Raw genomic sequence first — 72089 nt, 5'->3', positions numbered from 1 at the left:
CTTGTGCTGGATAAATGAAGAAATAGTGTTTGTGTGCAAGGGACAATCGCCACGCGCTAGTAACAGTAAAAAGTTGATTTATCCTTTTACATTTCCACACACTATATGCGGCCCAAACACTCTTGGTCAATCCATTAGACATAAGTATATGTCAAGCACAAAGTAGATCGCACTGTGAACTTGCCTCAGTGCAACGTGTTGTATATCATGCTCGCTTCACTTGACGTTTATTCATTATGAAGTTTATTATAGATTAACACTGACTCAGTTGGTGCTCCAGCCAGCAATCAACTGACTACTGAGAGAACTCAGTACAATCATAGAAGATAGAACTCTTATACTTGTCATGACCCTTCCTATCTTTATAGACATAGTCACATTTCAACACAGCCCTAACCAAAAAGTTATCTATTGTTGTGCATGATTGACCCTGAGGGCCTATAGAGGCCATTAGAGTGGCCTTCCTCTTCCTCTTTTTCGCAATAGACAAGCCCACTGGGAAAACGAGAGAACAGAGAGAAGAAGGTATAAAATGCACAGTACCTTGACAGTTGTACAAGGCAACAGCAGCCGGGGACAAATGCCAAGGAACCAAGGGAGGGGGCCTAGCCCAGTCTTCACCTGTTTATGAGAGGCTAAGACTGGCCCATCTTGGCAGTGCGGGAGCTCTGGGCTGCTTTTCAATCAAGCGCCTCATGGTGCACAGCAGTGCTAAGACAGTCTCCCCTTCTCGCAGGGGCTTCTGGGACCTGCAGTCCATGGCCCAACACCCGGTCTGATTCCGCACCAACTTCTTTCCCACGGTGCGGGAGCACCAGGCTGCTTATCAAAAAAGTACCTCTTTTCGCGCAGCAATGCTACAGGCGGTCTCCCCTCCTTACAGGGACTTCTGGGGCCTGGAGTCCATGGGTCCACACCCAGTCTGGCTCCCACACCAACTTCTGTCCTGTGGGGCGGAAACACTATCCTCCTTTTCAATCAAGCGCCTCCTGGTGCACGGCAGTGCTACAGGTGGTCTTCCCTTCTCGCAAGGACTTCTGGGGCTGGGAGTCTGTGACCCAATACTCGTTCTGGCTCCCGCACCAACTTCTCTCACATTTATTTTTGGTAGACATGAGGAGATTAAGTGATTTGCCCAGAGTCACAGGATTTTGATCCAATACCGAGACTCAACCTGATTCCCTGGCTCCAAAAAGTCAGCATCTCTGGCCGTTACGCCACATCCTCTTTCCATATGGCAAATGCAGTAAATCCATAACTAGGCAAAAAACACAGCGACCGCAGAATCACATAATTCCAGTGGCCCTGCGAATAATTTACGATGCAGGACCTTCTGGTCTTCTTCGGGCTGAATTTGTGGCTATTAGCGGTCGTGTTGTATCATGCAGCTAACCAAATAAGGGGCATATTTATACTTGTTTTGCGCCGAATTTGCGTCATTTTTTTGTGCGCAGATTCGGTACAAAACTAACTCCATATTTATACTTTGGCGCTAGACCCGTCTAGCGCCAAATTTATGGAGTTAAAGTCATTTTTTGGACATGGAAACCTACTTTGCATCAATGAGAAGCAAAGTAGGCGTTCCTATGCAAAAAATGCCTCTATGGCCTTAGCGCCATATTTATCCCCCCATGCTAAAATCATGCACGAGAGGGAGAAGGGGTCAAAAAATGGTGCAAAGCTTGCTTTGCACCTTTTTTCAACGCCTGGGTCAGGACAGGCGTTAGGGGACCTGTGGGCCTGTTTCCATGGTGGAAGACCATGGAATAAGCCCTCAGGTGCCCTCCCCAGTTCCCAGGGACACCAACACCCACACCAGGGGGACAGCGGAGAATGGGGGACCCCATCCCAGGTAAGTATAGGTAAGTACAAGTAAGTATTTTTTCAAGTGCCATTGGGGGCCCTGAAATGGGCCCCCCTACATGGCACTGGGAGCAATGGCCATGCCCAGGGGACCCGGGTCCCCTGTGCTGGCCATTTGGGTGGTGGGCAAAACTGCTGTCTTTTCTAAGACAGGAGTCATGTGGTAGGGATGGTTTTATGTCAGAAAATGACTCTAGACAGGTTAGAGTCATTTGTTTGACTCCAACCTGCCTAAAGTCATTTTTTGGTGCAAAACCTCCTTCTTCCATACCGTCAGCCCCACTCAACTAACTTCATTTTTTTTACGCTAATCTACCCTCTGCACCGACTTGCACCTTTCCATAAATATGGTGCCCGGCTGCTGCACAGAAATGGTGCAAGCTGGTGCTAAACATTTTGGTGCAAAACTGCGTTAGTGCAGTTTTGCACCAAAAAGTATAAATCAGGGCCTGAGTCTGGTCCTCTCCAAAGTGAGTTTCTGTGAGTCACTTACAAAAATATATGTTTTATATGAAACTAAATAGCATAATATGCACTTGCACAGGGCTCCCAGTTGTATGGTATTTGTTTTTTTTTACATTCCGCCCTATACTTTTCCATATATTTTGTTTTTGCTCTTCAGATCTGTATATGTCCATTTTTATTTTGTGTGCTCTGAAAAAAATGTCAATTAGTACATTTCCACATGCATGTGACCAAAGAATGTACACTCATTCGTGGATGTCTGTTTCGTGCTATAAGCATCCAAATACACTGCAACAATATTCACCGCAATAACATTGGCACTGCAGTACAAACGCATGTGCACATCTAAAGCCATGTAGGCTCCCTTTCGAGATCTTGGGCCACATGTATCAAAGTACTGTTTTGCATTTCTTAAATAGTGAATTTTAATTTAAGAAATGCAAAATGGTATGGAAGACAATAGCGATTCCCTAATAGCAATTCCCCCAGAGTTGCAATCCTATTATGAAATGCAACGGCATTCATTCCTACGGGCCTTCAGGTCTATAGGTGCAAATGTTTTTGCATTTCCTAATTTGAAATTCCTTATTAGGGAATCACAAATTAGGAAATGCAAAAGCCAGGGTGCCGAGGGCCTAAGGCCCTCTTTGAGGAACCCTTAAATTTAATTGTGCACATGTGAAGTGCACAAATGCCCAAGTGGTATGTGTCGGCTACATGGCACTTTTAAAAATGAATTTTTAATACATTTTTTTAAATTGCACATGGTTACCACCAACTTGGAGTTGGTGGTAATTGCATTTCCTAAATGCCCAGTTCGCATTTAGGAAATGCTTGATACATGTGCATAGGGAATCACAAATAGGAATTCCCTATATTCGATTTCATATTTAGGGAATCGCAATATGCGATTCGCAAATTTGAGTTGCAATAGGGAATCGCTATTTCAGCAATTCTTTAAAATCGCACTGCGAATGCCTTTCATACATTCTGTATGGCTATTTTGCATTCGAAAACGGTGGAATTTTGCGATTCCAACAGTTTGCAAATGCAAAATACAGGGAGTGCAGAATTATTAGGCAAATGAGTATTTTGACCACATCATCCTCTTTATGCATGTTGTCTTACTCCAAGCTGTATAGGCTCGAAAGCCTACTACCAATTAAGCATATTAGGTGATGTGCATCTCTGTAATGAGAAGGGGTGTGGTCTAATGACATCAACACCCTATATCAGGTGTGCATAATTATTAGGCAACTTCCTTTCCTTTGGCAAAATATGGTCAAAAGAAGGACTTGACAGGCTCAGAAAAGTCAAAAATAGTGAGATATCTTGCAGAGGGATGCAGCACTCTTAAAATTGCAAAGCTTCTGAAGCGTGATCATCGAACAATCAAGCGTTTCATTCAAAATAGTCAACAAGGTCGCAAGAAGCGTGTGGAAAAACCAAGGCGCAAAATAACTGCCCATGAACTGAGAAAAGTCAAGCGTGCAGCTGTCACGATGCCACTTGCCACCAGTTTGGCCATATTTCAGAGCTGCAACATCACTGGAGTGCCCAAAAGCACAAGGTGTGCAATACTCAGAGACATGGCCAAGGTAAGAAAGGCTGAAAGACGACCACCACTGAACAAGACACACAAGCTGAAACGTCAAGACTGGGCCAAGAAATATCTCAAGACTGATTTTTCTAAGGTTTTATGGACTGATGAAATGAGAGTGAGTCTTGATGGGCCAGATGGATGGGCCCGTGGCTGGATTGGTAAAGGGCAGAGAGCTCCAGTCCGACTCAGACGCCAGCAAGGTGGAGGTGGAGTACTGGTTTGGGCTGGTATCATCAAAGATGAGCTTGTGGGGCCTTTTCGGGTTGAGGATGGAGTCAAGCTCAACTCCCAGTCCTACTGCCAGTTCCTGGAAGACACCTTCTTCAAGCAGTGGTACAGGAAGAAGTCTGCATCCTTCAAGAAAAACATGATTTTCATGCAGGACAATGCTCCATCACACGCGTCCAAGTACTCCACAGCGTGGCTGGCAAGAAAGGGTATAAAAGAAGGAAATCTAATGACATGGCCTCCTTGTTCACCTGATCTGAACCCCATTGAGAACCTGTGGTCCATCATCAAATGTGAGATTTACAAGGAGGGAAAACAGTACACCTCTCTGAACAGTGTCTGGGAGGCTGTGGTTGCTGCTGCACGCAATGTTGATGGTGAACAGATCAAAACACTGACAGAATCCATGGATGGCAGGCTTTTGAGTGTCCTTGCAAAGAAAGGTGGCTATATTGGTCACTGATTTGTTTTTGTTTTGTTTTTGAATGTCAGAAATGTATATTTGTGAATGTTGAGATGTTATATTGGTTTCACTGGTAATAATAAATAATTGAAATGGGTATATATTTTTTGTTGTTAAGTTGCCTAATAATTATGCACAGTGATAGTCACCTGCACACACAGATATCCCCCTAACATAGCTAAAACTAAAAACAAACTAAAAACTACTTCCAAAAATATTCAGCTTTGATATTAATGAGTTTTTTGGGTTCATTGAGAACATGGTTGTTGTTCAATAATAAAATTAATCCTCAAAAATACAACTTGGCTAATAATTCTGCACTCCCTGTAGTTTGATACATCTGGCCCCTTGTTCTTCATTCCACTGCTGTCAGTCTGCCCTGGTATTGACCTCAAAGCCACCATTAACTGCATAGGGATCAAAAGCATATCTAATTACCGTCCTTTTCCATTTTCGAAAATAAACATGGACAGGAAACAGATTGTTTTCTGTCAATACTTGAAAGTAAAAATACTAAAAACGGAAGGCGAGGAGCATCACAGGACCAGCACAAACATCATATGAACGAAAAAAGCATCAGGCTTCACAAGCAGTTGTAGAAAAAAAATATTCAAGGACTGGAGGGTCTGGAATAGTGCAGAGGAGCATTATTTCTCTTCAGCAGCAAATCATGTTTGTGCTCCCTTAGGGGCGCTTTCATGTTTGGGTGGACTAGGGATCTCTCCCCCCAACCAGCGAGGAAATCACTTGACTCTCCCACGTACCACCGGGGTCGTTACTTGTTTTCCAGCCCGCTAAAACAATCAAACATTGCCCTCCATTCTCAAATGAATCACTAGAAAGCGACACGTCACCCACATAATGCAGCTCTCTGCTGTACACAGTGAGATATGTTATGTGAAGGCTATTTGTAGTACGGATGCTATAATGCTACAATGCTGGACACATATAGTAAAGCAACTTACATGAAACATTCGCAAAACGTTTCACTGATTACAACAGACAGTGTGATTAAATTGCTAGGGTGCTTGATGCTCGTGTAATTCAGAATGAGACAAATGATGCTTGCACCACGAACAAACAACAAGCAAAAAAGGGTTTTAAAATAAATTGATAAAATACATTTCCTCCATTTTTAATTGAGAACTATGGATGCGTGATTGAGGTATAAACTGTGTTTTTTTAATGAAAATACTGCCGAATAAACCTGCTGTGTTCATTTTCATGGGCTCTTCGATTAGGATTTTTTAATTAAAATCTCGATTATTCACCTAAAATTATTTATAATCAACGCGACTGATGCATGTGTGCCCACATTCCTGAATTCAACATTTTTGCTGTGGAGCACACTCTTTGTATACCAGGAAGAGGAACAAAATCATGTTACATCATTCCATATTATACAAGCAGAAAAAATGTACCCGTGAAATTGCCCTTTTTTGGCACCAGTGCACAGCTTCTGTGCTGTGCCCATCAGATGTCTACATTTCTACCCATGCCCGGCATCTTTGTATACAATTTATTTATTTATTTACTTGGGGAGTTTTATACAGCGTGAACATGACCTGTACGGGTATCAGAGCGCTTTACAAAATAGCAGACATGTTAAAGAAGCAGAAATAAACATTGTAAATAATGTAATAATGTAGTAATATTTGCACACTGGAAAAAGAATGGAACACTCGACAACTAGTTTCAACTTTCAGGTACAGTTCTACATACCAGCAGAGTAATTATCCTATAGTATACATGACTAATGTTTCAAGACCTATCCAGGACAGCAGGAGACCAGAGAGTCCCTGGTGAGCAAAGTATCTCACTGGATTAGATTTCGAAGACAGTGCTTTTCAATTGTTCACTCAGATGTTATTACCGCTTATTGCCGCTCAGCGCTTATGGGTCAACAATCCAATTTAGGAGGACCCTTGGTTCTGATCTTGTTGATTTATCATGCCCGCTTTCCCTCTCCTCCCCATGTTTAATTCTGACACCAGGTTCTAGTATATTGGGGGAAGCTGCTGTCCTACAAGGAACATCAACTGTGAAGGAGATCACAAAAAACCCTGAGACCATGCAGAAGCCAGATCTGCATGGGTCAACTGCCTGAGGGGAAAGGGTTCTACCGGTTGCAGCCTTACTAGAGTACTTACCCCTACTTGTGTGCCTCCTAATATTCAGACTACCATCAGTTGTGCATCACCAAGATTCTAATGTTTCTACTGTCACATCCACTGCTATTGTGAGTCAGATACCCATAACTGATCCACCTCAGTTGTCCTATTTTTGTCCAGATTCTGTTGTTGGACATCCAATCATTGATTTTTTTTTCGAAGTTTCTGTTCCTGTATGCCGTATGGACAAGAGCATGGAATTATAGACCTACCCATTTTAATATACTTTCTTGTAATGCAGCTGGCATAAGACCAAACCTTGTAGATCCGGATTGGGGATCTTTTATCAATGCTTTTGATAATAGTTACCCTACAGGAGACATGGGCTCTAGAGAATGATTTTAGGGAAGGGCATACAAACTATAGAACAGAGACTGTTCCCTCTAAAGTAGGTCGACCTTTTGGCAGGATGTTAATTTGGGTGAAAATTATGCCAGATGTAATAGTCAAAAGATTGGCCATAAACAGCAAACATATTCTAGGTTTGAACAGTAGTGGGTCGAATGGGTATAGGGTTAAAAGTTTTTAATGTTTATTGTCACTCTATTCCTAAGAATAGAGAGTCTCCTGCCTTAATGCTGCTAGCTTGCCATCTCTCAGGACATTCAGATTAGACCCCAGCAATAATTGTAGGCGATTTCAACACCAACTCTGAGCCGCTGAAAGGGCTTTCATCTGTCGCTGAGGGGGTGGATGAAATGAGGGGAAATCAGAAACTGGAGGTCAAACCGATTCGTTCATGGTCTTATGCAGCACTCCAATTGTTGTCCCTCACTGTACCCTCTGGGGCACGCATAGGCACTGGTAGATTTACCTCCGACAAACACTGAGCTCCAACATTTGCCAGAGGGTCCAGTCTGAGTTGGATAGATTACGTCCTCCTCGACATTGGCCTCTGGCATCTTTCTCTTGATTTCGACGCAGTGTTTCATCAAGACAGTGGTCAAAATGCACGTAAGTTGACAATGACAGTAACCTGGTAAAGTCTCAAACATTCCAGGCCCCCCTTTCTTTAACAGCCTCGTCCCTGACTAATAACAGGAAAGCGGTCAAGTGGTCAAGAATTAGCCTGAACACAGATATATTTACGCGAATATATACACTCAGCAATTTTCTGGAACCCTTTGCGGATACCGCATTTGATGCTGTCCCTTGGGGAAAACTACACAGCGGTCTGTTTAATGTTTTGTATCTTGTATGAACCAAAGCTATGAAGGCTGGAAAGGGTAGGTCGAACCATGGGCCCCCTTGGCACTCGAATGAGTGCAGGAATGGCAAGGAATTTTTATTAATGGCAATTAAATTGAGAAATCAAGATTCAATTAGGCAAAACGCCCGATTCATAAATCTATTATAGCCCAATAAAAGCAGGAATGGATTGATTCAAATTGGTTGGCTCTCATCAAAGCTTCTAGAGATAGTGATCACAGGTTATTCTGGCAGATTTTTTTGTATGGCATTGCAGCAACCCCAAGCCAGCTAGATGATGCAGTTCATCCCCAGCAATGGGTTAAACACTTGATAGATTTGTATGCTGCAGCTCCACAGGTAGCTTTTCCTCCACTGTAAGTAAAGATCTACATGCCAAGACTGTCTCAACTAGGGATGTGCTCACTCGATTAACATTGGAGGTGACACTACTTTCTATCAACTCATTACGTCTTGGCAAGGCGCCTGGTCCGGACAAGGTTCCAGATGACCTTTTTCGCTCAGAGCTTGGAATATGGAGCCCTATTATAAATGCCTTTTCTAATATTCCACAGGGTGCACGTATTCCCCTTCTTGGCTAGGGACGAAGTTATCCCTATTTATAAAAAGGGTGACCGTACATTGACATACAATTACAAACCTATCAAATTGAGAGATAACCTCCAGAACGTTATTTGCCATCAAATCCTAGCTAGATTGCAGGTATGGCTAGAAGAGAAGATCTTATCCCCCTTTCAAGCGGGAATCTGTACCAAACAGAGCACCATTAACCAGGTACTCCAATTGAACCTAATATTTTCGAAATTCCTGACACTCTCAAATGATCATCTCTATTTAACTTCGTTGATTTGGGGGCGGTTTTCGACCTGCTCCCAAGACATTTGTTGTGGTCAGCAGGGGCTCAGACGGGGGTTTGAGCCTTGTTTATTGGATGTCCTGCTGAGAATGCATAAGCATTTTGCCCAAGTGAGATGGGGGGTTGGGGAAGGGCTCACAGATAGTATCCCTATTGCTCGTTTGTTACGTCAGGGCTGTGTGCTTGCCCCCACCCTGTTCTGCTTGTACACAAACAATCTGGTTGAACATCTAATGTCTTGTGTCCATGATAGCTCTAAGCTGGGGGACTTGTCAACTCCTTCCCTACTTTTCGCAGATGACACTGTGTTACTTTCTCACACCCCTGCTGGCTTGCAAAGTCTGCTCAATTGTTTCGGTGATTATTGTGATCGAAGAGGACTAGAGTTAGTACTTTTTAAACTAAAATAGTGGTCCTTAATCACCATAAATCATTTAAAAGCAGATTCTATGTGTGTGAGGCAAGACTCCACCAGGTGGATAATTTTGATTATCTGGGTGTGGGGATCAAAAATACCTCCAGATCGAAGACCCAAATTGTTAAATTAGAAATGCCTTTGTTACACAGTGTTTCTACAGGTGCCAAGCGGTACAAGGCATCCATGCCGAAATCTGTTACCCCTGTCATTGAGATATAGAGAGCAAAGGTACAGTCAGCTGCCTTGTGTGGTGCAAAACAGTGGGGTGTTGAGAACCTTAACGGGCTGATCATAAAGAAAAACTGATTCTTTAAATTTTTGTTTAATCTTCCAGTAGTACTCCAACAGCCCGTTGTTTTTTGAAACCAGGCTAAGGAGAATTGTTGATCTAGCTTGGTTAGGGCCCCTTCTTTTTTCGGTTAGACTGTGGTCCACCCTCGAACTTGTTATGTGTAGATTAGCTCTAGAGGAGGTTGTTAACCCTAAGAATAGCTTGTCTTTACCATGGTTCAGTAATATTAAATCTTAATTGAACACCCTATGTCGGAGTATATTGTGCTGCAATCCCTCCCAAATTAATAGCAACTCTAAGAATGTTGCCAAAGAAAAGGTTTTGGCTCAAGGTGCTAGATTCATATCTCAATGCCAAGCCTGGAGAATTAACTGACACGTTTCTGTTATTTAAAGCTGTTCCTTTTTTAGAACCCTTCATGGATGCCTTTATTCCCCCCTAGCCTGAACCCTGCTGATAAAATTGAAGTTGGCACCTTGCTTCTGAAGAACTTCATGTATAAGTGGGTTTTCACTAACCCAAGCAGGCAAAATTGTCCCTTTTGTAATTTTCGCTCAGAGGATGAAGTATCTGCTTTTCTTTTGCCTGTCTTATGACAGATGAAATAAATTATTGATAAAACCATTGTGTATTACTATTGACACAACATTTTAGTGAAGCGTCCCGGATCCTCAGATCAGATTGTAGTTCCCTGATGGCACTTATCCATTGGTCATACTTGTTAGCCATTATGTGTATAAGGAAAGCATAAGGAATTCCATTATAGGATTCCTATTTTTCATTTTTAGATTGAGTCATGTATTCATAGCTGCTATGAATACATGTTAAAAAGCTTGAATGTTTTAGTGCATGTTTTGTTGCTGTTATATGTATAGATGAGAATTGATACAATGTCACTTTTTATCTGATTGTTTTTATCTTGGTTTATTGTATGTCTTATGGTCTTGTTCCTGAAATAAACATATTTTGATGATGAACCTTATCACACGTAATCCTTATGTTCACTTCAACAAACCCTATCTCAAACCGATCTCGACCTCACCTCACACAGTACCTCAACTCAATATTAATTTCAACCCAACCCCCCTCAAAACATCATTCACAATCCCATCTGCACCTCAAATTCACCTCAACAACACCTCATTTCAATTATACTACGGCTCAAAATCACCTCACTTTTAACTTAATCCCCACCTCATCTCAGTCCAACCCCAAACCCACCTCACTATCACCTGACCATCAACTTCAATGTCATATCAACCTCAGTCTCATTGAAATCAAAACTTAGGGCCTGATTACAACTTTGGAGGAGGGTGTTAATTCATTCCAAATGTGACGAATATCCTACCCATCGTATTACGAGTTCCATAGGATATAATGGACTCGTAATACGGCGGGTGGTATATCCGTCACATTTGGGACGGATTAACACCCTCCTCCAAAGTTGTAATCAGGCCCATAATCCAACTTCTTCTCAGATCATCCTAACATCACCGCATTCCCAAACTAACATAAACGCTACTTTATCCTCACTGTCACTCTTTCATTTCTCATGCCATCTCCAACTTACTCTCATCTTCATCTCAAGACAACCGACCTCACCTATACCTCACCCTTAAATTTACATCAACGTCATCCTTCATCACCTGACATTCACTTCTACCTGATCTTTCTTCAAACTCCTTTAAAAATCACCTCCAACTGAACCCTTTTCTTTCCTCACACTAACATCAACCAGTAGTCACCTCTCCTCAACATAACTGACCTCAATATGTGAATTCTCATGTTAACCTCAACACACCTTGTCAAACTGAACCTCACCTGACCCACACTATCACTTTAATCTCCATCCCACCTTAACATAACCTCAGCTCAACTTCTTTTCAACCTCACCCGCTCCTCACCTCACACTCACCTCAGTATCACAATTTCCTCCTTATATCAATCTCTACTCAAACGCATCCTAATCTTATCTAAACCTCACCTCAAAGGAACCTCGTTTCACTCTTACTTTAAAGTCATTCTCCCTTTATTTCAGTTGCAGTGCACTGTACCTAAACCTATACCTTCTCTCAACCTCACTTCAGCATCACCCCTAATCATCTTAATGTCAACCAAGCCTACCATCAGACTAACCTCACTCTCCTCTTAATTAAACCTTAACCCCACCTCAGTACCACCCTTACTTCCACCCGACAATCACACCAGCCTCATCCCAGAACTGAACTCAACCCTCCGGAACTGAATACAAAACTGCAGGGGCCGTTGTCTTAAGTGGACACACCACTTCAGATGCAGCAAGAGTATGGGATACTATACCAGAGATGGGGTCTCCAGAAGTGAACACATCTCTCCAGATGAAATAGACCATCAGTTACATCATTTCAGACATGGCCTGCAGTACCAAACACAAAACACCCACTAGAGATGGCTTTCAGATTGGGATTGGAACACAGTTCACTAGAGGTGGCATCTAAAAGTACTTGCAAGACTCCAGGTGAGACATAGAAAGCTAAGTACTACACTTAAGCTAGGTCTCAAGCCCTAGATTGAAGAGTCAGGATGTGGCCTCCAAAACTGGAAACACTACAACAGGAGTGGCCACCAAAGTAGTAGTAATTTTCTGGTTGAAGAATAGCGAGGAGGATGGGAAACAAACTGTCTGTGCCCACCTCACCTAGCATTTTGACCCTAGTGCTGCATCCATACACCTTCACCTTCTGCTGTCACGAGATCGCACCTACCGAGACGCATGCACAAAGCAACAAAAGATAGTGGGCCATGCATGACACCATATATATATATATATATATATATATATATACATATATATATGTATATATATGTATATATATATATATATATATATATATATATATATATATATATATATATATATATATAGAATGGTAGGACACATTTACACTTTATTGTTTTATGTTTTAGTTTTATTTTAGTTATTATTACTGTTTTCCAGATGTAATAAAAAAAACGATTTCAGGGGTAGCCTGCACTACGGTGATAGCACTGACATAGATTAGCAAAACAAATCCTCTAGATCTCAGAGAAGCGTCTTGGGTTACAGGTGTTCACAAGACACATATGAAGTGCAGTTGGCCGTGAAGAGAGATTGTTTGTATGTTCTGATTTCAGACATCTCACGTTAGGGTCAAAGTGAGACAATGCCTATGGTGCTTGCCCTGGCTCTAATTTTGAGCCGCTGGGACCAGGTCTGAGCTTGAGCTAGACTGGCTCAACCCAGGATCAAGCCGTGTTTGGTCTGCCCGTGCTTAATTTGAGACAGTAGTTCTCGGTGCTCGACACGTACACTTAATTCTCAACACCAGCATTAATGACAGTACGCCCCGTGGTGGTGCTGCCTGCCTGATTTTGAGATAAGCACGACAAACGTGTAATAATTCAATATACATTTAAAAAAAATACCTGACGCCCATGCCATTCTTATAGCTTTGAGTGTCCTATAATAATCTGATTTGTCAAACATTTTGGAAGGTGATGGTTGGTCGCTGTGTTTGTACTGTCACTGGCAGAGCTGGCAGGGGCAATGGGTGGTACAAGCTGCACTGGTCTCCTGACCAGGCCCTTGCCACTTTTTTTTTTTTTTTTACCAATTAGGCAACGTGTCCACCTCCAGTTTAGGTAATAAACCATCAGGAGCAAAGTGGGATTTAGGACTTTCTGAAATGTCAAGAAATGTTCTTTATGTCTCCAAACCACATGCTTTGTGTTAGTGAAACTTGGTAAAATGTTTTCACTATTCAAAATCTGAAACAATTGCCATGGTCAATTCTTGTTTATACAGAGCAGAGCCCTGGGATCATCTTTTTGTGAATGCTACCTCAATTTTCAAGCTGAATTGTTTGGCCCAAGATAACACAATTCATTCAAGATGCGAAAAACTGAATTAGAATACATATCTGGTTCAATGGACCAAAGACAGAGATAATATGTGGACTTCTATAACCTTTCAATAGAAAACCTCGGCATTCTGAGCAGGATCCCCACGAAATCACCACAAATTGCAGCAATTTCTTATTGTTAATTTGGAAAATAACTGGGGTGGGTTGCACCAAAGAACATTTTTGAGAGCTATCGGTGTTATTTGTACTGGGGATGATTTATGCAGTTTTAAGAAATTCGGTGATAGAAAAGTGCAATGCTCAGCATATCCTCTTTGCACAAAGCACTCTTCTTAACCGGGCCTTTGGGGGGGCGGGAGGGACGAGGTGACAGAGCGATGGCTCACTGTCAAGTGCCACTTTGGTATATCCATCACGTGTTCCTCCCTTCCCCTCCATGAGCCCGCTACGTTGTCTCCAGCGGCGTGTTTGCTGTAAAAGATTAGGCCCGGGGACCATTTTGTTAGGCCTCCCCGCGCCTGGGGCAGTCCCAGTGTCATTTCGCTACACAAAGAGCTGCGACCAGAATTGGGCTGGGAAGGTGTCTGCCTTTCTATGCAAAAGGTCCACAAAGAACTTAATTAATGTCCTATTTTAGAAACGCACAAGTCGATACCGTGAAGTAACCATGCCCTTTTCTTCTCTCACCCCATCTCCCCTCTCCCCCCATTCAACAACAGCTGTACTGGACAGGTCCTGTGCCACTCCCCCTCCACCCGTCTCAAAAACCTAGACATAATAGAGTGGTGGTTAATATTTAAACAACCGCTCTAAAGGCCCCCTCATCTTTTAACACGTCTAAAAGAATCCTTTGGGAAGTCAAATGTCGCGCTCACAGCCACCACGACGACATTATTGATTAAAAAACACGTTAATTCTCTGTGGAAGTATTGTAAAGCCATCTCGCGCTTTGGCAACTGTTGTATTTTGCTCGCAGTGCACAAACTGTTAAGGAATTGACGAGGAAGACGAACTAGGAAATAAAGGTCCTGATTTATAAAAAGTTAGCGCTGCCTTTGCGCATTTTTTAATGTAAAATCGGAGCAAAAAGTTTGCACCGCTTTTGCGTCACAAAATTACGCAAAGGCGGCACTAACTTTTCATAAATCAGGCCCAAAGTATCTTAAAGTGCAAAACACTTGCAAATGGGTTTTACTCCTACGTTTGGGGGCTTAGTGGAAAAGTCATTATTATTTAGAGCAGTTCAGCACAGCAACCAAAGTTACTCCACTGCTTTGCACAAGCAGAAACAAGCATTTTCAATGCAACGGGTCTCGCATTTGTTCGAGTTAGAGCTACTAGCGTTGTAAAGCAAAAAAAAACACAGCTTGATCGCGCTATGTAAAATGCAGCGCGATCGCGGTGCGTTGAAAATAAACAGATAAAGTAGTCCGGACTCCAGGCTGAAAACATCGAGCCTCGTGTGTTTTTGGTACTTTACTGGTGCTGTGTAGGTGGGCTAAACACCGGAAAAGGCATGACGTATGCATGCCTTTCCAAAAAGAAAACAAGCGGATTTTAAAAGGCAATCCCACGAACCAATGTAAGTGACTGACATAGCATGGGCGTGGTGTCAAGCCCAAAGAGAGATTACAGAATGGACGGAGCACTTTGTGCTTGCCCATAAAAAAGCAGCAGAGCTCAATTTATTAAACAAGCACTGGCAAAGCCAATAGGTCTCTCCTTTGCAAGAGCTATTGGCTTTGGCAATGTGTTTTAGCCATGTTGTTCACCAGCGTGGCTGCTGTTCAGCATGTGTAGAAATTAGTAGTGTGGAGAAGAGTGGTGTGGAGTCTCAGAGTGGAAGGGGGAAGAGCGGAGTAGAGTGTTGTAGAGTGGAATGGCAGAGAGTGTTGTGTACTGGAGTGGCATAGTGTGGAGTTGCATACAGTGGCATAGAGTAGAGTAGACTGGTGTGGTGTATTGGTGTAGGGTGCTGCAGAGTATAGTGGCGTCGAGTGCAGTGGCATTGAGTGCAGTGGCATTGAATTCTGTGGCATACAATACAGAGTTATAATGCAGTGGCACAGATTAGAGTGGTGCACAGTACAGTGCAGTGGTGCAGAGTAGAGTGGCTCAGAGTGGAGTGGCACTGAGTAGAGTGGCGCAGACTAGAGTGGCAAAGAATAAAGTGGTGCAGATTAGATTAGAGTGGTGCAGAGTGCAGTGGTTTGAGTGGTTCAGAGTGAAGTGGCGTACGTTTGAGTGATGCAGAGGGCAGTGGTGCAGAGTAGAGTCGAGTGGCAGAGTGCAGTGGTGTAGAGTGCAGAGTAGAGTTGAGTGGCATAGCGTGCAGTGGCATAGAGTGGTACAGAGTAGAGTGGAGCAGAGTGGAGCAGAATAGAGTACAGCACTGTACTGTGCAGTGGCAAAGTGAAGTGTGTAGAATGGAGTAGAGTGGAGTAGTGCAAAGTAGAGTAGCGTAGGATTCAGTGGTGAAAAATGCAGTGCTATAGAGTACAATGTCATAGGGGAGTGGAGTAGAGTGGTGCAGTGAGCAGTGGCGTAGAGTACAGTGATGCAGAGCAGAGTGCAATGACAGAGTGAGGTTGTAGAGAGTGCATTGATGTAGAGTGCAGTGGTTGAGAGTAGAGAAGCATATAATGCAGTGGCATAGAGTGTAGTGTGCAGAGAGGAGTAGAGTGTTGTAGAGTGCTGTGGTGTAGAGTAGATTGTTTCAGCGTAGAGTGCAGTGGTGCAGAGTACATTAGAGTGGTGTACAGTGGGTTGGCGTACAGTGCAGGGGCTTAGAATTGAGTCTTACAGAGTAAAGTGCATTGGTGTAGAGTGTATTGGTGTATAGTGAAGTGGCATAGACAGAGTGAAGTGTTGAAGAGTGTTGTAGAGCACAGTGGCATAGAATGGAGTTGAATAGAATAGACTGGTGTGGCCTAGACTGAAGTGGTGTAGAGTGCATTGGTGAAAAGTGCATTGGTCTAGAGTAGAGTGGTGAAGAGTGCATTGGCATAGAGAAGAGTGGTACAGGGTAGAGTAGAGAGGCATAGCGTGAAATGGCGTGGAGTGCAGTGGTGTAGAATAGAGTGGTGCAGAGTGCAGTGGCATGGAGTGGTGTACAGTGGAATGGTGCAGAGTAGAGTGCAGTAGTGTGAAGTGGTGCAGAGTAGAGTGGAGTGGCATAGATTGGAGTATTCATGGTGTGGTAGCACACTGCCATTACAGACAACACATTTTCAATTGAAATGACCATTACATTTGCACAGGCATACAGTTTTACTAATAAAACTATGCAGTGCACAGACGAAAATGTGTGGAAATTGCATCACCTAGTTTAATTGATTTGTTTTGATGTAAAGTATTTGTTTTGAGCACACTTCAGAAATAACAAAAAATGTGCTTCATTTGTGCATTCATAATTCTGATATATTGAGAAATACTTACACAGTTCATTCAAATGTTGTCATGTGCTAGAAAAAAACTTGTTTGTACCCCAGTATCCAGCAAGATTGTCACATAACTCCTCTCACTTTGAAGTCAGATAAAGAAAAGTAAACAAACACTCTCAGAAAACCGAGCCTGGCGTTTGACCTCTATCTTTGAATGCACCACAAATGTGACGAGATAATAATAAGATGTTGTGTGCTAGAAAAAAAACTGTTTCCTACCTAAAGTATCCAGCAACATTATCACATAAATCCTCTCACTGTAAAGTCAGAGAAAGAAAAGTAAACAATTCCCCTCGGACCTTGCATTTGACCTTGGTCTTTGAATGCACAGCAAATGTGATGAGATAACAACAATATTTACAGGCCTATTTACAAAAAGGGATAACTCAGAAGGATACTGTAAATAAGGTTTTGGCAACAGAAGGACCAAACCCAAGCTGAACAACCTAAAACAAATACAGTCAGCAAATGGAAAGCAAGAACATGTGAGTTACAAACCACAAAGTCAATGGCAAACATCAGGCAGAATGCATTCCTAGGTCAACTTTCTGAATGTCCCCAAGATGTCTTTAGCAAACCAGACAGCTCAGCTGTCTGGTAGGATGCGACCTAAAAATGGGCTGCTGCTGTTGCCTTGCAATTCTCTGATCCACAAACAGATTGCCAAGTTCCATGCACAATCTTTGCACCATGGTGCAGAGGTGTGTGCATGATTTGTTGTGAAAGCAAAGCAAACCCTCTATCTTGTCAATTCAAAGACTGAATTTTCATTTTAAAGAGGGGCCTCCATGCCAAAGAAACTGCCTGCTATGGTATGTCCATTTGACATAGGTAGAATGTAGTAGCAAAAGGCACAACTACATTTGCTTGTGTACTCCCCTGTTGAAACGAGACCTGTCAATTTGCATGCCTGATCACCAGAGGTGACTGGTGAAGGCATTCGTCTTTAGAATGTTCTTACTGGTAGGAGCCTCTGCCTCTCACTGAACTTAAATGAGCAGTGTACAGTAACTACGGGAAAATGATGGGTGAACACTCCTCATGCAATTAGGGCCTTGTTATTTGGGTTATAGCTTAGTTTCTTAGCCAGCCTTCTCTGCACAGCTGCTCCTCCCAACTTGAAAGGGCGAGGCACAATACCGATAGTAAAGATACCTCATATGGCGGTTCTGTGGTGGCAGCAATCCAGCGTCTCCATCTTTAATCAAGACTCTTAAGTTTGCCAGGAGTCATTTTCTCTTTGGGCTTTATCCCTGCACTTGGGATCCTCTGAAGGAGACGCTTGTCACATGCAGTGTGTGTAATAAATAGAAAAATAAAAAACATTCCTCCCAGGTAGTACATGCTTCAAGGAGATGTAATGTTTTGATGGAGAGCCTACTCTGACTATCTTACAAGATTATCAAAACAATATAGAGTTGGGCCCGTATAAAAAGGTGAAATAGGCTGGGGCACACAAGAAGTATTAGACAACAAAAAGGGGGCCTTGCCCGATAATTCCCAAGCAACTTGTGCTAGTATGAGCTGAATCTTTCAGTAATACTATGTGAATAAATTACCTGACTACATAAAATGGAACAATTACTATGTATTTTTATGTTTAAAAACCATAGAGCAGAGCACAGTATACCAGTATTGATTCAGCGTTTACGAATAAAGATCATGCTTTATGTTCAAAAATGGATCTTTGCAGTTGTCTGCACCATTTCACACCCAGATATTGTCCCCTTGCCTGAAAGCAGAGCAAAGCTGTACAAAGTGCTATTTGTGCTGAGAAAATGGCACCTTTCTAGCGCAAAGTACTTTTGCACTGGAAAGTAAATACTTCAAAAGCTTTTGTGCTTTGTGTCACTTTATGTGATTTTGTACTGAAGCAAAGTCACAGTAAATTTACCCCCTAGAGTCATAACATCAGGGCACATATATCACATGATGTTGAAAGATAGTATGGACTATCTCAAGCTGTTAACTATTTTGCACCAAGCATACATTTCATGCTCTTCAGATTAGTGTGTCCGGGTTGAGTTACTGTGTTGTGTATGAACAAAAACAGAAATTAACTTCGTTCTAGTCAAGCAATTCTAGAATAAGGTTCCATGCTGCTTACAGCCAGGCGCACATGACTTCTTGGATGCGACATTGGATACTTTTTTCGGGGTACTCTGAAGAGACTTTCAACAGGGGTTACTTACACAATAATTCACACCCAACGTTAAAACTCTAGAGACAGCATAGGTTACAAAGTAGTGATTTCCAAAATGTATGTTTTAGATACCATTCCGAAATAACAATATGTCTACTTCATTTAAAGCAGCCCAAGAATGCAATGACGTTAGGAAAAACGTTGCAATGTGTTTAAGGTCTGAATTTTATTTTTATTATTTGGCATAGCGGCATGCCACAAGGTTTAAACAATTGCAATTGGTATTTAGAAAAGTGACAGAAAGTTTAAAAAAGCATCATATAGCATTGCTCTGCAAAGGAGTATGTCAATTGTTGTTTTTCGTGTTGTTTTTCTGCATCGGTGTAAGTATGGCGAAGTGAATCTGTTTTCTGCAACAGAGTGCACCCATTGATGTACATCTAGTTTAATTTCACATTGGTGTAAATACATGCCAGAGTGATTTCGTTTTGTGCACATTGACGAACAGCATGTTGGTACAAAAGGCCCTCGTTTCCAGCAGTGGAGACTGAAGAAAACCTCTTCTTTAATTTCTCTCTGTGTTGGCTACGTGGCCTGACCGATGAATATCCCCTAAGAGCAATCCTTACGAGTCGCACCGAATGTGAATCCACACACCGTGTCTCCCTCTGTGTGTCGGTGCTTAGGTTCCTCCTGCTTCAGTTTCAGCACCACTGCACGGTGTAACTCGTAATCAGGCCTTACATGTTAGTGGTGTGGCGTGCACTTTGACGTCGCTCTAGTGTTGCAAGACGGTATGGATGTGTTGCACCCTTCCAAGCACTGGTGATGAGGTTGCAAGGCTTGTGTCAGCAGCCTTCACCTCTGATAGCCTCTCTCCAACCCACATTCCCAAAAGCCCTCGACTTCCGCTCTATTTCCCATGCAGAGAAGACGCCATACAGAGGCCCTCATGTCATATAAACTGTCTGGACCATAACACCCACAAGATCTACTGTGATTTCTTCGTTGTCCACGCCCAATGAGCAAGAACTGGGAGAAGGAGATACTGAGTGGCCTAGCAGAGGAGGAGGCTCTTCCTGGGTATTTTCTTAGTGGATCCAGGGGCTTGACAGAGCTGCCTTTCGTACTGCAACAGGTTGCAGGGGTCTGGGAAGAGCTAGTTCCACATGTCTTGTAGCGCCCACCATATGCTAATACTAAGCTTTCAAATATATGGTGCCTTTGCAACTTTAAACATATACGAGCGTCAATGTATCTGCAAGTGTGGCCTGGAAGGCCATATCATACTCTGAGCGATCTGTACGTAGACAGGAATCTTCTGACCTTTGATGATGCACAACACATTTTCCGATTAGGGCGGCACAGTTTCTGCAATACTAAAAATTATCCAAGATGGCACATGAAATCTAAGGTAATTTCCCAGAGGAACCTGTGTCTCCTACAGTTTTGGACTAGTTACTACATATGAGGTCTAGTAGGAGGATAATATCATGCCTATACCCCGTGCTAAAGCATGATCAAATATGCGAATCCCTTAGGGCCCGACCATTGTGAGAGGCTGACCTTGCGGACCTCTGACAGAGACATAGTGGAATGGGGCATGTACTTTGGTTAAGAAGGTAAGGTGTAATGCTTCCTATCAGTTGTCCCACTTTTATTTTTTACATCACATCTATCTCTCACCTCAGAGGCTTCACACCAATTTCCCAGCTAGATCAGAGTTGTGCCAGGATGCAAGGGTGGACCTGCCAGTGTCCTTTATACATATGACATGGTCCTGAATTAGGTTGTCTCATTATGGACCGAAGTGGTGCACAAGCTTCAGGCAGTTACAGAAAAGTGCTTGGAGGTGTCTGTTAAATAGTGCTTGCTGGGCTCATACCTGAACCAAAACAGGACCATAGGAATTACTCTTGGCTAAGAGGCGGATAGCCATTCGTTGGATGGCCTCAGTTCCACCACGCCTCTCCTTCTGAAAGGAAGATCTGCATGAATGGGTGCTGGCCGAACAAAAGAGGCTCCCGGGTACAGGGGAGGGTTAGCTGGGGCGGGACAGGGAGCCGTGCAGGGGCGTGCCCAGGCGCAAAGAATGAAGGCCCCGTCCTTCGACCACTGGGAGGGTTCTCAAGGGGAATACCAGATGTGTACGGCATTGCAACTTTGGCTTGTTTTTTCCTTCCTTGAGGCCTCCGCCGTTTCAATTGTCCTTACCCTCTGCCTCATGTAAAGTACGCCCCAGGGCCTGGCTCACAGGCTGGATGCTGGTTCTTATGTAAGATGCCTACCGACGAAGCTGTATTATGCCGCACATCAGGTCTTTGGTTTATTGTTCGTTAATAGCTGCAAATTGATAACTTAAAAAAAAGTGCTAAGCAATGAGCGTGCCAGGTGCGCACAATACAACTTTCATGAATGTTCTTGGCAGGTGCGGGCTCATCTGCTGGCAAGGAGGCGTGATTATTTTTGCGCTCAACCAGAACTCCACGTCTGCAACCTGGTGCAAAAGGATACACGTGGATGAAACCATTTCGCCCTTTACCACGGGTTCCGATTTCAATGGCTCATCCAGGCAGGATTCCTTCTCCAACCAGGGCCACAAGTATATTTTGGAGATCGCAGTTACGCCATAGTCATTGTATCAGAAGAAAATAGATTCAGTGACTTACTTTATCTTTGTCCGCATTTGCTTTGTACTTTCTAAAGCAAACTCAAGCCATCAAATGGATCTGCCGCCTTGTTCATTAATAATTACAGACACAAATTAAAATACCAAGCTATCAGCTGTAATAATTTCATCAGGCGGCCACCACTAGCTAAATTAATTTTGCCTGTTTTTGAGTGATCTATGTCATTATTGGTTCCGAGAACAACCTGTAATAGGAGCGGGTGATGGATGAAATTTAAGGGAGCCTTCTGTCTGCCCCTGTCTTGGGGGTGGGTAACATCATCGCATTCCTCGTTCATCAGCTGTTACCATACAGTACGGCTGGGGTGTACGACTTATCACTGAAAACTGATCCGCTGAGCTACATTCTGAACACTGTGGGAACGAAGAGGTTAAACAAACAGAGGTCACGGCAGAGGGCGGCCGTGGCTGCCAGCTGAATTCTCCCATCGCAGTAAACCACGTGTACCCAGGAGCCAACATCCGCTCGTAGGGGCGACAGAAATTATTGTTGTGAGGGTGACAGACACGGAAGGTGTGCAGGCAGTAGCCATTTTGAAATCACACCAGAAGGAAAACATAGGTGTCATAGGATTGTATGTCTTCAAAGACTAAGGGGCTGTGTCAGTTTGACATTGGTCGCATGCGGTGCAAAGGGCCAAGGCTTCCTTTGCTTGTAGACTTCCCCATGGAAAAAAGTCCAGGCCACTTACATGCCTGTACGTCATCTGTGACTGGCCGAGTCTCCCGTCTTTGGAATTTTCATGCCCCTGCCTCTCATTGGATCTTGTGGTGCCAACCCTGCCTCTCACTGGATGTTAATGCGCCAGCGTTGACTGCACATTTGCTCTTTCCTACTTGAATATCAAGATGAATGGATACGGCCTTGTAGCAATGGAGGGGTGGGGGGGGGGGCTTGGTAGCAACTGATGGGAAGTGCTCCTAGGAAGGTAGTCATTAGTTCTCTGCACCATCAGTTAAGATTCTGAAGATTTTTCTCCTTTGGGTTTTTCCTCCGTTTTGTAGCTTTTTAAGGAGGAAAGTGGCACCTTTCAAATATACTGTTCCATGCAGGGTGGAATGGTGGCAACTGGGAGGAGTCACCCTTATTTCGGGAAATCTAGAAGGAGAATCAACAGACCATACAAACTTCTAGCCCTTGACAGGGGGTATGGGTGCGGGGGAAGTAGCCAATATCCCTCTTCAGTGGGCATGACATATCTGAATCCACTCAGGCCTCTTCATTGAATGAAGCACTCATTGACCCTGCCATTGTCAGTTCCACATCCCCACTGGTTTTCAAATGCCAGTGATTAGTACTGTGCATAGGCTTCCACTCAGGGATTAATGGTTGTTTTAGTTAGTTATGGAGGAGACCTTCAAGACTCCTCTCTTTGGTTACCGACTGTAGCTCCACTTGTTGTGAGGGAACCAGTGCAACCAGATCGCCACTTTCAGTCTCTGATGTAGGTAGTCTGGTCAGCTTGCATAATCCCTTTTATTATTAGGTTCTGCTCAGACTAGGTTGGTATTGTTAGTCGGTAAGCAATATGAGGTTACTGCTCAATGGCCCCTGCATGCTGTGACAAATATTTACCACTAAGAGATGACTGTAAGGGTAAATCTATTGCATCTGTTGTGTGAACTCCAGTTGGCAGTGTGTATATTTCAACACCCCTCTGAATCTCACACTACTCTCAATGTCCTCCTATCTAGGCCACCCTGCAAACCAACACTCTGCCAACCACACACAACAAATGAAGCAACCTCTTATTTCATCCAGTGGATGCACTTCAAGGCCTCCTTAGGGGTATGAGGTGAGAAATAAATGTAACTCTACAATACAACGAACACATTTTGTTCCAAACTGATTTGTGACTTGCCAGCTGACCACCCGAAACCATTACTATCTATACATTTTGAGAGGACCTACTTGTTATCTTAGCAGACTTGCCAACTCAGACTGTGACGCCATATGTCACATAATATAGGTACTATTCACACGACCCAGTGAAGAGCTGACATCACACGTTGAACACAAGGTTAGCCAGAAATGCCTACATTGAATAGGTTTCTAGTTTGGGTGGATGTTTTTCGTGTTCAAAGGCTTTTACAGGATTTGCTAACTCCCCGAGACATGGAAGGCAGTGTCAGATGCTTTTGTGTTTTTGGGGTGACTAGGAGCGACTGCTCAGGCTGTGCCAGGCACATAGTCGCTCAATCTCTCCACTGCCCCATGCCTCAAAGGCCTCTCCATGAATGTTCAGGCAGAGAGGGTCTCAAAACCACAGCCCCTTCAGCAGGGCTTCACCCTTTCCTCTATTGCTAGCCTCAGACAATACATTTTTTTCAAAATTGACAGGTCTGACTGAGGCAGACTGACAAATTTGACAGCACAAGCTTAGGGTAAAGCGCCCCCCAACATGGGGGAGCGCAGCCCATTAGGGAACAGGGCCTCCGAGGCCCGACGCTCCCCTACGCACTGGTGGTGCAAGGGGCTTGCCAATGACTTCCGCCCTCACGCCTCATGAGGCGTGGGAGCAGAAGACCAATAGAGGAATCGTAGCGGCTGCGTTGGACGCTAGCCGGTTCCAGCCGCCGCATGCCGGTGGGGGGCTATTCAAGAGCCCCCCCCCAATAAGGCTCGTCCTTCTTATTTTGGACGCTGCAGCTGGGGCTTGCGGGGGCCCGCAGTTGGGTCGATCGACTGCTTTGGGTCCTCCTTCATCGGCGTACAGAACCACTCGACCCCTGCTTCGTCGGAGCCTGGAGAAGGAGAGGAGTCGGACGCAGCGGCTGGAGCTTGCGGGGGCAGTTGTTTTCCAACTGCTTGCGTGCGTTTTTTCCGGATTTGTCAGTGCTGCGGTTGGACCTGGTTGCTGGTCGTAGGACAGTCCCCGGAGGAGTCGATGTACGAGAATTGTGTTCGGTCATCGGAGAACAGCGCGTAAGTAGAGGTTGGGTTGATGGTCGTTGTGTTTTGTCACAGAGGTTTTTGCACACGTTACTACTTCTTCACAGGTCTCCTCTGCGGGGGCTCCAGCAAATTCCCCCTTCCTCCTCGCCTCAAGTGGAGTCTCTTCATGCTTGTGAGCAAGGGCTAAAAAACCATCCCATTGCCTCTATAAGAGTTTATTTAAAGTTTGCGCGCTGTACCCATAATTGAATCGTGTGTTTGTTTTAAATACCTTGCGCTCTAAGGGTGGTGCGCATCACTGCCGTTATATCTGTTTAGAGCGCTACTGCTCATAATTGAATGGTGTACTGGATTCAAATGCCTTGTGTTTCAAAGGATTTAGCACACATAACTGTTTAAAGTGTTTTTCTCCCCCTTTATTGAATCGCGTGGGTATTTATAATTGCCACTTGTGGCGTTTCTTTAAATTGGGCTATATCTTAACATGATTCCCTAGCATTCACCGGCAGGCATTTTTAAACTATTGTTATAATTTGTGTCACCGTGCGATTGCGCTTCATGTGTTGGTTTCAATTATTAAACATTTGTTCAATGCTGTTGTCATAACTTTTGTCATTTTGGGATACCGTTTTTGGTTCCCTTGTTTTATTTGCCTTTTTTCAGCCCACAATTTTCCTTGGCCTCTGCTTGCATTCCAGTGACCTAACAAGTGTTGTTATTGCAGTTACAGCAGTAGGTCATAGTTGTGTCTTCCAGTAGCCTGGTTGGTGGCTTGGTGGCCTGAGCTGGCAAGGGGCCTGTAAGTGGGATCTAAATTGGTCTAGTTTACTGTCCAACTAAATGGTAGGACTGATTGTGTTTTTATGGCGTTTTGAGTAACTGTGTAATGTTGTTGTTTTGTTTACAGGGACATCTTTAACGCCTTTGTATACATTGTGCTGAATTTTTTAAAAAAATTGCTGCGCTGCAGGGTAGCCGCTGTTACTTCATTACATCATGCCACCTAACAAGGCAAGCGCAGGGAAGAGAAAAGGGAGAGACCCAGAGTTATCCAGAGTTATCCCAGTTATTGAAGATGGTTCTGGAAAAGTTAGGCAATGATGATACTGACAGTAGTGATGTAGCATCAGATAACAAAGATAATGGGGCTGATAGCAGTCGTCCTAGACGGTCCCATGTAGCCCCTCGCGCAGCGTTTCCTCCGGTGAAGCGCAGGAATAAAGGGAAGGCACCTGCTTCCGCCCCTCCTAAGCAGTCTTCTACCTTAGTTGTTAGTCTCCCGGAACAGGTCGTGGTGCCTGAGATACCAGTTCCCGCTGTAAGCGCGCTGCCTGAGCTTCAGGGGGTGAGCAAGGGAGCGACCATGTCAACAGGGCTAGGTATGGCCGAAGTTTTAGCTAATATACGCAAATCATTGGCTTCCTTGGCACCCGCAACGGGGCCAGGGGTCCCACCAACCCCCTTGCCGGGGGTTCCAACGCCAGAAGCGCTAACCATGGCACCCCCTACACCTCAGGTACCCACGCAGCAGGCACAGGTCCAAGATCCAACCAGGCAAGCCTTACTGGAAGTGTCTAGACTACTAGTAAATATTAATGGCCCACCTAGTAACCCCCGCCTACAACTCTTTGGAATTCAAACGACTCTTTGCAAAATTTATTAATGGAACTGAAGCGCCGGGTAGATGCGTTTGCGGCAGCACATAGCTCAATCCCACCGCAGACGGCATCAAGAAACCTGAGTGTCACCCCGACACCAAGAGCTGTGAATACTGCAAGCCCTTTAGTTACAAATGGGTTGACCGATAATGGCAAGGGTCCAGGCAAGGATAATTCGGCAAAGGAGGGGACAACCGATGCATACTGTCAAGACTAGGTAAGCTGGCAGCACACGTTAGTGCAGAAGTAAAAGATAAGATTTGGAAGGGGGAATGTGTCGACATATTTTAATTAATCAGGGCAAAAAGAAGGGATGTAGATAATAAAGATAAAGAAGTTAAGACATCTTCCTCTGGGGACAAGAAACCCAAGGTGGAGGAGAATATTACGAACTGGTTGTTTGGTTTCAATGTATTCATGTCAGTGATGTTAGAAAAGAAACCGGATTTGGGTATTTCGATGATTTACTATGCAAACAAGATACTGAAGGCACAGCACACTTATGGGGGGGTCTGCCTGGTTGGAATATGATAGGGATTTTCGCTGGGCTAAAGTGGAAGATCCATCTATTGGTTGGGATCAAACAGAGGTGAACTTCTGATTAGAATGTGTTAATAACAAAGCACCAGGGAGGCAGCCCTTTCGGGCACAATACTCAGGCGAGAAGAAAGGATGTTGTTGGGCGTTCAATAGAAAGATATGTTCGCGCCCCGCAGGGTCCTGCAAGTTCAGACACAACTGTTCCTTTTGTGGACACCCCTCTCACTCAGAGTTTAAATGCATCAAAAAAACCAAGGAAAAAGGAAGAGATGCGAACAAGCCCTCTAACTGATTCTCCTCTGCTGTCCCCTATTAAGTTTGACACTCTGCTCCCATGGTTGCAGGCTTATCCTGCGACTGGGTCCACAGAGGTACTCGCACATGGTTTTTCCTCTGGTTTTAGAATCCCAGCCCTCAATGTCTCTCCAGTGAATCATTGTAAAAATGTAATCTCCGCATTACGGAACCCGACAGTGGTGGCCAAGAAGTTAGCAAAAGAATGCGCTCTGGGCAGGTTAGCAGGCCCCTTCCTCTGCCCGCCTTTGAAAGGCTTTGTTTGTTCCCCATTGGGGGTGGTTCCTAAGAGGGAGCCGGGTCAGTTCAGGTTGATTCATAATTTGTCTGCCCCTCGGGGAGCATTGGTAAATGAAGCCATCGATCCCCAGCTGTGCTCGGTCCGTTATGCGTCAGTCGACTAAGCCTTAGAAAAAGTGAGCGCCTTACACCATGGGGCTTTGTTGGCAAAAACCGACATTGAGTCAGCCTTCAGACTTCTCCCAGTCCACCCGAGGATTACCACCTACTGGGTTTCCAATTCCAGTGTGGGTATTTTTATGATAAATGCATGCCCATGGGTTGTAGTGTATAGTGCAGCTATTTTGAGCAGTTCTGCACCTTCCTACAGTGGACCTTTTCAATTCGCACCGGACACCACAACGTCATTCATTACTTGGATGATTTCTTAGTATTGGGTCCGCCTAGGTCAGAGAAATGCGGGTGGGCGCTCCGGGCCTTGATCACGATGTTTGAAGACTTTGGGGTCCCTTTGGCTCCAGATAAGACAGCAGGGCCCTCTACTTGCATTACCTTCCTGGGGATTGAGATTGATACAGTGGCAGGTGAGTGTTGCCTGCCTAAGGATAAGCTACAGGTATTCAAGGAGTCCATACAAACGTTATCAGAGAAAAAAGTCACCCTTCACCAACTTCAGGTGCTGGTGGGTCAGCTGAATTTTGCTCTGAGGATCATTCCCATGGCCCGCCTCTTTTCTAGGTCCATCGCTAGGTCAATGGCTGGGTTGACTGAGAAGCACCATCACACTCGGTTGTCACTGGAGGTTAGGGAGGATTTAAAGTTGTGGGAGGTTTTCTTGCAAGACTTTAATGGGGCGGTAATTTGGCCTCATCCGGCGGTTTCCAGCCCTACTGTGGGGCTTTATACTGATGCAGCCGGTAGCATGGGTTTTGGCGCAATCTTGGGGCCTCTGTGGTGCAGGGCGGATTGGCCATCAGAATGGGTCAGTTTGGGCTGGACAAAGAATATAGCCTTTTTGGAGCTCTTCCCTATTGTTGTTGCAGTCATTATCTGGGCGGAGGAATTTAAGAATAGATTTGTAATCTTTTGGTCTGACAACATGGCTGTAGTAGAAGCCATTAGTCGTCAAAGGGCTACATGCCCACTGGTTCTCCGCCTACTAAAACGTTTAATATTAACATGTTTACAATACATTACATCCCGGGCTAAACATGTACCAGGGATTTATGACAATGCTGCTGACACCTTATCTCGCTCATTGATGCAGGACTTTCTGCGGTATCACCCTCAGGCAAAGGAGAAGATGACGGAGTTACCAGAATCTCTGTGGAAGATTGGTGTCCCGTCCTCCCAGGCTTAGTAACAACATCTTTAGCGGCGCGTACTAGAAGGACTTATGAGAACAATTTTTACCAGTACAGGCGGTTCTTGCAGGTGCAACAAATTTCAGAATTGTTCTCTGAGTCAGCGATATGCGCTTTCATGCAGCATTTGAAAGACAGGGGACGTCCAGTTTCTTGTACAAAGCTTGCCTGTCTGCAATACGCTTTTTCGCTAGAATCAGGAACATGGAGACACCTCTGAATACTTTTATTATAAAACGGGCTCTAGCGGGATGGGCCAAGGCTGTCCAGGTTAGGTCAGACTCTAGGCGCCCAGTAACAGCCTCCCTCCTAGAGTATCTTCTGCGCACCCTCCCAACAGTTTGCTCCTTGCAGGCTGAGTCAGCACTATTTTCGGCAGTGTTTTTGATAGCCTTCTATGGGGCATTCTGCATCAGTGAATTGGTGGGCTCTTCCAGGGGCGATCATGCAGGTGGGTTGCAGTGGGGAGATGTGGTGGTCAGTGCAGAGTTATTATCAATGTCAATATCAATAGTCCTGCGCAAGTCAAAAACGGACCAGCTTAAAAGAGGAGTGCGCATTACACTTAGTGCTGCTATTGGATCCCCCCTCTGCCCTGTGAAACTGATGAGTGTGTACCTCTCGGTCCGTCCTCCATCAGGCTCTTCTGCTTTGTTCATCCACGCTAACGGGGAATGTCTTTCCCGCTACGAATTTTTAGAGTTCTTCTAGGTAGCATTGAGGGCGATGGGGATTGACCAACAAGGGTACTCCTCCCATTCCTTTTGAATCGGGGCAGCTACGCTGGCGGCTACCGCGGGCCTGCCAGTGTCCAAGGTAAAGGGTTTCGGTCGTCGGTCATCGGATTGCTATAGACGGTACATTAGGCCTGAACTGGTATAGTCGCAAAAACTGGTTTCTGAAGTGCGATATCCTCATGCTCTTTTCTTTTCATTTCAGTGCAATGTCACATCATGTAGTATGGGTCTTGGGACATTCGTTTGTTTGACGGGCGGCGTACAGGGTGCAACAGCTCCGTGAGCCGAATCCGGCGATTGTTCAAGGCGTGGCTTTTCATTGGTGCGGAGTTGGCGGAGTGGGAATCGCCCAACTGCAACAGTTGGTCACTTTAGCAAAACGATTTGAGGGGCTACAGTTCCCGGATCTCATCATTATTCACCTAGGAGGCAATGACTTGGTGCGAATGGGTCGCAAGGCACTGAGAGAAACAATATTCATGGAGATCACGAAATTGGCAAAATACTACCCAAACGCGGCAATTGCCTGGTCCCACATGGTGCCTCGATGGGGTGCAGGAATCAAATCAAGAACAATCAATGTTTCAGTACGCAGACTTAACGCGGGAATGGCTAAACTATGCCCTGGTCCAGGGCAGCTATGGAACATTCCTCACAAACTTTTAACGGGCCCTCACATGTTTCACAAGGACATGGTGCATCTGTCGGATGCTGGTACCGATCAGTTCATTCATGACATGTGGTTTTTTGCTCGCAGTCTTTTTGCGGGTGGGGAGGGCGAAGGACCTTTGGATCCCTGGTCGACCTCGTGGCGGAAATTGAGGTATTAAAGTGACCAGAAACAACAGTGGGGTCCCCAAGGTTGGGGCCCCAAGAGGACACCAGGGATAGGATCCTGAAGTTCTGAGCCAACATGCAGATGTACACACCAGATTAAGGGGTAAGGGAGCACAGATCGCTGGGGGGGCCATGGGGTTCCAGCTCTTGGCCACCCCGTTACACCCCGAGACTGATTGGTGTTTGGAGGGGGTGCGGAGCCATGAGCGTGAGGACAAGGAACGGTGTAGTCTGGGTAACCGCCCCTCCTAAGGATACAGGTGAGATATGGGTCACTTGTGTCGTCCAATGGTGGTTCAGGACAGGAAGGGATCCTGTCAGAAAAAGATTTATGGTCACTAATTTATGCTAAGAGAATACTAAAGTCGTGTTAATAAAAACTTCTTCCAACAAGTAAGATTGTCGGTCTGCATATAGCTGGTGGGGGGGAGTGTGGGCTGTCTGGAGGCGTCTGGATCGTAATATTTTTATTATTCCTACCATGGCTAGAACAGGCTAATGGGTGACCAGGGCTGGTCTGAAAATTCACTGTCTGAGCCTGTTTGCTCCTCATAGACCTGTTTTAGTTTCTTGTGAGCCAGTTTTGTTTTTTTACTTTTTATGTCTCTGATATTACTATAAACATCGCCTCTGCAGCAAGCACAAATACATTTGCTCCCACATTCTTTATAAAACACTACAAAGGTGTATTTTTACAAGGCGAATGGAGAACCCCAACTCACAATCCCCTGACAAGAACCACAGCCTCTCAGAACAACAGAGTACCAGTTAACAGGGCGACCTACACCCAACAGGCACAATCCCGGGCTAATACCCAAGACGAGAACACATTTACCAAGCTTCCCCCTGGCATAACTCTGTATATGCTTGTGTCACTCCCATGGGACCCAGTATCCCGGCTTCTCGATGCCCCCTAAAAATAACAAAGGAGTAAGATAGTTGAAGATGCCAGATTTCCCCTTTGGACTCCACTAGCTTACTCTGCTTTATTACACTTGCTTCTGATGTACTGCATGAGTTGATGAAAATCTGTATGATGGTGTATTGAGGATGATGTACTCACCAACACGCCTCAGCTCCTACAAGATCCGACCAAACCATAGTGCAACATGACATGACGAGTGACTTCTGATAAGGATCTGTATCTCCACTGTTTAAAAGTTTATATTTCTTTTCTTTTGGATTGTGGGTGACCTTTCTTTCGCGCACTTTTGTTATAGTTGGGAAATCAATAAAGAAATGCAAAAAAAAGATACGTCTTTACAAGTTTAAAATGTCCCCAATTTGCAAATGCTGTGCACTTTTTTAGCTATCTGATTTGCTAACGGGGACCACTTTTTATTTTTGGTGCCTGGGCCTATTTTCTCTCCCAGTGAGACCCTAGTTCTGACCCCAGAATGTAATTTCTCATAGCGTATCAATAAGCTAAAATATCACAGGAAGGTAATTTCTTCTGCTTCTGCTTAAATGTGTGGGGAATAATGCGGTGGGACCCTTTAAAGCCAGAGTGGTTTGGACCATCAAAACAATGCCAACGTACATAGGCGGTCATTCTGACCCTGGCGGTTGAAAACCGCCAGGGCAGAGTGCTGCGGAAGCACCGCCAACAGGCTGGCGGTGCTTCATGGGCAATTCTGACCGCGGCGGTAAAGCCGCGGTCAGAAAAGGGCAACCAGCGGTTTCCCGCCGGTTTACCCCTGCCCCAAAGAATCCTCCATGGCGGCGCTGCTCGCAGCACCGCCATGGGGATTCCGACCCCCTTCCCGCCATCCTGGTCCTGGTGGTAAAAACCGCCAGGAACAGGATGGCGGGAACGGGTGTTGTGGGGCCCCTGGGACCCCTGCACTGCCCATGCCTGTGGCATGGGCAGTGCAGGGACCCCCTAACAGGGCCCCATAATGATTTTCAGTGTCTGCCTAGCAGACACTGAAAATCGCGACGGGTCCCACTGCACCCGTCGCACACCAGCAACTCCGCCGGCTCCATTCGGAGCCGGCTTCATCATTGCTGGGGCTTTCCCGCTGGGCGGGCGGGCGGCCTTTTGGCGGTCGCCAGCCCGCCCAGCGGGAAAGTCAGAATGACCGCCGCGGTCATTTGATCATGGTGCGGTCTTCTGGCGGTCTCCGCCCGGTGGGCGCCGCCCGCCGCCCGCCGGGGTCGGAATGACCCCCATAGTGTTCGCTAAAAGGGAGTATTTCAAATCAAAATCTTCAGCCTCAATATGTATGTGTAAATCAGTTGCCCACCAATGTTAATTGTAATCAACCACACGTTGGTAAATAGATACAATTCATTGATCGATCGATGGATGATCGTCTTTTGGCAGTATTACCACCGCTGTTGGTCACCCAGCTGGAGTTTTTTCACGGGACATAGCGGGCCGAGGTTATTTTGGTGAATGCCCCTTGTGCTGGGGCCCGTCTTGAAGCTTCTAGGGTCTCGCCCTGGCAGCAGTGGTGCGGGTCAGTTATGGCCGTGTCTTGCGCAGGCAGTTTGAAGTGTTCACCGGGTCGCCCCTGGAATTGCGTGTTTTTGAAGAATGAGGCATACCGACAAAGGGCCTGTTGGCAACTTTAATTGTTCAACCTAGGTTTCAGAAACAACACTCTAGTGGAGAAAGCAACAAGCCAAGGAAGTTGACAAAAGATGAATTTATTCTCACTGCCAACAAACAGTACCACAGTGAACCCCCGCTCCGGATCAAGGCGTCGGTCAGAGTAACTTTCAGTCCTGGAACATTCACAGGGGTCAGTATATCACAATATATAACCACAACATTTTGTCTGCCACAAATAAGACAATAACCACACGCTCACGTGTGAATGCTAAACATACCCATGTTTTCATGCGGAGACGCGTGAACGCTAAACATAACACATTTCCCCTCTTAACACATGACCACATACAGTTGTGACCCCAAAACAAACATGCTAACTCCCAAACGAACAATACTAATTCAAAACCTATGGAAAGAAATGAAATAAAACCAATACATAACCAATACAACACTTTGGAGAACATAACGTTCTTCTGACATTTAAATACTTTGGTGGACATATCCTTCTTCTATACTCACCTGAAGGCAACGAAAGTTCACCCTCAACGTCCACCTGATGCCTTTCATTCTCAACAACCCTACTCTCATTGCTCATGTCACCTGCACCTAAGACCAATGGTGAAGGCTCCTCTATTTGCATTTGTCTAGCATGTTTGTGTACATTTTGCGCAACCAACCACAATCCCTGAGCTCGAGAATCTAGCTTGTCTTCATGTTTAACTAACAACTCATCATCATCCATCAACACCACACTTCTCTTGCTCCTCCATCTTCCATTTTCTACCAACACAGCATGTTTGGACACCTTGACGGTTTGTGTTTTAGGAAAGAATTAGGAGTTGCTCTTCTTGGTCCCCATAAGTCTTTTAACCTTGACAGCATCCCCCACCTGAAAATATACCTCTTTTACCTTCTTATCTTTGTCATATCTCACTTTGCCTTTCATCTGGCCGCTTTCCACCTTGTCGCGCAATTATTCTAAATCAGGTAACCTGTTAGAACACTTAGGTCCATATTTATACATTTTTAGCACCACAGTTGTGCCACTTTTTGACGCAAGAGCGGCTTATACTTACAAAATAAAATTGTATTTTGCAAGTTTGCACCGCTTTTGAGTAAAAAAATGATGCAAATCCGGCGCTAAAAAGTATAAATATGGGCCTTAGGCCCATATTTATACTTTTTGATGCAAAGCTGCGTTTGCGCAGTTTTGCATCAAAAAGTATAGCGCCGGCTTGCCCCATTACAGGATGCCAGCCATGCACCACATTTATGGAATGACGCAATCTGGCACAAAGGGTAGGCTAGCCTTAAAAAACAAAAAAATGGGAGAAGCTGTTTTGCTCCAAAAAAATGACATTAGGCTGGTTCAAGGCAATAAAATTGCCTCAAACCAGCCTAATGTCATTTTCTGATGCAAAGCCACCCGTACCACATGACTCCTGTCGTAGAAAGACAGGAGTCATGCCCACCACCCCAGTGGTAAGCACAGGGGATCAGGGTTCCCTGGGCATGGCCATTGCACCCTGTGCCATGCAGGGGGCCCCAAGTTGCGCCCCAATGGCACTTTAATTAAAAAAAATTAAATACTTACCTATGCTTACCCTACTTACCTGGGATGGAGTCCCCCATCCTCCGGTGTCTGTCTGGTGTGGGTGTTCCTGGGACTTGAGGAGGGCACCTGTTGGCCCATTCCATGGTGTTTCACCATGGAAATGGGTCCACAGGTCCCCCAACACCTGATCTGATTCACGCGTTAAATAAGGGTGCAAAGCAAGCTTTGCACAATTATTGAGCTCTTCCTCCCACCCGTGCGTCATTTTAGCACACAGGGATAAATATGGGGCTGTGGGGATAGCACAATTTTTTAGATAGGAACGCCTACCTTGCATCTCATTGACGCAAGGTAGGTTCACACATCTAAAAAATGGTGCTAACTCCAATATTTTGACACTAGACATGACTAGCATCAAAATATAAATATGGAGTTAGTTTTGCACCGAATTTGCATTAAAAAAAAGACAATAATTCGGCACACATGGAGTATGAATATGCTCCTTAGTACCTTCCAAAACCCATCTGGGGTTTAACTTGCAAGATCCATATCTGCCTTTTAATAACACAAAAGGAAATACCCAAGTGAGAGAATATTGTGTATTGTGATAACTCCAAATTTTCTCTTGGATTGTATCTGAAACATCCACACCTGCCATAATACCAAATTGAATTGTTTCTTTGAACATTCTGTTCACTTTTGTTACTATGCCATTCCATTTTGGACTAATCAGAGCTACTGTTAGGTGTTTAACACCAAAAAACTGCAAAAACGAATGCATGATTTATGACTTAAACTAGACACCATTGTCCATTACAGGAGTTTGGGGTACTCCTTTCCTACAAAATATTTCCTTCAAAAACTGCACAACGGCTGCTCTAGATGATTCAGGTAGAAATTTGCACTCCACCCACTTTGAATAAGAATCTACTAATACCGAAGCGTATCTCATCCCTACCTGCAGATTATACATAAGACCAACAAAATCCATCCCTAACTTTTCCCATGGACCGCCGGGAAATTTTACAGCATGAAGAGGGGTGTAGCGCACACATACTGTTTTGTCTGCTTCATGACAAGTTACACATCTGCCTACCTACATTTCAATTTCAGCATCATGCCAGGCCACCAGTAAAACATACGTAGACACTTTTTAGTTCCTGTCATACCGAGATGTCTTTGATGGGCTTGAGCAATTAGTCTAGAGTCAACTCCAAAGGAGGAACTAACAGCTTTCCCTATAATATGGCATCATCCTCTAAGGTCAACTCATATTTTACTATGTAAAAAGAATGAAAACCATCACAGACTTTCCTTTATTCAGGCCAACCCATAATTATGAACTCTTTATTTTTCTTTTGAAACTCATCACACTCAAAGCATTCCTTCCAGTCACTCTTGCTGATGGTTCCTTCCAGTACATGTAAGACATCTACCATACCTAGCACACATTCTACCTCATCTTCATTCTGAACAGTCTGCCGAAACAAATGGACATCTAGATACAAAATCTGCACAGGAATTCTTCCCGCCCGGAATGTGTTTGATTGAAAAATTGAATTTGTGCACTCTAGATAACAATCTTACCAACCTCGAGCTCACCATATTATGTGCATTTTTAGACATCAAGTAAATGAAAGGTTTGTGTTCTGTAACCAGTACAAATCTTTCCCCGCACAAGAAGGTTTAAAAATGTTTGGTTGCCCGTACACATACTAAAGCCTCCCACTCTATCATACTGTATTTACGTTCAGTGGGGGGAAAGACACATTGAGGCAAAACCAACAGTAATTTCTTTGCCTTCCACTAATTGTGTGAGAACAGCTCCAAGCCCCACACCGCTAGCATCTACTGTCACTATGCTTGGTATGTCATCTCTGAAAGCTGGCAACACAGATGCCCCCACAATAAGATCTTTCAAATTCTTGAATGCTGATACTTTAGATTCCACCCAAACAAACTGTTCACCCTTCTGTAGCAAGTTTCTAAGGGGCTCTGTCTGGAGGGAAGAGTTGTCAATAAATTGTGAATAATATTCACAGAGTACTAGAAGCAACCTAACTTGATCCTTGTTCCCAGGTCTAGGACTGTTTAAAATGACCTTTACCAAATCTGCCTTAGGTTTAATGCCTGCCCCAGAAATGTGGTGTTCTAGATAATCTAAGCTTTTAACAAAAAACTTGCATTTTTCCTTTTTAACCATGAACCCATTATCCCCAAAAATACTCAGAACCTCATTCAACACATGCATATGCTCATCTTTGGGTTTTGAAAATACTAGAATATCATCTTGATAAGCAAGAACATTTTTACAGTTACCAAACAAATTGAACATTGTTTTTTGAAAAACATAGTATGCAGAGGCCAAGGCAAAAGGCATTCTTAAAAATCTGTAAGCTCCAAAAGGAGTGTTGAAAGCTATAAGAGAGTGTGATTCCTCTGCCAACTCCACTTGATGGTATGCCACTCTCAAATCTATGCACAAAAATATCTTGGCATCCCCTAGCTGTGCTAACATTTCCTGTATTTTAGGTTATGGGAAACAGTCAATTAGAATGTTCTTGTTGAGTGCCCTCAAATCAATACACAGTCTGATGTCCCCAGTTTTTTTTTGCAACAATTGGTGAGATCCATAGTGAGATGTCAATAGGTGCAATAACCTTCTCTGTGCACAATTTTCCCAAATGCTGCTGTAGATCCTTATGACCCTCATTGGGTACACCTTGTGGATGAAAGGTACAGCATCCTTTTTTAGTATCATTTTATGTTCATAGCCTTCCACTGTGCCCAAGTGATCCTCAAACGCATGTTTACTCAGTAAGGGGCATATTTATAAGCCCCTAGTGCCACCTTGCGCCATATTAGTGTAATTTGTTTAACACTAATGTGACCCAACAAGGCCAAAATCCTCATGCCATATTTACAAAGTGGCACAATGCATGCATTGCTCCACTTTGTAATCCTTTGTGCTACATTATGCCTGCACCAGGCATAATGGTTGCAAAGTGGCCGTTCCCCTATTAGTGGGGCCGAAAAAAAATAGCGCAAGGAAATCTAATAGATTTCCTTGCATCATGTTTAATGGCACTTTTAATGCCTGCTCAGAGCAGGCGTTAAAATGGGGCTTCCATTATTTATAGTGGGCCCCTATGTACTTTGCAGGAGTAGCACCAATATTTTTGCTCTACTCCTGCAGAGTACATCAATAGCATCAATAAAAATTAAACTATCGCCCCCTACCCTGTGCCATGGTGCACTGTATACTAGATACAGTGCACACATGGTGGCGGTAGGGGGACGCTAAGGGGTGCAAAAATAGTGGTGCTGCACTAGGTGCAGTGCCACCTTCCTTAAATATGCCCCTAAGTGTTGAAAAGCTCCTTTTGGTGTAGGTACATCCACAAGTGAAATGGGATACACCGTGCCTGGTCACAAAATCATACCAAATATGCCTTGGTCTTTCTAGCCTACAATTTTGTAACCTCTCTTCGTTACATACTCTTTTGTTGATATAGAGCTTATTTCATAATGTATAGTCTCATTAAAGTAACCCAGCATGTCTATGTCATGTCCACCAAATACAATTGTGTGAATGTCAGGTGGTGACAACTGAACCGAATTCCAATTCTTGTTATATAAATTACCAGTTATAAATGTGATCGGAGATCCTGAATCAACAATTGACCTGGATTTGAATGTCACCTATTGAAATCATTGTAGGAAAGTACAATCTTGCCTGGCATGTTACCCCCATTTTTACTGTATTTATGTTTGTTTTTGCCTATGTGTCACTGAGATCCTGCTAGCCAGGACCCCAGTGCTCATAAAGTATGCCCTGTATGTGTTCCCTGTGTGGTGCCTAACTGTATCACTGAGGCTCTGCTAACCAGAACCTCAGTGTTTATGCTCTCTCTGCTTTTAAAATTGTCACTGCAGGCTAGTGACTAATTTTACCAATTCTCATTGGCACACTGGAACACCCTTATAATTCCCTTGTATATGGTACCTAGGTATCCAGGGTATTGGGGTTCCAGGAGATCCCTATGGGCTGCAGCATTTCTTTTGCCACCCATAGGGAGCTCAGACAATTCTTACACAGGACTGCCACTGCAGCCTGAGTGAAAAAACGTCCACATTATTCCACAGCCATTTTACACTGCACTTAAGTAACTTATAAGTCACCTATATGTCCAACCCTCACTTGGTGAAGATTAGGTGCAAAGTTACTTAGTGTGTGGGCACCCTGGCACTAGCCAAGGTGCCCCCCCCATTGTTCAGGACAAATTCCCCGGACTTTGTGAGTGCGGGGACACCATTACACGTGTGCACAATGGTAACTCCGAACATGGCCATGTAACATGTCTAGGATCATGGAATTGTCACCCTAATACCATTCTGGTATTGGGGGGTCAATTCCATGCATCCCCGGGTCTCCAGCATAGAGCCCGGGTACTGCCAAACTAACTTTCCGAGGTCTCCTCTGCAGCTACCGCTGCTGCCAACCCATCAGACAGAATTCTGCCCCCCCTGGGGCCTGGGCAGCCTGGTCCCAGGAAGGCAGAACAAAGGATTTCCTCTGAGAGAGGGTGTTACACCCTCTCCCTTTGGAAATAGGTGTGAAGGGCCTGGGAGGAGTAGCCTCTCCTGGCCTCTGGAAATGCTTTGAAGGGCACAGATGGTGCCCTCCTTGCATAAGCCAGACTACACCAGTTCAAGGATCCCCCCAGCCCTGCTCTGGCGTGAAACTGGACAAAGGAAAGGGGAGTGACCACTGCTCTGACCAGCACCTCCCAGGGGAGGTGCCCAGAGCTCCTTCAGTGTGTCCCAGACCTCTGCCTTCTTGGATGCAGAGGTGTGAGGGCACAATGGAGAGCTCTGAGTGGCCAGTGCCAGCAGGTGACGTCAGAGACCCCTCCTGATAGGTGCTTACCTTTCTCTGTAGCCAATCCTCCCCTGTGGCTATTTAGGGTATCTCCTGTGAGTATCTCACCAGATAATGAATGCAAGAGCTCACCAGAGTTCCTCTGCACTTCCCTCTTCGACTTCTGCCAAGGATCGACCGCTGACTGCTCCAGGACGCCTGCATAACCGCAACAAAGTAGCAAGAAGACTACCAGCAACATTGTAGTGCCTCATCCTGCTGGCTTTCTCGACTGTTACCTGGTGGTGCATGCTCTGAGGGCTGTCTGCCTTCACTCTGCACTGGAAGCCAAGAAGAAATCTCCAGTGGTTCGACGGAATCTTCCCCCTGCCAACGCAGGCACCAAACTTCTGCATCACCGGCCCTCTGGGTCCACTCTCATCCTGACGAGCGTGGTCCCTGAAACACAGGAGCTGGGTCCAAGTGTCTTTGACAGTCCAGAGGCCCTTCTGTCCAAATTTGGTGGAGGTAAGTCCCTGCTTCCCGACGCCAGACAGTAATCCTGTGTACTGCTTTAACTGCAGCTGCTCGGGCTTCTGTGCACTTTTGCAAGACTTCCTTTGTGCACAGCCTAGCCCAGGTCCCCAGCACTCCATCCTGCACTGCCCAACTTGCTGAGTTGGACTCCAACATCATGGGACCCTCTTTTGTTGTTCTGAGTCGACCATCGTTCTCAGATCTTCTAAGTGCCTGTTCAGGTACTTCTGCGGGTGCTGCCTGCTTCAGCATGGGCTCTCTGTGTTGCTGAGTGCCCCCTCTGTCTCCTCCTCCAAGGGGCGACCTCCTGGTCCTTCCCGGGCACTGGCAGCACCCAAAACCTTTAACCATGACTCTTGCAGCTAGCAAGGCTTGTTTGTGGTCTTTCTGCATGGAAACAACTCTGCATCCTCCAGCACGCCATGGGACAAATCTTCTGACCAAAGGAGAAGCTCCTGGCACCTTCCGTTGTTGATTAATCTTTTGCTTCTTCTACCCAGAGGCAGCCCTTTTGCACCTTCATCTGGGGTTTAGTGGGCTCCTGACCCCTTGGACACTTGCATGACTCTTGGACTTGTTCCCCTTCCTTTACAGGTCCTCAGGTCCAGAAATCCATCTTCAGTGTTTTGCAGTCAGTTGTTGTTCTTGCAGAATCCCCTATCTCAACTTTACTGTCTTTCTGGGGTAGTAGGGTAACTTTACTCCTACTTTTCAGGGTCTTGGGGAGGGGTATCTTGGACACCCTTAGTGTTTTCTTACACTCCCAGCGACCCTCTACAGACTACACTAGGCCTTGGGTCCATTCGTGGTTCGCATTCCACTTTTGGAGTATATATTGTTTGTGTTGCCCCAAGGCCTATTTCTCCCTGTTGCATTCTATTGTGTTCTACATTGTTTGCACTACTTTTCTAACTATTACTTACCTGATTTTGGTTTGTGTGTATATTTTGTGTATATTACTTACCTCCTAAGGGAGTATAACCTCTGAGATACTTTTGGCATATTGTCACTAAAATAAAGTACCTTTCTTTTTAGTAACTCTGAGTATTGTGTAAGTGGTATAGTAGGAGCTTTGCATCTCTCCTAGTTCAGCCGAAGCTGCTCTGCTTTAGCTACCTCTATCAACCTAAGCTGCTAGAACACCTCTAATATACTAATAAGGGATAACTGACCTGGCACAAGGTGTAAATACCACAAGGTACCCACTATAAGCCAGGCCAATCTCCTACAATCATACATGAAAGATCACCTGTATTCTTCTTACAACATTTGTCCTCCGAGTTTTCTATGGACAAAACCTTTACTACTCTGGATGGTGCAAACGTTATTATTCGCATTACTATCCTGAAATTCCAACATGCCAACTTTCTGGGTACTCTTGCACACTTGTGCAAAATGTCCAGGCTTTTTGCATTTTGCACAAGTTTTTCCTACAGCTGGACAATTTTTTGCATTGGCCAAGCAAGTATTGTAGCCGGACCTGAAGCATGTGCCTTGTTTCTTGCTTTCTGAAGCCTTGAAAGTAACTGATTTAGGCTAGGTTACTATAGCATTAACTGACTCCGTCTCCAAATCATTCCTGGATTTTTTTAATTCCATTGATGCTAAAACTGATCTCTCAATACCTCTCGCAATTTCTAAAGTCTCATTAAGGCCGGGGTTCCTGCAGCATAGAAGTCTTTCGTGAGTTTTTTTATTGAAACAGTTTAGCATTATTTGACCCTTAAATAAGAGTCAAGGGGCCAGATGTATCAAAATATTTTGCATTCGCAAACGGTGCGAATCGCAAAATTTGCCCGTTTGCGAATGCAAAAACGTGGTCTGCGATGCATGAAAAATTGATTTTTACCAGATAGCACGGTTCCCCCACGTCCTAGGTGCCATAGATGGGACACATGTTGCAATCTGTCCACCGTCAGCCACAGAGTATGTGTACCGCAACCGTAAATACCAACATTCCATGAATATACAGGTGTTATGCAATGCCTCCTACATCATAACTGATCTCGTGGCCAGGTACCCAGGGAGCACACATGATTCATACATCTTTTGTCACAGCGGGATTCACGCAAGACTGCTAGCTGGGGAGTTTGGTGAAGGATATCTACTAGGTAATGTCCCTCTGTACACTGGCGCATTGATGGTGTGCTGATGTCAGATGGCTCAGTTACTCAAGATACCCTCTGTCCCTTCCAGGAGACAGTGCCTACGCAGTGCGCACCTACATGATGACGCCCTACCTAAATCCTGCAACACCAGCAGAACGGAGATACAATGCAGCACACAGGGCGACCTGAAACGTGGTGGAGCGCACCTTTGGCCTGCTGAAGAGTCGCTTCCGGTGCATCCACAAAAGGGGAGGGGCACTACAGTACAGCCCAGAGACAACATGTAGAATAGTGGCTACTTGTGAAATCTTGCACAATATAGCTACCACCAGGGGCATACCTGTGGAAATATCGGACCCAGGCTCTGATGAGGATGATGATCCCATACCACCCCTACAGTCTGCAGACAGGACCAGTGCAGCAAAGGGAAGGCAAAGGCGTGCTGACATCACACACAACCTTTTCAGATGTGAGTATGAAAACACAAATCCACTGACAAATGTACCTGTAGTGAGTACATTTATTACCTTAATGTCAGGTAATGTTAGTTCAACGAATACCAACAAAACTAATTGTGAAAAAAAAACAATAGCTTCACAGTAAAGCACTATTCCTTCATAGTGCCCTTATTCCAGACATACATACAGTCCCCTGTGGCCACTACAGTCACTTCTTTAGGCCACGCACGCCACTCGAGTGGGCAATTGCCTCGATGGCACCTCGATTGTCTGCCTCTGTGGCAGTGCTGTGCCTGGCACTGCGCCGTCTGGTGTCCATTGCAGGCACAGCTAGGCTGCTGAGGCTGGATAGGTCCTCTGTGTCCCCAAGTCCAAGCTCGCTAGGTGTGGCAGACCGGTTTCCCATGATATTGTCAATCACATTAGTGATTTGTACTAGTCCTTGAGCCACATCCCTGCTGCTGTGTGCTGCCTCAACCTGTGCAGCCACTGCACAACGTGAAATTAGGGAGGTGGAATTAGCCAGCCGAGTCACAGAGCGACAAAATCCTCCAAACATGCTCATGAAGCATCGCTCCTGCCTGCGGTGGCTTACCCTGTCATGGCGCAGCTCCTGACATAGTTCCCTCACAGCAGTAGTGAGCTCCCTTGTGTCCTGCAATGCCTGGACCTGTCCCTCATGCACCTGTTCAATGTTGGCATTCAGGCACTCCAGCTGGTGATGCAGGCACCCCATGTTTGCATTATGTTGCTGCATCTGCCTATGTAATGCTGTGATCTTTTTATTTTGCAGGTGCTGCTGCTGCAACATAGCCGATTCCAGGCCTCCAAATAAGGAGGTTCCCTCACCTGCCTCATAAGCCTGTGGACCTGTATTTGTAGGCATCCTGCGGGGTGCTATGGTCTGCTGTGAACAGGGCTCCTGCATCTGGGTGCATCTGCCAGTTGGGGAGGGTGTTTGTGGGCCTTCCTGCTGCTCATCAGAGTCCTGACTCAGTTCTGGCAGTGGCAGTGCCCTAGGCCTGCGTCGGAGTGGCGCAATTTTCTGAGACCCACTCGTACTGGAGTCTGAAGCAGGATGGGTGTCTGTCTCCCCTACACTGGCACATGCTGTGGCTGCTGGGCCTGGCCCAACTGCAATGCCAACATGCAGCAAGTCAGTTATGTTTGTTACAATTAAGGTCACACAATGGTAATAAAGGTACAGGTACTTCTCTTCACTGTGTTGTGGGTGTTGTGTTCTTCTGTGTGTCGCTCTGCCTCTTACATTGTATGTGCTACTTTCAGGTATGGGTTGTGGACTACCACTCCCATAAGGCATTGTTGTGCTGCTTCTAAGATGTGGAATGGACTACTTCTCACAATGTTTTACATTAATTGCTAATTCCTAAGGGGCTTTTGTGCATACACATATGGGGTTACAATTCAATATTGCACTTACCTTTGCTGGTACTTGGTGTGCAGGAGGTGTCAATCTCTGTGACCCCACTGACTGCTTCCGGGAGGAGTGTGGACTCCACTAAGTCCTCTATCGGAGTGGAGGGTGTCTCTGTGGGTGGTCCGCCTCCTGTGCTCCTGGCCTCCTGCAGTCATCTTGCCACCCTCTCCTTGGCACGGGACCGCAGGTCGTATCACCTCTTCTTTATTTCTTCTACCGAGCGCTGTGCCACTCCCACAGCGCAGATCTTTGTCTGGATTTCGGCCCAGATTCTGTGTTTTTCACTCTCAGGCACCTGAAGTGAGCTTTTGCCAAACAACTGGTCATGGCTCCTGACCACCTCCTCTGTCAGCACCTCCAGCTCTTGCTCGCTAAATTTCAGCTTGCGCTTTCTTTCTCCCTTCTCCTTTCCCTGGCAGAGGTGTCCATGTTTGTTCAGCTGTGCTGCCTTCTCCAGAGACTTGCTCAGTGTGGCTGGGCTGACTCTCTCTGTGTGCTGGTTTGGGTGTGGCACGTGCAAACTGCCTGGGATAACTCACTTCCTGCTTGTGATGTCATCAGGCTCCTCCAGGTGTGCATTCTCGCAATTTCTAGCAATTTGCGATTTTCAATTACCGAATCGCAATTTGCGAAAATGCTAATTGCGATTCGGTAATTGGGCCTCGCAAACCACAAATAGCGATTTTTAAGAAATCGCTATTTCCGAATCGCTATTATGATACATGACCTATTGCGACTTGAAAATAGCGATTTCTTAAAAATAGCTATTTGCGATTCGCAAAGCCATTTCATGATACATCTGGCCCAAGGTTACCATCAAATTTGCATGTAGATAGTCATACACGTAATTCTGCCAGGTAAGTAACTGTTGGTTCCTGTTGTAGTTGGCGCCTAGTGTAGAATCGGTGTCTTTCAACTATTATGCTTGTGTCTTCTTTGTAGTCATCCTGAAGTCTACACAGTGCTTCTATATAAACATTCCATTCAGAATTTCCATATCTTCTGAGTAGGTGATCAAAAATATGTTGGCCTTTAACTCCCAGGCAATTGTACAAAAGTGCAAATTTTCTTGGTGGTTCAAATTTTGAGCAATCAGTTGCTATTAAGTAACTTTCAAATCCCTTGAACCATTGCTTCCATTTCATGTTTAGTACTCCTGCCTCTGCCAGGAAATGTGCAGGACAATTTACAGTTTACATGGTGAAGATAAAAATAAGTTTGAAATAACCAGGTAAAAACTGGAACAAAATTATATATATTTTCCAAAAGTAGCCCAGTAGAAGGCTGGCATTCTATGCTTCCCTGTGTTGAGATGGAGGTTCCTATGTATCACCTTCCCATAAACCACTGGGCTAATACCAGAGAGGAAACTCAAACTTGCCGGACGATCTTGATTGGCAGATTAGACTGACAGAATCACACCTGAAGAAAAAGCAGGTAACCTGATACGAAGCATGTACAGCTTAAGTAGGGCTAGCTCCAAAGCGAGGTTCAGGAATCAATAAAAAGTCAAATGCATGAAATCAGCCAGATGCACGTAGCAGAGGGAATTTCATACTTTTTCAACCTTCTAGGATAGAAGAAAAAGTTCAGCCAGCCTTAAAAGGGTGCTGTTTGAAGGCCCACGCTCGTTGTCAAAATATGTCACTTTCCAGCAGAGAAAGCAGCAAGCCAAGGAAGTTGACAAATGATTAATTTATTCTCACTACCAACAAAAAGGACCACGGTGAACCCCCGCTCCAGGAGTTGGTCAGAGTAATTGTCAGCCCTAGAATGTTCATAGGGGTCAGTCTATCACAATACATAACTAAAAACATTCTGCCCGCGAGAAATAAGACTAACCATGCGCTCATGAGGAGACGCGTGAACACTAAACATACCCACGCCTTCACGCAGAGATGCGTGAACACTAAACATAATATAGCGCCACACCATCTGCTTCATCCGGACATATAGTTCTAGGTTCCTTTAAGCTGGCTGTAGTTTAAAGCCACTGGTGGATGTTGCTTGTGATCAAGGAACGTTACTTACTTCATACCTCTGGGAATTGTAGTCTGAGATGCGGGAAACATACTCATGTTATGATGGGAGGCAATATGGTTTTCTATTGGTTGCATGCACACTTACTTGCTCATGCTTTGGTTATATCCATGTGTGCTCATTTGTGTTAAGTGTTTTAAGCACACAGGCAGCTACTGTCTGTGCTACTTGGCACAAATGGGAATTATAGTCAGACACACCGCATCCTTCCATTTTGTGTGTCCGGGTGTCTAGCAGCATAGGCATCTGTGGTCATGGGAATTGCAATTAGTTGTGATATTGTGGTAAAAGTTTACAACAAATCTCAAAAATATTCTATCATCTCAATGTTGCAAACTTGCTATATTTAGGCCTCTTGGCCGTAGGTTTGTTTTTGTCATATGTATGCTTATACGGTGACAAATTTTATGGCAAGACCGGAGGCTCCTATCATGTGTTTCTTTTCTTACTTTATTGACCAGCAGCAGTCAAGAAAAAACTACAGTTCCCAAAAGGCAAAGTGAAAAGAGCCAATGGGAAAAAAAACGTGTACACCAAGTATGATCCAATAAACATGCACATAGGGTATTATGACAGCACTTGACTGCAAACAGCCCTCTTTCCTTGCTGCTCGCAGTCAAGTTAAGTACTTCAAACATTTCTCTATTTATTTTTCTGTGTATTTTATTGTTAATGGCATTTATGATGCTTCATTATTCTTAAATTGCCCCACGATATTGCTTGTTTCCTTTTTTCCCCCTGTTCAGCCGTCAGGTTTCCGCACACTCTTCACGAGCGCTGTCCCTCACGCTCGTTGGTATCCTTGTGACGTTTCCTTAGACGATGCGCGTTCATGCTTCAACGCGTCTGAGGAAACGCTGCTTCACCCTTCACCGCGCTCGAGGAAACGCTGCTTCCTCGTTCAGCTCACTTCGCTTCACATCTATTTTTAGCCCAGCTTTGTTCTCACCTCCGGCTTCCCGCTCCGGCGTCTTGCTGTGACCCAGTTTCCAGCAAACACCGTGGGGAAACTTCAATACTGCCCTTAAACGTACCTGCTTCTACACGCCTTCGGCCCCAGACTGTGTTGCACAAGCCTCAGTTTTGACACACCAATAGGCGGAGTTTCTTTCCCTTCTCCTTTTAACCCCTGGCTTACCGATTTTTACTATGGAGAGGGATATCTCTCCTTCCAGGCAAGTTAATTCGGATGACGTCAATGACATTAGACAGGAACTTAATTCCTTTATAAAATCCTCAGTACAGCAGGCTGTTGCTACTTCCATACACAAATTATCAAAGAATTTAGAGTCTTCGTTTGCCAATATGATTTCTAAGACTCTATCGGCCCAGGCTGCGGAGGATTGCAGTCAGCGCCTATCCCCTACTTAACATAAAAAATCCCAGAAAATGGCGCCAAAGGAAAGTGAGGTTTCCTCATGCATGACAGAGGACGCGGTTCCTCACAAGGCTCCCACCAAGGAGTATAAAAATTTTGAAAATTTACAGTCATCCTTGAAACACAAATACAAGTCAAAAAATATTGTCCCCCCTTTAATAATTTCTTCCATCCAGGATACGGATGACGATATGTCTGGTGTGGATTCAGATACTAAAGTTTCTGACAAAGATGATTCCATTTCCTTATCACCTCCTCCTTCTTAAAAATTCAAGTTGTTCTCCCTTGATAACACTAATTCTATTCCTCTTTTGGATCCCGAGGGTTTTCTGATGTCTGATCCTTCCCAAATCCTTCACCCCAATTCCACCGAGTGGGTCCCTGCGGACTAAGTAGCCGAGTATGTTTCAGCCAAGATAAATTGACCTTTGGATAAGCAAACCAGAGCTAAGCTCAAATCCGAATGCCCTCGTCCTTCCCTCCCTCATAAGTCTTCTATTACTCCAACGATCGACCAACCCCTGCTCACTTTCTTTACCAAACTTGGTAAAGATCCCCGTAAGGGAATAGACAAGGCGTGGTCAAGCTGCCAAGATAAACTATTGGATCTCCTTGGTCCTCTAACCCGTATATTTGATATTGCTGAGGCGGGCAGACTGGATGACTTATTCATTGATCCAGAGGAACTTACCTTGTGGGTACAGCGCTCTGTCTACTTCCTGGGGTATGCCAATTCGGCTCTTACTCATGAACAGAGAAAGGGGCTTTTACTGAAACTTGATTCAAAATTGGTCAACTTGGCCACCGTACAACCAAATTTTAAAACTGAAGGCTTGTTGTTTGGAGAATCCTTCATTAAGGACCTGGGGAAATACGTGGCAATTTTTACATCATTGGACAAGGCACAACAGTCTTTAAAGAAGATGTTTAGCCATCGTGTTTTTGGCAGGGCTGGCAGAGGGAGGAACTACTTTGCCGGCCGCACATTCTACAACCAAGGTTCCAGAGGCTTCAATAACACGTCATACCAAGACTACAGGCCGCAGTTTTACCCTCAGAGAGGCAGAGGGTTCCGCTCCAGAGGCTACAGAGGTGCCAGACCTTGTAACCAATCAGGTAAGCCTTTCTTTTGATCATATCCCTATCGGAGGGCGCCTTCGTTATTTTCTCCCAAAATGGTCGGAAATTACATCAGATCCTTGGGTTCTCAATACTGTTCAAGGTTATACTATTGAACTTTATTCAACCCCGGTTCAACTGCAGCTACCTCCTCTTCCACATTTCTCTTCAGAAATGTCAGACCTTATTCACTCAGAAGTTCAGTCCCTAATTCAGAAAAAGGCCATCTCTCTTACCCAACCAGATCCGTCAGGTTTTATCAGCTCCATTTTCTTAGTTCAAAAGAAAAACAAAAAGATGCGCCCTGTCATAAATCTCAAGCACTTCAATCATTTTGTAGTCTACCAGCACTTCAAAATGGAAACCATCCTCCACCTCAGAGATATACTCCTTCAACACGATTGGATGGTTCGTCTGGACCTTCAAGACGCGTACTTAGTCGTTCCAATTCACCCAGATTCCAGAAGGTTTCTTCAATTCCAGTGGCCATACCAACTCTTTCCCTTTACCTCTCCACCCTTCGGTCTATCTTCTGCCCCTTGGTGCTTCACCAAGCTCATGAAACCTGTAGTGGCTTTCCTCAGAGCTCAAGGTGTGAGACTCATCATTTATCTGGACGACATCCGCATAATGAGCCAATCTCCTTAGTCTCTTTTGTCCCACCTAGCTCTCACTTGTTCCCTTCTCTCAGATCTAGGGATTATCATCAACAGCTAAAAGTATTTTCTCACTCCAACCCAGGCTATAGAATTCTTAGGTTTTCAAATAAACTCGGTCTCAGCCATCCTTCTCCTTCCTTCCGCAAAAATCAAATCCATCAAATCGGAGATTTTACAGATTTTACGCAGCTCTCTAATCTCTCTAAGATCACTGGCTCGAATTGTAGGTCTTCCCTCTATCCAAGCGATATTTCCAAGCCCCCTCCATTACCGAGCTCTTCAAAGACTAAAAATTCATCACCTCAGGAAAGGTCTTTCTTATTCAGACACCATCCCTCTGGATCACAATTCTCGCATAGAACTTCAATGGTGGATAGACCATTTAGACACATGGAACGGAAGAGCTATCTTTGTATCAGCCCCAGATCTAGTATTAAAAGCAGATGCAAGCCGTTCAGGTTGGGGAGCCCGATGTGGACCAATCTCGACTGGAGGATCATGGTCTATTAGAGAAGTCCAAATTGCATATCAAGGCCCATATTTATACTTTTTGACGCTAAACTGCGCTAACGCAGTTTAGCGTCAAAAAATTTTGCGCCGTCTAACGCCATTCTGAAGCGCCATGCGGGCGCCGTATTTATGGAATGGCGTTAGACGGCGCAATCAGACCGGCGCTGCCTGGTGTGCGTGGAAAAAAACCACGTAGACCAGGCAGCGCCGGCGTTGGGAAAAAATGACGTTAGGGCGTCTTAAAATGGCGCAAGTCAGGTTGACGCTAAAAAATCGTCTTAACCCGATTAGCGCCATTTTTTCGACGCCCAGACGCCATTTCATGACTCCTGTCTTAGTAAAGACAGGAGTCATGCCCCCTTGCCCAATGGCCATGCCCAGGGGACTTGTGTCCCCTGGGCATGGTCATTGGGCATAGTGGCATGTAGGGGGGCACAAATAAGGCCCCCCTATGCCACAAAAAAAATCAAAAAATTAAAAAAAATTATACTTACCTGAACTTACCTGTACTTCACTGGGATGGGTCCCTCCATCCTTGGGTGTCCTCCTGGGGTGGGCAGGGGTGGCAGGGGGGGTCCCTGGGGGCAGGGGAGGGCACCTGTGGGCTCATTCTGAGCCCACAGGTCCCTTAACGCCTACCCTGACCCAGGCGTTAAATTCAGGCGCAAATGCGGGTTTTTTTGACTCGCCACCTCCCGGGCGTGATTTTTGCCCGGGAGTATAAATACGACGCATTTGCGTCGCCGTCATTTTTTTAGACGGGAACGCCTTCCTTGCATCTCATTAACGCAAGGAAGGCGTTCACGCAAAAAAATGACGCTCTTTCTTCATACTTTGGCGCTAGACGCGTCTAACGCCAAAGTATAAATATGGCGTTAGTTTTGCGCCGAATTTGCGTCGAAAAAAACGACGCTAATTCGGCGCAAACGGAGTATAAATACGGGCCCAAGTGTTTAGAGATGCTTGCCGGCTCCTTTGCAATCAGAAGCCTGGCAAAGAACAAAGTTAGTTGTGCTATTCTCCTCAGAATGGACAATATTTTGAGAGTAAGATATATTAATCACCTCGCAGGCACGAAATCCAAACCTTTAGTGGAACTGGCCAAGAGTTGTTGGGAACTTTGCCTTTTAAACCATCTTTGGGTTCATGCAGAGGATCTTCCAGGAACTCTCAATTCGGTTGTAGACTGGCACTCACGGCATCGCCAAGACTCCAGCGACTGGAAACTCCATCCCTCAATTTTTCAAAAAATTCAGAATATATGGGGCCCTCTTTATATCGATCTTTTTGCCTCCTGTCTCAACACTCAACTTCCTCTATTCTTCAGTTGGCTTCTGGATCCGGTGACATTAACGTCCAATGCCTTCTTTCAGGATTGGTCAGGTTCTCTGAACTATGCCTTCCCTCCTTTTCTAATGATCAGCAGAGTGCTCGCTCACCTCAAACGTCAACAAGCCTCTTTGATTCTCATAGCACCTTTTTGGCAATCCCAAATCTGGCTCCCAACTCTTTTGGAACTATCAATAGATTTTCCTTTCCTCCTTCCATCCTTTCCGAATCTTTTGTTGTATCCAATGTATCACCCTCATCCTCTCATTTTAGACAATCTTCTCACCCTTTCGTTCGTTCGTTAAACTTTATTTCGGCAAATATTGCCATAAAAGTCAAGACAAGAGATAAATACAACACACATATATACATTTCACAATTAAATATAGGATACAATACATACAGTTGGCAAGAAGTATATGGATGTCTCCATGATTAAGCAGTACCGCGTATAAAAATATAAATAACAATTTATAAATTAATTAAAAGCCAGAACTAAAAAATTAATTAACTTGGATCGAAGAAACAGTGCATCATATACCTTTACAAGGAGGGGGAAGAGCGGGCCACCTAACAAAATATTACAGTTTGTGACCAAGTCGTTTTCTAATAAGGTACACATTAAATAAAAATCTACTCGTGCCAAACACCACTAATTGTGAAGTATTAGACTGAAATATGCACTCTGCTTCTTTGAAGGATCTAACCCCCACATATTTACAAACGGGTTTGATCCAACAATCCCTTGGTTTCTTGTATACTGGGCAAAAGAAGAGTAGATGAACAACATCTTCTTTAGCCCCTAAAGTATAGAGAGTGCACAATTCACAACCTTTTACCCCTCCCCAATTGCATGTGTAAGCATTAATCTGTAAGACCCCATACCTAAACTGTAGATATAGTGTTTTTGCCAGTGGAGGACCGACCTCATCCAAAAATTGTTTGAATTTAGGTGTATCTTTTATGTTCAAAAAATTCAAAGACAGAATACCAATCGATGAACTATGCAATAGCTCTCCGTTGACGTAAGACCAAAAGGTGTCCTTTACATATTTCCTGGTACATGTTGTCATATTCTGAGGAACTTCCCATAGGTGTGATAAACCTAATCTCTCATACCACTTAGATACATATTTTAACCAAGGGGTACTCATATGACCATCTATCTGAGTTAGTTCAGTCAATCCACTCTTATAATCACTCAACTCCGGGGTTACCCATAACCTGACCCAATACAGCAGTGGTCTTAATAATGCTTGATAGTCTGCTCTTTTAAGATTAATATCAAGGAAAACAGGGACTAGAGGAGTTCTTGTCGGTATTTTAAGTAGCCTTCGTACAAAGTGGTTTTCCGTTTTTTCAAAGTTGTTGTTACAATAGTAGCCCCAGAGTTCAGCACCATAAAGGGCGGCCGATTGGGCCTTCGCTTTATATACTTCAAGTGCCGGTGAGATTGCTTTAGAATAACTAGCTCCGTGTATTTTTAAAATAGGCATTGAGTTTTGTTTAAGGCATAAGATGCTTTTATCCATCTGTCCTTTCCAGGACAGGTTACTATCCAGCATTAACCCCAAATAATTAAAACTCCCTACCTGTTCCAGTTTTTGATTCTCCAAGAACAGATTATTCCTGAGGGATTTCTTGGGGTTTATGGACATATACTTAGTTTTGGTAGGATTTATTTCTAGCCCCTTCCCCACACAATACTTCTGGAAAGAATCCACCAAATTTTGCAAACCTCTCGGAGTTTGAGAAATAAGGATGGTATAATCGGCAAATAATAATGCCGTAACCGGCACACCACCTAGCTTCGGGGAGTCATGTACACAATTCCTTAAATAGCTCGGAATATCATTATCATATAATGAGAAGAGTGTAGGTGCTAGCACGCAACCTTGGCGCACACCACGGTCTACAGGTATGGCCCTTGAGGTTTCACCTTCTTTTCCCCATCTAATTTTTGCATAGTTCCCTGTGTGAAGCTTGATAAGTTCTTTAAGTAGTTCCCCAGGGACTGCCATGTTCCTTAATGTAATCCACAACAAATTGCGCGGAACAAGATCAAAGGCGGCCCTTAGATCCACAAATGCCACATAGAGACTAGCCTTCCTTATGTTTATATACTTCCAACAGATGCACATAAACCTAAACACCTGGTCAACCGTACTGATTTTTATTCTAAAACCAGCCTGATATTTGGTTAATATTTTAGTCTCTTCAATCCAATCTAAAAGCCTATTTAAAATATGTCTGGCATATATCTTTTGAAAAATGTCTATTAAACTTATTGGGCGGTAATTACTTGGATCATAGCGATCACCTTTTTTAAAAATTGTTATAATTTCTGCCCCTTTCCATGAATCGGGGAGCGGTGTGCCTGCCACAATGGAATTACTCAGATAATTTATATAAGGCCCCCACACATCCACATCATATTTTAGTAGATCGCCGGGAATTTTATCAGGGCCTGGGGCTTTGCCCATTTTCACAGCTAATAAAGCCTTATTAGTTTCTTCTAAACTAAAAGTTAATGGAGCAATACTCATTTCTAAGTTTGTCTCATAGTCCCCGAAGGGCAAACTCTCCTTTTTGCTAGCATAGAGCTTAGTGAAGTGATCACACCAAGTATTTTCATCTAGGAAAATATCCTTTGTTGATCTGCCCTGCTTATTTCCCTTAGCGATTAAATTCCAGAACATGCTCTGATCCCGTAACTTAGCTGCATTCAAGAGATCCTCCCAAAAACTTTCATCCCATGCTTTTTTAGCTTGGGCCATAGTGTTTTTGTAGGCAAGTCTACCGCTTTTTATATCCAAACAATTCCCGGATTTTACTGCCTGGATCAATCTTGATTTTGCTATTTGACAATCTTTATTATACCATGGGTTCGCTGTCTCAAGATGGTTCCTTATCCTATTACCATCTTTTTTATAGATTTTACTCAATAGTGGAGTTAGTGCATCTACCAGCTTAAGATGTAAATCAAGAACACCTTGTGTTCCCACTAATGCTGACTGTAAGTCTCCTACCGTTTCAGTAAATACATTGTAAATATTTATCAGCGTCTTTTTTGTTCCCAAGATATATGGCCATCTTAGAGCACGCCTGTTATTGGTTACCTCTAGCTCCGCGACCGTGGTATTTAATTGAGTCTCTTCTTCGGATCTAATAATAAATGATTGAGAGTCTAGCCATAGTTGGAGGGGGAAATGATCACTCTCCGTCCTATGGTCTATCTTGAAATCGGTTATTTGGTCCCATATATTCCGGGTAGCCATTACAAAATCTATATGTGACCTGGAATTTCCCTTAAAATAAGTTGGAGCTGCTGGTCTGTCTGATCGAAATCGACCATTACAAGCCCTTAGATCATGTACCACAGTCAACTGTAAAATCTGTAAGGCGGCTTTTGTGCTTTTAGCTGAACTTGCAGATTCTAAGGGTAAGATATCATTAGCAGCATCTTGTTCATCAAGTAATTTTTCCAACCCCAAGACAGGCTCATATTTACAATTAAAATCCCCACCAACTAACACCTTTACATTATCTCCTAATGAATCTAAAAAGGAATCCAAGAGTTCTACCACCTCTGATTCCTTGTTAGATGGGGACGGTCTATTATATATATTTATTAAATGTATAGTTTCTTTCTCTCTTGTATCAATTTTAAGGCCTAGTAGGTCCGGAGAGGGGATGGATAACTGGATGACATCTATTTCTAGAGTCACTTTAACCCAGATAACCAGTCCCCCAGAGGCTCTACCTCTAGTTGATGGAATAGCATAAGAACAGTATGTTTTATACCCCAACCTATGGGGGGTTTCTACCATCCAAGTTTCCTGTAGGAATATGATATCGTAATTCTCAATATAGGAACACCATACCACATCCTCAAGGTTCCTGGCTAAGCCAGCTATATTCCAAGATATCAGTCTAATATTTGTTTTCCCTTTTACACAGGGTGAATCTAATAATATAGGTAAGTTGTCTTTTTCTGTAACATCCTCTAGTTCAACTAAAGGATTTAACTCTTTGTCTTGATTATAGTCTTTACTAACGTCATTACCCTCCATAGTCACTGTGAGGCACTTATCAGGTACGCCCAAACTGATTACCTCACTCAAAATAGAATAAGGGGGTTTAACGCTATTTACCAATTTAACTGTCCATGAATTTCTGGGGCTCGAAGATACTATAAGTTTCGGTTCTAAATATTCTATACTCTGTTTTTGTTCCCACGTCTGGGTATATACTAACATTTCTGTGATAAATTCCCCTGCTCGTGGGAGTCAATCGTTTTCATCCAAAGTACTCAGTACCGAAAATCTATTTTCAATTGGAGTATAAAAATGTGTGTTTCTTCTATTGGTCAAGAGTCTGTGTTTTTTAGAAAATTCTGATGTACTGGCTAAATGTCTATAAAAATAACCCAGAGGGTGCACACCCACGTCAGACTCCTCTACATCCAAAGAAGCTGCTCTAAGAAGAACAGTCGCAACATGTTGAGGGTGCCTAAAATTAACAATTACACAATCCCCCTTACATTTTTTCCTAGCGTTTCCGATCCATGGTACCCGTCTAGTAGACAGTATATGATCGGACAGATGTGGGGGGAAACCACAATTTTTGTGTAACCAAGCAACTGATTTCCGTTTGAGAGAATCATGTGATTCCTCACGGAAATTCATTGCTGTTGGGTCTAAGGGAGGAACATTCGAAAGGACTATGACATATGGTTCACAATCAGGTGGAAGATTAATATGATTTGGTCTGTTCACGGGAGTAGTGTACCTCGCAATATTAGATGCAGCTGCTTTCATATGAGAGGTACTATCCACCATACATGGTGGCTCCCTAGATTCTGGTAAACATGACCTCTGTGCTACAACCAATTGTGCAGAGTTACCGAATTGGACGGGTAGCTCAGACTGTTTCATAGTCTGTTCCTTACACATCTTATCTAAAAGACCACCCAACCTAGATACCTCCGTAGATAACAATTCAATTTTTTCCATAAGAGGTTTAGTCATATGGTCTAGTTTTTCCTCAAATAGCTTAGCAATGTGTCCCAAGAGATCACAATTCACAACGTCCTTATCAATTGTAATCTCGTTATTAGCTACATTACTTCTATGACCATATTCAATCGTTGGTTTAAGATGTACGTTCCCCCACTTAATTTGCGTTTTTCTGCATTTTCTAACAGCTCTCTTAGGAGGAGAGTGAGACAATGCAGACTCACTCGGGGGCTCCAATGGGTCTTGAATTGGTGGTTCTAAAACTAAGGGTAAAATGGCTGGGTTTTCCAAAGGGAAAGCTTCAATATTAAGGGGATCCACCATAATAAAACCGCTTCCATCATCTACAGGAGAAAACATTTCTGAGGTGGACTCCTTCCCTAAGGATTTCCTTCTATCAATGTTAATCTTGCTCACCATTTTAACCAAGTAATTATCCAGGGTGGAAATATTTTTAGCCATTCTACACCACCCTCACGTATATAACAACCACTACTAGTATTGATAAAATACTCGATGGACTATCTAATTTTATAGCCCTGCCCTACACAAAGCTTTTATATCGTAACAAAGTATAGGGCACCTACATATATCAGCAATAACACAGAGCAACAAGTGTATATGACCCAGAAGACACAATAACTCAATTAAATGGAGCCCAAGTATACAGCTTACTAAAGCGTTATCAGATTAAATAAAAGCAAATAAAAGCAATTAACAGCTTAGCGAGTTGGCCCAACCCGACCCCTTCCGGCCCCCTAACGGCCACACAACGGCTTAGCCCGGCGTGGTCCCGCTCAGCCAGGGGCAGGATCAGTTTTAATAGCGCCTTCGGGCGCGCAAATTGCGTTGGCTCCACTTCCGGGGCGCAAGGGGACCTAGGTAATGTAGTCCCGTCCTGTCCCGTCAAACACTCCCCCCACACAGCGGTCGCGATGTCAGGCGACGGCGGGGGGGAGACGTGGAGGCCAGCAGAAGGAACAGCAGCCCCGAGGACCACAGGGGCACACAGGTATGCAGCACGATGCGGGCGTAGGTAAATTCACTGTAATCTCTGACTTGGCCTCGTGACGTAAGTGGCCAACCAAGACGTTTCCAGTTCCGTTGTTTACAGAAAGGAGAGGCGTGAAAGGAGACTTGGAGTTTTAGGTAACCAAAAACGAGGATGGAGACAGTTCCAAATGAGTAAGAACGACAAGCTGATAGACTGTAGTTTCAACCAGACTGCGCCTTTAGCAGACGTGGTAATCGCTCCTCCTATGGGGCAGTAAATGTCTTACTACATATGTGGCAATTTTCAACAAATACGCATGGTCTAGGGTTTTAATTAGAGAAATTATAGTCCTGACGATTGCTTTCTCGCAGTCACATTCACAGAGTACTATATAAAAGGGGCGGCTCCCAATTACCCCCAAGTTTGAAAGTTGAAGGTAAGGTTTACCGATCAGGGTTATATACCAAAAATATTGATGTTAATTTTATGTCCCCCTCAGAACTATCTCCGGTAAATTGTATGAAGTGAAATAGTTGTGACTACAATATGGCCGCCACGAAGTGACAAATTTTTTGCATTCTGTTTCCTGTAGAGTGGAGTGGAGAAAATCGAATACACCGCCCGCCTGCACGTTCACAGGAGACCAGAGCACCGGAGGGAACACGACTGTAAAAAATAAGTTCCAAACTACATGGTGCTGAGTCCTCACACCGGCGCCGAAAAGAGCAGAAGCCAACGAAACCGTCACGGCTGTCGATGAAATCCGGCGCGCCCGGGTCCAGGTAAGGCAGCCTCCTCACCTCTAGCGTCCGTGCCTGTGGCGGCTGCGCCGGCCCCTCTGCCGCTGCCGCTCCCCGGTGTGGCCGCCGGTCCCGCGCTGCACAGTGATCGGGACGCAGACAGCAGCAGGGCGGGAGAGACAACGGGTGGTTGGGTCAGCAGCAGGCAACAACCCCCTGCAACCCGGCCCCCTTTCCTCCGGTTCGGATCTGCTTCCGCGCGGGCAGCGCCTCCGCTTCTCCTTCTCGCGCTTCTCTTTAGGCACCCAAGTACTTCGCCGTCTGCGCCTCCTGCTGCTCACGGGTCCCCGCTGATAGGCACAATCAGGTGCCTGGTATGCATGACTGCCTTTCAGCGTGGAAGATCTCGGGCATTCCCAATCTCGCCCTTTCATTTCGATAGAAGCTTCCCAATACTTATCGCAATCCTGGGCTCCCGGCACCAAGAAAGCGTACAAATCAGCATGGTCTTTATGGCATAGCTGGTGTCTGGGAAAATGCATTGATTCCTCTTCAGCAGATGTGATTTTTATTGCAAATTCTTTGGCTGCCGGAGCCAGCAAAGGCAAGGCTTTTCGTACCATCAATTTATATAGGTCTGCAATTTCTTCCAATCATACCTATGTGAATGGAAAGCCAGTGGGAGAACATCCACTTGTTTGTAGTCTTTTGAAGGGAGTAAAATTTTCCAATCCACCAATGCCAAAATACAGACAGTTATGGGATGTTAATATTGTTTTAAAGTTTCTTTTGTCATGGCCTCATAATAACATGCTTACTTAAAAATGTTATCTGCTAAGTTAACAATTCTTTTATGTCTTGTTTCTATCAAACGAATTTCTGATGTTAAAGCCTTAGATATTTCTAATCGTCAATTTAATCATACTGGTGTTTTGTTTACAGTTTCTCGTTGAACCAAGACCAATTTATCTTCTATTTTCTATCCTTATTTTCCAGATCACCCCAAATAATGTGTTGCACAATGTTTAAAAGTTTACGAACAGAAAACTGCAGATTTAAGAACCTCCTCTTCTTCCCAACTTCTAATTTCCTTTAGGAAACCTTTCAATCCGGTATCTGCAGCTACTTTAGCACGTTGGGTCAAATGGATTATGTCTCTGGCAGGCATCGATACTTCCATGTTTGGTGCTCATTCCTCTAGAGGAGCCATGGCTTCTAAAGCCTTTTGGGCAGGGTCTCGTTTGGAGGATATTCTTAAATCTGCAGATTGGTCTAACGATAATGTATTTAGAGTTTTTTATTGCAAACCTGTTGATAATGTCTCATTGAATGTAATTAATATGCTTTGAACTCGCATAATAGGAGCCTCCGTTCTTGCCATAAAATGTAGATTTTCCTAGTCTCTTGACGGAAAATCTTAATTTTATTAAAGACACGGAGGCGAGTATTATCCCTCCACTTGAGTGTAACACTTGTTTATCTTTTCCCTCCCTTGTTTTAGCCTCAACGCCAGCTATTCAACCATCATCATAAGACATCATCTTCGTCCTGGTGGTCCAGTCTCCAATCTTGGTTTTCTCCTACCAGAGTTCATCGATTTAGGGATCCTCCTTGCTCCAATCATTCTCCATTTTCTGGAGTGTTGAACATAGCACAATTTGAAGCAGTCGTAATTCACGATTTTGACATGTTTACACCTGTTAACTGCATATGGTCAAATGTTTCACCTCTTTAATATCAGTATAACACCTTATTAGCAACTAAAAGGTGAACTGCCACTGCACAGCAACACATGTTGTAGCATTTTTGTAACTTTTAATCAATTGAACAAAATCTCAGAACTGCATTAATATCTGAAAATACATCCAGTGCAGGACAAATGACACTATTAACAAACTCCCATTTTTAAATCTGAGCTACGTAGAGCGACGCACTAGTCAAAACGAGCCTGCTGTGGTTTGTTTTAAAAATTAAAATACATTGTGTGAGACATTTGTACTAATTACACAAGCCGCCTGAAACCTGCTACCCTTCTCTCTTGTGGGTTAAGCACGTGCTATATTTCATTCTCCTGCCGCGTGATTTTTTTTCCTTTTTTCTGTAAACTGCTGTCTTTTTAGTTAGGCAACAAAACAAAACCTTCATACTCGTAAGCTGTGGTCGCCGAGGGGTTGGGTGGGAGCGGTGGCGAGGTGGAGGGAGGAGGGCCTAGGGCCTTTTAGGACGAAGGTCATTTTTTTCATTTACCTTTAATTTTTGTATTACATACACTTCTGTTTTACTGTATAACACACTGTGTTGGTGACTTATGGAACGTTCCGCTTTCCACAGAGAACCGCAATTTCTAGTGGTTGCATCTGTAAAATCTCGTCATCAGAAAGCAGGTGTTCCCTTTCCACGGATCCCTTAATCAACTGTCAGCAGTCTCGAGCCAGTGCCCTTAAAGCAACAGCAGGTACACTGAGGCAGAAGGGGCCTGAAAGGACGGAACAAAAAGTGACTATCGCAAGGAATATCATTTTCCCGAAGCAGCAGTGCTTTGAAGTCCGAAACAATGAGTCAACCAAGGCCTGGAGGACTGCCACTCCATGCCTGCTACACAGCTTCCGGAATGACGCAGTGCGGCTCCTCTTGGCGATGCACTGACCCTGAGCCGCTTTTACCGTAAGAGGAAATAAATGAGGGATTGCACTCCTGGATGAGGACCAAACAAGTAGTCATAAAATTAAAATAGCTCCCAATTTCAACGTAATTCTGATGGCATTGAGCAAACGAAGCAGGTTAACCCTACCTCCCTAGAAGAGCTCTCTTGTTTATTCCATCCAAACATCTATCCATTGATCCCTTCACCCTCCCAGCCAACCATTGATATCCACCATTTCACCTTTGCATTATATCACTCATTCATTCTATCATCCATTATTCTGCCTTTCCCCATTCCATCCATCGATTCCAACACCCATGCATGCATCATCCATATATTCATCCATACATACATCAAACCTTTGTCTTACACATCCATCATAAAGCCTTTCATCCAGCATTTGATCCATTTTCGCCATCCATCCATCCACTCAGATTTCCATTAACTCTGGCATCTTTTTACCCATCCAACCCTCACCACCTAAGATTCTATTTACTCAGCCACCCTTTCAGCCATCCACCCACCTTTCCGTTCACCTATCTATCCTCTCACTCCTCCATCTTATCACTCTTCCTACCTTTCTTTCAAACTTAATTACTTTCACAGTTCCTTCCTTTCAACCTCCCCTGCTACTTTCCTTTTTCTATCAACCCATGTTTATTTCTTCCTGATAAGATTAACTATGAGCTTTTGTCTATCCAGCTGCAGACAGTAGACCACATAATGAACCCCACACCACTGGAGCTGGTATAGCAGGGGCTCTTGATGCAAACCTTCAGATGAAGTGCACACTGCTCTTCCTACGTGATGCAGTGTTTCAAAATATGGCCTGTAGGAAGTTGGCTCTGTATGTGCTATTTCAAAGTAAGGAATAGCATGCACAGAGTCCAAGGGTTCCCCTTAGAGGTAAAATAGTGGTAAAAATAGATAATACTAATGCTCTATTTTGTGGTAGTGTGGTCGAGCAGTAGGCTTATCCAAGGAGTAGTGTTAAGCATTTGTTGTACATACACATAGACAATAAATGAGGTACACACACTCAGAGACAAATCCAGCCAATAGGTTTTTATATAGAAAAATATCTTTTCTTAGTTTATTTTAAGAACCACCGGTTCAAATTCTACATGTAATCTCTCATTCGAAAGGTATTGCAGGTAAGTACTTTAGGAACTTCAAATCATCAAAATTGCATGTATACTTTTCAAGTTATTGACAAATAGCTGTTTTAAAAGTGGACACTTAGTGCAATTTTCACAGTTCCTGGGGGAGGTAAGTTTTTGTTAGTTTTACCAGGTAAGTAGGACACTTACAGGGTTCAGTTCTTGGTCCAAGGTAGCCCACCGTTGGGGGTTCAGAGCAACCCCAAAGTCACCACACCAGCAGCTCAGGGCCGGTCAGGTGCAGAGTTCAAAGTGGTGCCCAAAACACATAGGCTAGAATGGAGAGAAGGGGGTGCCCCGGTTCCGGTCTGCTTGCAGGTAAGTACCCGCGTCTTCGGAGGGCAGACCAGGGGGGTTTTGTAGGGCACCGGGGGGGACACAAGCCCACACAGAAATTTCACCCTCAGCAGCGCGGGGGCGGCCGGGTGCAGTGTAGAAACAAGCGTCGGGTTTGTAATGGAAGTCAATGGGAGATCTAGGGATCTCTTCAGCGCTGCAGGCAGGCAAGGGGGGGGTTCCTCGGGGAAACCTCCACTTGGGCAAGGGAGAGGGACTCCTGGGGGTCACTTCTCCAGTGAAAGTCCGGTCCTTCAGGTCCTGGGGGCTGCGGGTGCAGGGTCTCTCCCAGGCGTCGGGACTTAGGATTCAAAGAGTCGCGGTCAGGGGAAGCCTCGGGATTCCCTCTGCAGGCGGCGCTGTGGGGGCTCAGGGGGGACAGGTTTTGGTACTCACAGTATCAGAGTAGTCCTGGGGTCCCTCCTGAGGTGTTGGGTCGTCACCAGCCGAGTCGGGGTCGCCGGGTGCAGTGTTGCAAGTCTCACGCTTCTTGCGGGGAGCTTGCAGGGTTCTTTCAAGGCTGCTGGAAACAAAGTTGCAGCCTTTCTTGGAGCAGGTCCGCTGTCCTCGGGAGTTTCTTGTCTTTTCGAAGCAGGGGCAGTCCTCAGAGGATGTCGAGGTCGCTGGTCCCTTTGGAAGGCGTCGCTGGAGCAGGATCTTTGGAAGGCAGGAGACAGGCCGGTGAGTTTCTGGAGCCAAGGCAGTTGTCGTCTTCTGGTCTTCCTCTGCAGGGGTTTTTCAGCTAGGCAGTCCTTCTTCTTGTAGTTGCAGGAATCTAATTTTCTAGGGTTCAGGGTAGCCCTTAAATACTAAATTTAAGGGCGTGTTTAGGTCTGGGGGGTTAGTAGCCAATGGCTACTAGCCCTGAGGGTGGGTACACCCTCTTTGTGCCTCCTCCCAAGGGGAGGGGGTCACAATCCTAACCCTATTGGGGGAATCCTCCATCTGCAAGATGGAGGATTTCTAAAAGTTAGAGTCACTTCAGCTCAGGACACCTTAGGGGCTGTCCTGACTGGCCAGTGACTCCTCCTTGTTGCTTTCTTTGTTCCCTCCAGCCTTGCCGCCAAAAGTGGGGGCCGTGGCCGGAGGGGGCGGGCAACTCCACTAAGCTGGAGTGCCCTGCTGGGCTGTGACAAAGGGGTGAGCCTTTGAGGCTCACCGCCAGGTGTTACAGCTCCTGCCTGGGGGAGGTGTTAGCATCTCCACCCAGTGCAGGCTTTGTTACTGGCCTCAGAGTGACAAAGGCACTCTCCCCATGGGGCCAGCAACATGTCTCTAGTGTGGCAGGCTGCTGGAACCAGTCAGCCTACACAGATAGTTGGTTAAGTTTCAGGGGGCACCTCTAAGGTGCCCTCTGTGGTGTATTTTACAATAAAATGTACACTGGCATCAGTGTGCATTTATTGTGCTGAGAAGTTTGATACCAAACTTCCCAGTTTTCAGTGTAGCCATTATGGTGCTGTGGAGTTCGTGTTTGACAGACTCCCAGACCATATACTCTTATGGCTACCCTGCACTTACAATGTCTAAGGTTTTGTTTAGACACTGTAGGGGTACAATGCTCATGCACTGGTACCCTCACCTATGGTATAGTGCACCCTGCCTTAGGGCTGTAAGGCCTGCTAGAGGGGTGTCTTACCTATACTGCATAGGCAGTGAGAGGCTGGCATGGCATCCTGAGGGGGGTGCCATGTCGACTTACTCGTTTTGTTCTCACTAGCACACACAAGCTGGTAAGCAGTGTGTCTGTGCTGAGTGAGAGGTCTCCAGGGTGGCATAAGACATGCTGCAGCCCTTAGAGACCTTCCTTGGCATCAGGGCCCTTGGTACTAGAAGTACCAGTTACAAGGGACTTATCTGGATGCCAGGGTCTGCCAATTGTGGATACAAAAGTACAGGTTAGGGAAAGAACACTGGTGCTGGGGCCTGGTTAGCAGGCCTCAGCACACTTTCAATTGTAAACATAGCATCAGCAAAGGCAAAAAGTCAGGGGGCAACCATGCCAAGGAGGCATTTCCTTACACAACCCCCCCCCCAAACGAAAGAGGATGAGACTAACCTTTCCCAAGAGAGTCTTCATTTTCTAAGTGGAAGAACCTGGAAAGGCCATCTGCATTGGCATGGGCAGTCCCAGGTCTGTGTTCCACTATAAAGTCCATTCCCTGTAGGGAGATGGACCACCTCAACAGTTTAGGATTTTCACCTTTCATTTGCATCAGCCATTTGAGAGGTCTGTGGTCAGTTTGAACTAGGAAGTGAGTCCCAAAGAGGTATGGTCTCAGCTTCTTCAGGGACCAAACCACAGCAAAGGCCTCCCTCTCAATGGCACTCCAACGCTGCTCCCTGGGGAGTAGCCTCCTGCTAATGAAAGCAACAGGCTGGTCAAGGCCATCATCATTTGTTTGGGACAAAACTGCCCCTATCCCATGTTCAGAGGCATCAGTCTGCACAATGAACTGCTTAGAATAATCTGGAGCTTTTAGAACTGGTGCTGAGCACATTGCTTGTTTCAGGGTGTCAAAGGCCTGTTGGCATTCCACAGTCCAGTTCACTTTCTTGGGCATTTTCTTGGAGGTGAGTTCAGTGAGGGCTGTCACAATGGATCCATATCCCTTCACAAACCTCCTGTAATACCCAGTCAAGCCAAGGAATGCCCTGACTTGAGTCTGGGTTTTTGGAGCTACCCAGTCCAGAATAGTCTGGATCTTGGGTTGGAGTGGCTGAACTTGGCCTCCACCTACAAGGTGTCCCAAGTAAACCACAGTTCCCTGCCCTATCTGGCATTTGGATGCCTTGATAGAGAGGCCTGCAGATTGCAGAGCCTTCAAAACCTTCCTCAGGTGGACCAGGTGATCCTGCCAGGTGGAGCTAAAGACAGCAATATCATCAAGATAAGCTGTGCTAAAGGACTCCAAGCCAGCAAGGACTTGATTCACCAACCTTTGGAAGGTGGCAGGGGCATTCTTTAAACCAAAGGGCATAACAGTAAACTGATAATGCCCATCAGGTGTGGAGAATGCTGTCTTTTCTTTTGCTCCAGGTGCCATTTTTATTTGCCAGTACCCTGCTGTCAAGTCAAAGGTACTTAGAAATTTGGCAGCACCTAGTTTATCAATGAGCTCATCAGCTCTTGGAATTGGATGGGCATCTGTCTTGGTGACAGAGTTGAGCCCTCTGTAGTCCACACAAAACCTCATCTCTTTCTTTCCATCTTTGGTGTGAGGTTTGGGGACTAAGACCACTGGGCTAGCCCAGGGGCTGTCAGAGCGCTCAATTACTCCCAATTCCAGCATCTTGTGGACTTCCACCTTGATGCTTTCCTTAACATGGTCAGACTGTCTGAAGATTTTGTTCTTGACAGGCATGCTGTCTCCTGTGTCCACATCATGGGTACACAGGTGTGTCTGACCAGGGGTTAAGGAGAAGAGTTCAGGAAACTGTTGTAGGACTCTCCTACAATCAGCTTGCTGTTGGCCAGAGAGGGTGTCTGAGTAGATCACTCCATCTACTGTGCCATCTTTTGGGTCTGATGACAGAAGATCAGGGAGAGGTTCACTCTCTGCCTCCTGATCCTCATCTGTTACCATCAACAGATTCACATCAGCCCTGTCATGGAAGAGCTTAAGGCGGTTCACATGGATCACCCTCTTGGGGCTCCTGCTTGTGCCCAGGTCCACCAGGTAGGTGACCTGACTCTTCCTCTCTAGCACTGGGTAAGGGCCACTCCATTTGTCCTGGAGTGCCCTGGGAGCCACAGGCTCCAGAACCCAGACTTTCTGCCCTGGTTGGAACTCAACCAGTGCAGCCTTTTGGTCATACCAAAACTTCTGGAGTTGTTGGCTGGCCTCAAGGTTTTTGGTTGCCTTTTCCATGTACTCTGCCATTCTAGAGCGAAGGCCAAGTACATAGTCCACTATGTCCTGTTTAGGCTCATGGAGAGGTCTCTCCCAGCCTTCTTTAACAAGGGCAAGTGGTCCCCTTACAGGATGACCAAACAGAAGTTCAAAGGGCGAGAATCCTACTCCCTTCTGTGGTACCTCCCTGTAAGCGAAAAGCAGACATGGCAGGAGGACATCCCATCTCCTTTTGAGTTTTTCTGGGAGCCCCATGATCATGCCTTTTAATGTCTTGTTGAATCTCTCAACTAAGCCATTAGTTTGTGGATGGTAGGGTGTAGTGAATTTATAAGTCACTCCACACTCATTCCACATGTGCTTTAGGTATGCTGACATGAAGTTGGTACCTCTGTCAGACACCACCTCCTTAGGGAAACCCACTCTGGTAAAGATACCAATGAGGGCCTTGGCTACTGCAGGGGCAGTAGTCGACCTAAGGGGAATAGCTTCAGGATACCTGGTAGCATGATCCACTACTACCAGGATGTACATATTTCCTGAGGCTGTGGGAGGTTCTAGTGGACCAACTATGTCCACACCCACTCTTTCAAAGGGCACCCCCACCACAGGAAGTGGGATGAGGGGGGCCTTTGGATGCCCACCTGTCTTACCACTGGCTTGACAGGTGGGGCAGGAGAGGCAAAACTCCTTAACCATGTTGGACATATTGGGCCAGTAGAAGTGGTTGACTAACCTCTCCCACGTCTTGGTTTGTCCCAAATGTCCAGCAAGGGGAATGTCATGGGCCAATGTTAGGATGAACTCTCTGAACAGCTGAGGCACTACCACTCTCCTAGTGGCACCAGGTTTGGGGTCTCTGGCCTCAGTGTACAGGAGCCCATCTTCCCAATAGACCCTATGTGTTCCATTTTTCTTGCCTTTGGACTCTTCAGCAGCTTGCTGCCTAAGGCCTTCAAGAGAGGGACAGGTTTCTTGTCCCTTACACAGCTCCTCCCTTGAGGGTCCCCCTGGGCCTAAGAGCTCAACCTGATAAGGTTCAAGCTCCAAAGGCTCAGTTCCCTCAGAGGGCAGAACTTCTTCCTGAGAAGAGAGGTTCCCTTTCTTTTGCTGTGTTGCAGTTGGCTTCCCAACTGACTTTCCTGTTCTCTTGGTAGGCTGGGCCATTTTTCCAGACTCCAGCTCTACTTTTTCACCCTGTGCCTTGCATTGTGCTCTTGTTTTCACACACACCAGTTCAGGGATACCCAGCATTGCTGCATGGGTTTTTAGCTCTACCTCAGCCCATGCTGAGGACTCCAGGTCATTTCCAAGCAGACAGTCCACTGGGATATTTGAGGAGACCACCACCTGTTTCAGGCCATTGACCCCTCCCCATTCTAAAGTAACCATTGCCATGGGATGTACTTTTCTCTGATTGTCAGCGTTGGTGACTGTGTAAGTTTTTCCAGTCAGGTATTGGCCAGGGGAAACCAGTTTCTCTGTCACCATGGTGACACTGGCACCTGTATCCCTCAGGCCCTCTATTCTAGTCCCATTAATTAAGAGTTGCTGTCTGTATTTTTGCATGTTAGGCGGCCAGACAGCTAGTGTGGCTAAATCCACCCCACCCTCAGAAACTAGAGTAGCTTCAGTGTGGACCCTGATTTGCTCTGGGCACACTGTTGATCCCACTTGGAGACTAGCCATACCAGTGTTACCTGGATGGGAGTTTGGAGTGGAACCTTTCTTGGGACAGGCCTTGTCTCCAGTTTGGTGTCCATGCTGTTTACAGCTATGACACCAGGCCTTTTTGGGATCAAAGTTTTTACCCTTGTACCCATTGTTTTGTGAAGAGGCTCTGGGCCCACCCTCCTGTGCAGGTTTTTGGGGGCCTGTAGAAGACTCTTTACTATTTTTAGTTTTGGTTGTCTCATCACCCTTCCCCTGGGGAGTCTTTGTGACCCCTTTCTTTTGGTCACCCCCTGTTGAAGTCTTGGACACCCTTGTCTTGACCCAATGGTCCGCCTTCTTTCCCAATTCTTGGGGAGAAATTGGTCCTAGGTCTACCAGATGCTGATGCAGTTTATCATTGAAACAATTACTTAACAGGTGTTCTTTCACAAATAAATTGTACAGCCCATCATAATTACTTACACCACTGCCTTGAATCCAACCATCTAGTGTTTTTACTGAGTAGTCTACAAAGTCAACCCAGGTCTGGCTCGAGGATTTTTGAGCCCCCCTGAATCTAATCCTATACTCCTCAGTGGAGAATCCAAAGCCCTCAATCAGGGTACCCTTCATGAGGTCATAAGATTCTGCATCTTTTCCAGAGAGTGTGAGGAGTCTATCCCTACACTTTCCAGTGAACATTTCCCAAAGGAGAGCACCCCAGTGAGATCTGTTCACTTTTCTGGTTACACAAGCCCTCTCAAAAGCTGTGAACCACTTGGTGATGTCATCACCATCTTCAAATTTTGTCACAATCCCTTTGGGGATTTTTAACATGTCAGGAGAATCTCTGACCCTATTTATATTGCTGCCACCATTGATGGGACCTAGGCCCATCTCTTGTCTTTCCCTTTCTATGGCTAGGAGCTGTCTCTCCAAAGCCAATCTTTTGGCCATCCTGGCTAACAGGAGGTCATCTTCACTGAGAGCATCCTCAGTGATTTCAGAAATGTGGGACCCTCCTGTGAGGGACTCACCATTTCTGACTAACACAGTTGGAGACAGGACTTGAGGGGTCCTGTTCTCCCTATTTAGGACTGGAGGAGGGACATTGGCCTCCAAGTCACTAATTTCTTCCTCTGTGAGGTCATCCTCAGAGGGGTTGGCTTTTTCAAACTCTGCCAACAGCTCCTGGAGCTGAATTTTGGTAGGTCTGGAGCCAATGGTTATTTTTTTGATATTACAGAGAGACCTTAGCTCCCTCATCTTAAGATGGAGGTAAGGTGTGGTGTCGAGTTCCACCACATTCATCTCTGTATCAGACATTATTTTGCTAAAAGTTGGAAGACTTTTTAAAGAATCTAAAACTGTTTCTAGAATCTAATTTCAAACTTTTAACAAACTTTTAAACTCTAAAAGACAATGCTAAACAGGGACTTAACACACAAGGCCCTAGCAGGACTTTTAAGAATTTAGAAAAATTTCAAATTGCAAAAATGAATTTCTAATGACAATTTTGGAATTTGTCGTGTGATCAGGTATTGGCTGAGTAGTCCAGCAAATGCAAAGTCTTGTACCCCACCGCTGATCCACCAATGTAGGAAGTTGGCTCTGTATGTGCTATTTCAAAGTAAGGAATAGCATGCACAGAGTCCAAGGGTTCCCCTTAGAGGTAAAATAGTGGTAAAAATAGATAATACTAATGCTCTATTTTGTGGTAGTGTGGTCGAGCAGTAGGCTTATCCAAGGAGTAGTGTTAAGCATTTGTTGTACATACACATAGACAATAAATGAGGTACACACACTCAGAGACAAATCCAGCCAATAGGTTTTTATATAGAAAAATATCTTTTCTTAGTTTATTTTAAGAACCACCGGTTCAAATTCTACATGTAATCTCTCATTCGAAAGGTATTGCAGGTAAGTACTTTAGGAACTTCAAATCATCAAAATTGCATGTATACTTTTCAAGTTATTGACAAATAGCTGTTTTAAAAGTGGACACAGTGCAATTTTCACAGTTCCTGGGGGAGGTAAGTTTTTGTTAGTTTTACCAGGTAAGTAGGACACTTACAGGGTTCAGTTCTTGGTCCAAGGTAGCCCACCGTTGGGGGTTCAGAGCAACCCCAAAGTCACCACACCAGCAGCTCAGGGCCGGTCAGGTGCAGAGTTCAAAGTGGTGCCCAAAACACATAGGCTAGAATGGAGAGAAGGGGGTGCCCCGGTTCCGGTCTGCTTGCAGGTAAGTACCCGCGTCTTCGGAGGGCAGACCAGGGGGGTTTTGTAGGGCACCGGGGGGGACACAAGCCCACACAGAAATTTCACCCTCAGCAGCGCGGGGGCGGCCGGGTGCAGTGTAGAAACAAGCGTCGGGTTTGTAATGGAAGTCAATGGGAGATCTAGGGATCTCTTCAGCGCTGCAGGCAGGCAAGGGGGGGGTTCCTCGGGGAAACCTCCACTTGGGCAAGGGAGAGGGACTCCTGGGGGTCACTTCTCCAGTGAAAGTCCGGTCCTTCAGGTCCTGGGGGCTGCGGGTGCAGGGTCTCTCCCAGGCGTCGGGACTTAGGATTCAAAGAGTCGCGGTCAGGGGAAGCCTCGGGATTCCCTCTGCAGGCGGCGCTGTGGGGGCTCAGGGGGGACAGGTTTTGGTACTCACAGTATCAGAGTAGTCCTGGGGTCCCTCCTGAGGTGTTGGGTCGTCACCAGCCGAGTCGGGGTCGCCGGGTGCAGTGTTGCAAGTCTCACGCTTCTTGCGGGGAGCTTGCAGGGTTCTTTCAAGGCTGCTGGAAACAAAGTTGCAGCCTTTCTTGGAGCAGGTCCGCTGTCCTCGGGAGTTTCTTGTCTTTTCGAAGCAGGGGCAGTCCTCAGAGGATGTCGAGGTCGCTGGTCCCTTTGGAAGGCGTCGCTGGAGCAGGATCTTTGGAAGGCAGGAGACAGGCCGGTGAGTTTCTGGAGCCAAGGCAGTTGTCGTCTTCTGGTCTTCCTCTGCAGGGGTTTTTCAGCTAGGCAGTCCTTCTTCTTGTAGTTGCAGGAATCTAATTTTCTAGGGTTCAGGGTAGCCCTTAAATACTAAATTTAAGGGCGTGTTTAGGTCTGGGGGGTTAGTAGCCAATGGCTACTAGCCCTGAGGGTGGGTACACCCTCTTTGTGCCTCCTCCCAAGGGGAGGGGGTCACAATCCTAACCCTATTGGGGGAATCCTCCATCTGCAAGATGGAGGATTTCTAAAAGTTAGAGTCACTTCAGCTCAGGACACCTTAGGGGCTGTCCTGACTGGCCAGTGACTCCTCCTTGTTGCTTTCTTTGTTCCCTCCAGCCTTGCCGCCAAAAGTGGGGGCCGTGGCCGGAGGGGGCGGGCAACTCCACTAAGCTGGAATGCCCTGCTGGGCTGTGACAAAGGGGTGAGCCTTTGAGGCTCACCGCCAGGTGTTACAGCTCCTGCCTGGGGGAGGTGTTAGCATCTCCACCCAGTGCAGGCTTTGTTACTGGCCTCAGAGTGACAAAGGCACTCTCCCCATGGGGCCAGCAACATGTCTCTAGTGTGGCAGGCTGCTGGAACCAGTCAGCCTACACAGATAGTTGGTTAAGTTTCAGGGGGCACCTCTAAGGTGCCCTCTGTGGTGTATTTTACAATAAAATGTACACTGGCATCAGTGTGCATTTATTGTGCTGAGAAGTTTGATACCAAACTTCCCAGTTTTCAGTGTAGCCATTATGGTGCTGTGGAGTTCGTGTTTGACAGACTCCCAGACCATATACTCTTATGGCTACCCTGCACTTACAATGTCTAAGGTTTTGTTTAGACACTGTAGGGGTACCATGCTCATGCACTGGTACCCTCACCTATGGTATAGTGCACCCTGCCTTAGGGCTGTAAGGCCTGCTAGAGGGGTGTCTTACCTATACTGCATAGGCAGTGAGAGGCTGGCATGGCATCCTGAGGGGGGTGCCATGTCGACTTACTCGTTTTGTTCTCACTAGCACACACAAGCTGGTAAGCAGTGTGTCTGTGCTGAGTGAGAGGTCTCCAGGGTGGCATAAGACATGCTGCAGCCCTTAGAGACCTTCCTTGGCATCAGGGCCCTTGGTACTAGAAGTACCAGTTACAAGGGACTTATCTGGATGCCAGGGTCTGCCAATTGTGGATACAAAAGTACAGGTTAGGGAAAGAACACTGGTGCTGGGGCCTGGTTAGCAGGCCTCAGCACACTTTCAATTGTAAACATAGCATCAGCAAAGGCAAAAAGTCAGGGGGCAACCATGCCAAGGAGGCATTTCCTTACATGGCCCTTACACACTCTGGATCATATTTACAAGCAGTCTAGGCCGCCAGTGCGTCACTTTTAGTGGCGCGCAGGCTGCTGTCCCATATCTACAAAGCCACGCAAAGGCACTCGGCGTGGCTTTTCATGGCCTTGTAGATATGGAGTAAGGCAACGCAGTGCAAGTCACTGCATTGCCTTACTTTGCGTCAGGGAGGTGTTTCCGTGGGCACTGTGTGGGTGTTCCCTCCCAACATCGAGGGATTTTGATGCATTCCCAGATTTACAATGTGTCAAAATCCTATGCCAAACCAGGGGTGGCGTAAGAGTGACCCAACAGGGAAAAATATTATTTCTCCCCATTTTTTCCTCTTTCTATGTGTGTTGCATTCTGCAGCACACATAGAAGGAAAACACCTCGATTAATTGTTTTTGTGCAGGAAGGCGTGCCTTCCTGCACAAAAACAAACATTCCCACAATGCAGACACCCTTGCTGTATGGTGCAAAGAAGCTTGCGCTGGCGCGTAGCAGCAATTTGTGCGCCAGTGCAGGGTGAGAGGACAGAAATGCCCATATCTTGTAGATACGG

The 72089-nt window shown here is 45.3% G+C and overlaps 1 long non-coding RNA gene across 1 annotated transcript; it reads left to right on the top strand.

The window, feature by feature from the left end:
- The first annotated feature begins 24292 nt into the window (after nucleotides 1–24292).
- Nucleotides 24293–59636, top strand: LOC138297333 (uncharacterized). Its single transcript, XR_011204033.1, has 3 exons — nucleotides 24293–24650; nucleotides 57444–57633; nucleotides 59093–59636. It is a non-coding gene; the product is annotated as an uncharacterized lncRNA (long non-coding RNA).
- Nucleotides 59637–72089: the final 12453 nt, after the last annotated feature.

This window comes from Pleurodeles waltl, chromosome 5 (genome assembly GCF_031143425.1).
Source record: "Pleurodeles waltl isolate 20211129_DDA chromosome 5, aPleWal1.hap1.20221129, whole genome shotgun sequence".
Classification (NCBI taxonomy): domain Eukaryota; kingdom Metazoa; phylum Chordata; class Amphibia; order Caudata; family Salamandridae; genus Pleurodeles; species Pleurodeles waltl.
The sequence above is the reverse complement of the archived record's forward strand: the minus strand, read 5'-3'. Positions and strand labels throughout refer to the sequence as shown.